Source organism: Oreochromis niloticus, linkage group LG9 (assembly GCF_001858045.2).
Source record: "Oreochromis niloticus isolate F11D_XX linkage group LG9, O_niloticus_UMD_NMBU, whole genome shotgun sequence".
Taxonomy (NCBI): Eukaryota; Metazoa; Chordata; class Actinopteri; order Cichliformes; family Cichlidae; genus Oreochromis; species Oreochromis niloticus.
The window spans coordinates 1,840,084-1,912,172 of record NC_031974.2 but is presented as its reverse complement, the minus strand read 5'-3'; the positions used below and the strand labels follow the sequence as shown (position 1 = coordinate 1,912,172).

The 72,089-nt window shown below is 46.4% G+C and overlaps 1 protein-coding gene across 1 annotated transcript; it reads left to right on the top strand.

Moving 5' to 3' along the window:
- The first annotated feature begins 27,059 nt into the window (after positions 1-27,059).
- fars2 (phenylalanyl-tRNA synthetase 2, mitochondrial) lies at positions 27,060-69,989 on the top strand. Its single transcript, XM_025910523.1, has 4 exons — positions 27,060-27,096; positions 27,978-28,138; positions 33,832-34,007; positions 69,615-69,989. Exons 1-4 carry the CDS (start codon positions 27,075-27,077, stop codon positions 69,751-69,753), a joined length of 498 nt encoding a protein of 165 aa, XP_025766308.1. The 5' UTR covers positions 27,060-27,074; the 3' UTR covers positions 69,754-69,989.
- Positions 69,990-72,089: the final 2,100 nt, after the last annotated feature.

Here is a 72,089-nt window from a genome sequence, read left to right as displayed (position 1 = left end):
GGATGTAGCTTCTCCTCCCTGTGACAGGAGAAAGAGCTCGGATGAAGTCGAGAGGAGCTTAATGATGTGTCTGCTCGGGCTGTTTGACTTCATGTTTCCACCTTAACACACCCGTGAGGCTCAGGACGTCTTCATCTTCGTCCAGAGAGCTCCGACACACGCAAAAGCCTCCCGAGCTCGTTTTAAGCACACCTGCGTTTAGATTAGGAATACGTAACGCAGCTTTAATATTTACAACAAAAACCTTTAACGGCTCCATGATCCTGTCATGCAGCGACGCTCTTCATCACCTCAGGGACATTATACCACAGGTCACATGACCACGTCCACTTCGTCCTGTCAGCCACGACTTTCACGTCTCTGTCAGCTGATGACGAGCTTCAGACAGAGACAACAAGCACAAAGGCACAAATATACAAACAAAACAACCTAATAAACAACAGAAACCACGAATAAACAACGACCATAAAGGAACAAAAATATTTGCATTCAAGTAAACAAACAAACAAAACCGTCCAACCAGAACAAAGTAAACAAGGAATGTGAAGTAAAAATATTCCGACTTGTTTCTGTGGGTCTGGAAAGTTTTCAGTTTCCAGGGCGGAGAGAGAAGCTTCGGAACAATCAGCAAACAAATTAGTAAAAACACACAACGAGCTCAAAGAACGCAAACAAAGACTGGAGAGCAGAACAAACAGGAAGTGCAGAAAGAGGAGGCGACAGAGAGAGGAGCAAATACACGAGCACAAACTGAGCACGAGCAGTACCTGCACAGGTGAGAGCGTGAGCAGCAGCTCTGAGGGCTCAGGTGAGACACCTGACCAGCCGCCGCCAGGAGCTCTTCCTGGTCATTTCTCAGCAGGCGTAATGAGGTAATAGCGCTCAGGAACAAATGAATAAATGATGCGTGGAGAGGATTTATTTTTCCACACGCCGCCTTTTTTTATTTGGGCTTAATTAATGCGTGTTAACAAGCTAAATAACAAGCTTAAAGTAATTAGAGTTAGTTCATTGCTGGCCGGCCTCTGAAGGGGTGCAAGGCTGAAATGAAGATGGAGGCATGAAGCGAGCGAGCTGGGAGGAAGAGCAGGAGGAAGAGCAGGAGGAAGGGAAGCAGGTGATCGATACCTGGAATCAGGATATGAGCGGCTACAGGACTGAAACTCTCTGCCATGATTAACTCACGGCTGCAGCAGCTGCTCAGCAGGAGACGAATATCCTCTGACTCCACGTTCAGACGGCCCCTCCGAGCTCACCGTGGAGGCTTCACTCGATCTGCATCCACACCCACTCTGATGGTGGAGCTCAAGGAAGCGATGTTTATTCACACAGCAGGGAGGACCTGATGTTTAGCAAGCAGCCAGAGTGCTCACTGACACCAACGAGCCCTCATCTGGTTCCTCAGGCCGACCTTACGTCTGCAGTGTTTGTGCAGAGTCTTAGATGTGAAGCAGTTTCTGATGATACTAACAAATCTGCTCTCTGACCAATAACATGGCTGCTGTGAGGTTACTGTAGTAACGGAGCGAGAGTTGTGGTCCACAGTGAAACTGTAGGATTACTGAGCTGTGATCAGCAGGTGTGTCTGTGGTTTTTACACTTTATAGATGCTGCTTTCAAAACAAGCTAACGAGGCGTCGTTAGCTTTCTTTAGCTTCCTCTGTTTTCTCCAAATATGGTCACGTCAGAAACAACCCAGTGGTGACAACACTGAGGCTTCAAAAGGCCGAAACCAGTGACCGTGTTCAGAGTTGTCTGGTTCTAGAGAGATCGTCTGTGGTCGGTGGTGCTGTTTGTTGGATCTGACTGAATGCTCGCCAAACATCCAAAAAGATGCTTCAGTGTTTGAGTCAGTTTGGACTCGCTGCCCTCTCATTGGCTGAATTTGGTCACTTGAGAATGAATTTTCATGGTTACCCAGTAAAAAAAATCTCATTTTTCTGGCAACTTGTTGAGCTGAAAGATCCAAAGGTTCTAAATTCAAAGTTGTGACCTCGCAGGGCTCGTTTGGATGAACCATGTGACCCAGTTTGTGTTGTTTGAGTCCACCTTCAGATTAAATCATGCAGATAAACGTAACCTTTATATTTAAAGACATCAGCTTCGAGTAATTGTAGTCTGTGTTTGCAGTGATCAAACCTACTGACAGTCACATGTTAGTGTTTAAAAACGACGTAACGATCAGTCAGTAATGAATCGTTGATCTTTATAAGCGACGGTCTGACTGATGCTGTGGAATACGTGAGGACCTGCAGAGGTGATGTCACTCTTACGTGATGTCTGCAGCGTAACGAAGCGTGCATCATTGATCCTGCTGCTTGACTACCTGAAGACTTCATTAACTGCTTTATAATAACGACCTCCTGAAAGTCTTAATATCCCATCATGACTCGCTGTAACTGTCGGTTATTCCCAGGTTGGAGTCTGTACCTGCCGTCTGGTCCTGTCACTTCCTGCTTTTCCTGCTCACCTGAAACAAAGCAGCAGCTTCGGTCTGTGACAGGCTGAAGACGCGTACGAGTGCTGACTCACCCCGGGGGAGATACCCAAAAACAACAGGAACACTTTATTAGAGGCGGTGCTGCAGAGCAAAGAGGCGTTCAGGGAGGCAGAGTTATTCCACGCTGACGATAAAACGCGTCCCGCTGTGCAGCGCGGGGGTGGGGTTCAGAACACCACCCGCTACACTGTGGAAAGCAGCGACTGAGAAACAATGAAGCTGTTCACAGGAAGCTCCCACAGATCAGGTTATGAAGCTAAGAGCAGCACGAGTGAGCACGCCGACCCTTCGGCTCACGCTGAGTTTAAAGGCCCGAACAGACGAGCTCCCCTCAGGACTGTCTCATACTCCTCCCTCTGCTTCCATCAGATTCTGGCTGATCATCGCAAACGTTTGTATCGTAATTGCAGCCTCGCACGCCCTGAGTTTTAATCCCTGCTCCTGCACGTCTGTGCTCGTTTCATCCGATTGTTTTGAAATATTCAACATCAGCGTGGTGCTCCTGATGGGTCACTAAGAGAACACGTGGAAGTCTGAGGTTTAAACAGTCAGTTTCACCTCGGCAGGACGAGGGAATCCTCCAGCCATCGATCCGGGATGCAGGGAATATTTCTCCCTGGCTCTGGATCCAGTGTGGTGATTAACACATCCCAACCCCCTGATCCTCAGTCTGAGACCGGAGGAGACGGAAATCCCTGGCAGGGTCGTATCTGCCAAATCACATACGAAGCTTTTATTATGTAAGAAAGACTCGGCTTATTAAATTAAGTCTGGAACGTTTTTATTTAGACTACAGGCGATAAAACACAAACACGAGGCTCCAGGGCACCGCTGATTGACCTGGTAGTAAAAACATTAGAGGGTTACCTAGCAACCGGAGCAAGCAACCAGCTGTCAGCTTCAAGGTGACGAAGATGCTGGTGAAGATCAGGGTAGACTGGTACTGACCCAGTAAGTAATCAATAACAGAGATCTGTGAAAACTTCCAGCAAGGTGTCAGCAGAGGCTGGTGAACAGCGTTGGTCAAGTTACTACAAAAAAGTAATTAGTTACTAACTTCTGATTACTTCTCCAGGAAAGTAATCCCGTTACTTGACTGATTACTAATTTTTCAAAGTTATTAGTTACTTTAATACTTAGTTACTTTCTTTTTAAAAACATGACACACAACCTGAATACGTAATAAAGCTCAGATCTATTTTTCTGCATCATATAAAATTGAATCAAATAAAAAGTCTGTTTTAAAAATTAGTTGTATTAGTTTTGCACATTGCATCAAAAGTGAAATTATCTTTGACTTGAAGAAATTGTTTAACATTTAAACCTGTTGTCTGCGTATTCCAGCATATCAACAAAATGTTTTGTGTTTACACTCTTTCAAATAGATGCAAGTAAAACTCAGCAGAAAATAAATAAAATCACAGCCTCAGCAGCTCCTGTCGCTCTTAAATCTATTGTCAGCTGTTTAGCAGGAGTGGGGCGGGTGGAGGTTTGCCCACAGCGGTCATGTCAGGGGGGGATCCGGGGGTTCCTCTGTGAATGTCACATTCCCGTGGCGGCGTGCTCGCTGCTCGCTCTGAGCTGAAGTTTTCTTCCCACGCAGAGTGAACAGCGGACGCTGATGTTTGTGTCACTTTTTACAGAATCAAACTCAAAGTAATGTGATTACTTCCACACTTTAAACGCTGCATGGTCATGTTATCCGTTGTTGATCTGCACACGTGTGTTACCACGGACGTCGCACGCTTACGTCATCATCATGAGACACTCTCACAAAATCACAGTTTAGTAACAGAGTAACGCAGCGTGCTTACGGGAATGTAAAAGTAATCTAATTACTTTTTTTGCAATAGTAATCCCTTACATTACTCGTTACTTGAAAAATGTAATCAGATTACAGTAACACGTTAACACGTTAGTTTTACAGCTGAACACAGCCACAGTATGAAAGTAGAAGAACAACAGCAGTCAGTAACCTGTGACACGTTCCAGTTAGCTCAGGTAACTTGGAAGTGATGTCACTCATGACAGGAAGTCGAAAAAAACCCATGGAAAACAGAGAGTTTTTTACTTCCTCGCCATCCCTGTGTAACTAACAATACAGCTGAATACGTGATGTTTGCACCGTCATGGAGGCGCTTTGTGTGGCTTATTATGGAGCCGCCCACCGACCCCGGGGCCGAGGGGCTGCTCAGACTCTCTGGTTCCACATACCACCGGGCTCCTGCCAACCAGTGTGGATGTTGTATGCAGGAAGTTGAGCTCAACTGTTCACCAGTGAAACCTCTGTGCAGTGAACACTTTTGCATCAGTGGAGATGTTTCGCTGTCAGTGGTTTTCAGTCAATGAGTTCTTGGTTGTCACATAATGGTTCCATGTCCTTCCAGTTCTCCCAGAAGCTGCTGGGTTCTGGTCTGAGTGAAGGTCGGGGGAACAAAAGTGTTTTTTCTGTTCATGGATTTTGACATGTTGGTCAGAGTCGTCATCATTAAAGATTTACTTCACTGGAACTGAGAAGTTCAACCCAGGAAAAACAGGAAGTAGACGAGGATGACGAGGATGAGGGCCCCAGGTGTTTCACACAGACAAACAACAGACCCGACTGGTTATTCATAATGTCCGCTGGAACACAGAAGCTGATTGGTTGGTCATTACGGCGAGGCAGACTGCAGAGATAAATCACCGTCAATAATCTGTGAATCAGACACCGATGATGCATTTAATGTGCTGATGGCCATAACGTTATATGGATGATGCTTTTAAGCAAATGTCACTGACAAGTAAAGTGCCACAAAAACAATTAGAGCTCATGAATCACACATGACTCACAGCTTTACATTAGGTCATGTTGGCTGTCAGCTGACCATCATGCTTACAGATTCAGACCTCATCAGGACTTGAACCTGTACGCAGGGCTTCCTCCCACAGAGACACATTGGAAAAGCACCTTCCTCATCTCAACGAATCAATTACTAGTTTCCTCTGACGTCATGAAGGTGTGCTTCACGTCTCTGTAGGTAACGTCTGCAGAGTGCACGTGTCGTGATAAAAAACTGCACTGACGTCATGAAAGGATTTAACTGTAATGTGAAAGTAATTTTTATCTGATCCCTGGAAGAAAAACGTCTTTCTCACCTCCTTCGTTGCGTCTCTGCTTTTCTCTGTCGATATTTATGCAGATTATTTGAGAGTTGTGTTTGTTGAGGGGTGAGTTTTCCCGTTTGGCAGCAGCGCTCAGTGAGACGTGTGAATAAGCACACGCACTCCTGATTATCTGACACCTTTCAACGGACAAATACTTCCACGCTTTGGTGGCAGACTCATCTGGAATACTTTGGCACTTATTTCTCAATCAGTGTGTTTGAGCCACATGTAGCCCAAAGGTCTTGATCAACATGAGACGTGGTCCACGTTATGTGTAGCCCAGATGTCACCACACAACTGGCCTCTGGCCTGTGTTGTATCTGTGGGTGAGGCAGTCCAGACCAGATGTGGCTCAAAGAAAACTGCAGATGCAGCTTAATTTGGACCAAACATTCAATATCAGGGTGAGGAGGGATCCCAAAAAGGAAAATACTGAACAACCTTGGAAGCTCTCCTACTCCAGTTGTCTCTCAGTGTTGTCTTGTCAATAGCCGACCAATAAAAGTCCTCATTTGATGGTGTCATCCATCTCTTAGTCCGTTCATCCATCAGTTGCCTCTTATCCAGGTCATGGGGCAAAGTCTTAGCAGACCACACCTTCCTCTTCACATCCACTTCCTCCCGTTCTTCCAGGGGGAACCGCTGACGTTCCCAAACAAGCTGAAGGTTATAATCTCTGCAGCACGTCCTGGGTCTCCTGTGGGGCCTCCACACCCAGGAGGTGTCCTAGTTAGATCCCCTGTTAGCCGTCTCTTAATGGCAGCTAACAGCAACTCCTCTTTTTAGAAGTTTATTAAATGTTCCTCTGACGTGACGATCCTCACTGACTCCTGAAGAGCGCTGACTTTGACCTGATCAGAGATCAGATAACAGTGATACATGTTTACATTTCAACCAATCAGAGTGCTTGTAACACCTCAAAAATGCTAAATGGGAGCATTTCCTGCTAACGCTGTCTGTCGATCCAGATCTTTAGGTCAGCAAGTTCAGCATGAACTGTGCTGAGCTCTCGGGCCGAGTTATTCTCCATCTGCCTCTTTCCAGTATTTGATGGGGAGAAAGTCTTTCTGAGAACGGGAAACACTTTGGGATTTGTCCTTTTGGAAAGTTTCCCTGAAATTCCATTAATCTAAAATGATTCACCAGCTTTGAAGCCGTTTCCCTCATTGAAGTGGAGTATGTGCTGTAGTGATACCTCGGTGTGAACGCGTCGTTTTCACATCCAGACACTCATTTTCACTCTTACATGCAGCGATGAAATGCTGCAATGCAGAGCCAGCTGTCATTAACCAGAGCGCTGGAAACAGCAGCACAACACAGTCGACTTCTGCTGGGGAGAGATTGGCTTTTCACTTAATGAAACTGGAGGGAAATCTGAGCTCCGAGCTCTCCGTGTAGACTCCAGCATGGATGGGACGTGTGACATAAACCATCTCAGCGAATCCCTGGACGCCTGCTGCTGAACAGTCACCCTGCAGGACGATGACATCACAGAGCACTCTCCTTACTGATCACTCTTTGGACAAACTTATGATCATTCATTCTGCTCTCCACCTGCATCCACGATCCATGTAGCTCTGCTGGATGGAGGCCAATATTTGGAATAAAGTAATAAAAGTCTTAGTTATTTGGTTTTCCCTCTGCCTTCATTCGCTGAAAGGAAAAAGAAAAACGGGCTGAGCATCGATATCTGAATAAGACAGAGCTGCAGTTCCTCTGACGTCCAGCAGAGGCAGCAGTGAGGCAGTCCCCACAGACTCCCATGTTAAAATAGACACGTTTACAGCTCCACACACAAACTGTTTCTCCGTGGGTGGAATATTTTATAGCTGTATTAGGGGCGTGGCCTCTTTGACTGACAGGTGGATGGTGACACAGGTGTGTGTGTCAGTACAGCCATACAGTCTACGGACACAGCTCGCTAACCTTCCTGCACCTCCTCCTGTCCCAGCATCCTCCTCTGTCCCACCAGCCCTCTGCATGTGCTGCTTCACCACCTCCATGAATCTTCTCTGAGCTTTAATCTTGTCTGCAGTGATGCACACCCAACCGTGCCTCAGGTGTTCACTGTGATGCACCTGTGCACCTACATTAGGTGTGACGGAGATCATGGAGAACGAATCTGGGGCGTCCCGTTTGTCCAGGACTTCCTGTCCCGGCGAGCCTCGTGTGGGGCGGCGCTTTTACCTCTTCAGAGGGAGGCTGGGCCCTGTTAGCCGCCAATCTGCGATATTAATTATTACTCCGTATTTTTCCGGACCTGCAGAGGGAGCGTGTGCAGCGTGCCGTTATTTAGCAGCGAGTCCTCAGAGACGCACACACATCTTTCACTCGGCTCTGTCTGTCTAATTAACATGGAAGACATCTTTATTAAGGTAATAGGCAGCCAGGCTCTTTTCTCATTACACAGCGCTCAGGTTGAATCACTGTTTGGAATCACTTCACCTCTCTGCCAGCGATTAATCACGCCTGACGCCATTAGACGTGTCGTCTTATTTCTTTTTTTTCATAGCTGTCATCACGCGGGGAGAAAATGAGGAAAGGTCGGCGAGGTGTCGCTGTAATCGGCGTGGAGAGAGAGGAGGGGTCGAGGAGTTTGATATCGGTGGGAGTAAATGACAAGGAGAGGTCAAAGCGAGCCAGAGTAATTAAAACAAATATGGAGGAGGAGTCGGTAACAGGAGATAAAACATGAAGGGTTCAGCTGGACGCCGGTGACGTCTCGGGAGACGAACCCTGGAACAAGTTTAGCTGTAACGCCACCTGTGTACACACGGGAAACCTGCTCCGACCGGAGAACGTGGCGTCACAGCGAGCGTTCAGGCCGAGCACCAAACCGTCGGCATTAAGCCACACGTTTGAACCCCTCATCACCCCCACGCACCGCCCAGGCCGCTGGACTCGACTCTAAATTTATAAAATAATCTCATCTTTTACAAACTGTTTGATTTTCCTCTCTGGTCCAAGATGGAGGCGGAGCTACGAAGGTAAACTAGGAGCAGCTGATTTCCTGCTCAGTGCTCTGGCTGCCATGTTAAACTGAACATCCCCGTAAAGCTCGTTGGACACAAACTTCCATTTGTGCTGGACAGAAACAAGCTCACTGGAGTAAACCCACTTTCACTCTCACTGTGTTGTCTCTGTGTTTTAACAATGTCCTGTATTGTTTCATGGTTTTATTTTGAGACTTTTACTTTGAAAAAGAATCTCATATTTACCCTGAGTTCCTGCTCATACAGTGGCTGCTTGATGGGAGGAAATGGAGAAACACTTGAGCGTCCTTTAATCTGCACATTCAATAGACGTGCTCAGTATAGATGCAATCATTATAATTATAATAACTCAGTAATTAGACGTGTCCGGTCTCAGAGCGATGCTGAACAACTACTTCATGCATTCATCACTTCCAGGCTGGACTGTTGTAATCCGTCATGTCTGTCACGGATCAGCAGTGAGGCAGGCAGGAAGTGGATCCAAATCCAGGACTTAACCTCAAACGGCAGCTTTTAAAAACTAAACACAGCGCACAAAAGACGAGAGACTACCAAAATAAAACAGGAAGTAACTAAACAAGGATTCACTTACAGGCAAAGACTCGACAATAAGGGACAGGGGATGTCTGATACCAAGAGATAAGATGCTCTAACCAAAGCAGAACCCAGAGAACCAAACTGGGAATATAAATACTAAACCTGGAGAGAACCAAACAGGATCCAGGACTCGGGACTGAACACAATCCGAGGCCTGGAAGTACAACTGAGAATATTAAATAAACAAGGATTCAGAAGCCCAAAGTCTTCTATCCTGTCTTCCTTCTTTCACCCCAACCAGTCGCAGCAGATGGCCCCGCCCCTCCCTGAGCCTGGTTCTGCTGGATGTTTCTTCCTGTTAAAAGGGAGTTTTTCCTTTCCACTGTCGCCAAAGTGCTCATAGGGGGTCATATGATTGTTGGGTTTTTCTCTGTATGTATTATTGTCGACCTTACAATATAAAGTTATTGTGATTTGCTGCTGTATAAATAAAACTGAACTGAATTCAAAGGCAGAAACCCTGGACGGCGAACAGGAAGTCCAAAACGCTGCAGCGAGAGTACTCGACAGGCACACGGAGCAAACTGGTTTCCTGTTAAATCCAGAATTGATTTAAAATCCTTCTCCTCTCATAAAAAGTGTTGAATGATCAAACCCGTCATCTCTTAAAGAGCTCGCAGTATCTCATTACCTCAGCGGAGCGCTTTGCTCGCTCTGTGGTTGGTAGAGGTTTTTAGAGTGAGACGTTCATGTGAAAGTTTCACCTCTAAAAACATCAGATTTAAAACCTGCAGCTGAATCGTTCCACGCCCACTCTGTGTCACCATCTAAAGACTGAAAACATCTGCTTTCTCTTTGAGCTTTGCGCGTCAGTATCCGGGGATACAGTCCCAGTAAACTGCAGCGTCTGCAAAACGTTTGATCTGTTTCTGATCATAGTGCATTGTGGGTAAAGCTTCATGGTTCATGTCGTCTCTTCAGCCCTGAGAGTTACCTGTGGATGTCTCCTGCACTCTGAGGCCGTAACTCTGAGATTATTCTTAGTCTGGAGGTGAAACTCTGGATTAAATGAGCTGAGGTTATTGTGGATTAAAGGTCGGCTGATTCTGAGGATCAGCTGGGAACGTTAGTGTTGGATGACACTTTCTCTTTCCCTTCACCTTCCAACCGGTCGAGGCAGATGGTCGCCCTTCATTGAGTCTCGTTCTGTTGGAGGTCTCTTCCTGTTGAGAGGAAGTTCTTCGTCCCCACTCACAGGAGGCCATAAGCCAGCTGGGGTTCGTCTCTAACACCGGGGTGTGTCCTCCTGACTGTATAAAGCACCTTTGGACGGTTGCAGTTAAACAGAGCTGCAGTGTTTACAGGGCAGACAAAGGCAGGAGAGCGAGCTCAGCAGTCCTCCTGCTCTGTGATGCGTGAGGGACTCTCCTCTGAAAAAAGCAACCGGTCAGGACAGAGGAGACAGATGGTTCACGAGAGGCGTGAAGGAAGCCATCCCTGAGTTTAACCGGAGCACGCCTCGGCACCACCAGCACTCCTGACGTCGCTCCCTGCAGACGCCAGCCTTCCTCAGCCAATCCAAACGTACACGCCACAAAAAACGTCTTTTAGCACAGATACGAGGTCTGCCATCAGCGTGAGCAGGAAAACTGTTTTCACCCCAACATTCCCAACTGTGCTGCAGGCAGACAGATGGAGAGGCAGACACACACTTAGATCTGCACGAGGGAGACGCACACACAGAAATGTTGGCGAGCAAGCACACACTCTGTGCTGTGTGTGTGTGCATGTGTGTGTGGAGGTGTGTTGGAGTTGAGGGGATTTCCCTCCTCCTGCTGGCGACGTTGCGGAGTCTCATTAGCCAGTTTGTGGTCCAGAGAGGACGCAGTTTATCCCCCGTATGGTCTCGCTTTTTAATGAAAAACACGGAGTCGGCGTGGACGACGAAGGGTTAAATCTGAGCAGCGATGAGGATGAGTTCAGGCAGAGAACAAGCACGATCAGAGCTGGAGGAGTGGCTGCTGCCGAGGGAGGTCAAAGGGCAACGAGAGCCATATAAGTAGCCGCTGCTTAGCGAAGGCGCTACAGCGTATGTGTGAAACTGACCAGCAGGTGGCGTCTCAGTCCTGCAGCCATGCAGTGAGACGTGGCCTGTTAGTACAGTGACCTCACAGCAGCCATGTTAGTGGTCACATGTTCAACAGCACAAACACGGTCCAGAGGTCCAGCTTCAGCTACAGCCACCTGTGTCACCATCCAGCTGTCAGTCACAGAGGCCACGCCCCTCCTTCACGGACGAGCTCAGTGGCAGCAGGATGGAAACTGTAGGAAACAGCAGCACTGCTGTGGTTCATTAGTTAGAGTAAAACCAGGACGCAAGCTGGAGTCGTGGCTCATATCAGCTGGTGATGGGTAACGTATCAAGCTAACAAAATAGCATTGTAGCTAAATCATCGCTGAAACTTCATCCTTCACATAAAAATCACTCCACAGGCCGTCACAGCCGACCCAGAGCTCATAAAGTCATAGAGACCCTACAGGATCATGAATCACGTCTTGGTTATAAAGTCATTATTTCCCACAATAACTTGCTCTGGTTGGAGGAACACGTGGTTTTTAAAAACTCTGTCATAATTAGGTGTAGGATTTATTTTGATTTCTTAGTTGAGTGTAGCAGGACGGGCAGGAGGTTAAAAGAGGCGCTCCGTTAAATATCGACAAACTTCCTTTTTGAGTATTTGTAGCTGTTAATGTCAAACACGTGTTTCAGAGCTGTGTGCAGCATCGTGACATCCAGGAATCAGCTGACTGACTGATGGCGCCTTCTTTGAAACCTGCCTCCTGGGACGGAACAAAGACCCAAGACGTCCGTCACCGTCTGTTTGTCGTGACTTTCTCGTTTTTCACTGCAGAAATTCTCCCGTCTTTGCGTTTCCTCCTCCTCTGTCTAACCTGCGCAGCTCTCGGCCTGTCTCATTAGTCCGTCTGAAACCTCGCCGGGTGTTCGGGGACTGTTGATTATCGCCGTGTAGATGGCAAAGTGTCTTAACCTCCACTAAACAGAGGATCAGGCAGATAAGCTGTGTGAACATCTCGCCACCTAACCTCGCCAAAGCCCGGCCATTTCACAGTAATCCACCTGTAATTACAGCCTGATCTCTGCGGTGCCACCGATTGCCTCACACACCTGCAGAGAGTGTGCGTGCGTGCGTGCGTGCGTGCGTGTGTGTGTGTGTGCACGGGTGAAATCAACAGGAAAACAAACGGAGTGAGAGGAGGAGGTGAATTTTTGGAAAGCAGTGGGAAGCAGCGTCACGTACCTGAGTGTCTGTGTTAACGTGGAGTGGGTATCGTGGTGAAAAAGAACAACTGCAGTATTTGTGGACTCATGAGTCACGTTTGTGTGCGTCGCCCACTCAGGAAGGAAGACGATGACTGAGGTAAAAACAAAGTGATGATGGTGTGGTTGTCCGTTTTATTCTGAGGAGCCACAAACGTGCAGCTCTTTGTGTTGGGTGGTGTTTCTTTTAGTTTCATTTCCTCCTCGTGGTGTCGAACCATCACGACAGCAGCCCGTTGACACCGGCTCCTTTTCTCAGTTTGATCAAACACTCGGGTAGGAGGTCCGTGTGGCAAACAAAGGAAAAACACGGAAAATAAAAGTCAGAAATCCAGAAAAAACTAAAACATTCCAACAAACTAAGTCAAACTGTGGAAAATGTTCGTTGGTCGTTTCAAAATAAAACAGGAAGTGATTATTCAGGGTCCATGCTGGTACAGTTAGCTGTGAGCTAACCTCACAGCAGCCATGTTATTGGTCAGTAAAAATGCTCCAAAAGCACAAACACGAGGTTAGAGGTCAGAGACCAGAAGGTGGAGCTTCAGGTGTTGCTGATGGTGGATATTAATAAATCAGCTCACACGTTTTCTTTCCATGAGTACGATTTCCCTCCACGCAGAGCCGTCTCGATCGTGGCTGTCTGACTCCAAGGATCCGTCCCTCCACGTTCCACATATTTATCTGTTTATACCCTGGAAATATTCCACAGGTAAACACAGCATGGTTGCACCCGTACGCCAATGTGATCAAAAACTTCTTAAGGTGGTGTTTCACTCTCAGAGATAAAGGTCACAGGGACTTGTGCAGGGTGCTCTCAGGGGTCTTTATTTAGCGCCCGAGTTTCATCGCCATGCTGCGAGCGTTGCATCCAGAACTGAAAACTGAATCTGAAACACGCTGACATCCATTTTAACGCCGCCTGCTTTGGGATGATTTAATTGATCTCGCACAGTTTTTCCCTCTCGGGCCTCTAGATCCGTCTCTCGCCCCCGCCCCTCCCACCCCACTGATCTATAAACGGCGAGGTAAACCTGGACGTTGCCTGGTTACTAATCACGCTGCATAATTTATGCCGCCCTCATTACTAATTCAAGAGCGAGGCTCAATAACAGGCGGCCACTGCAGACTGTTTTCATATATTGTTTCCGTGATCCATATTCATTACTGGAGGCCGAGTCGGGCGCCGCTGGGAGAGCTCACGCTTGAGAGTTCAGACACGTCGTCTGCGGTTGGATCCAGAGTGACACTCTGCCACGCAGAATGAAATTTATCCATCTGTGTTGGTACAATCAGCACTTTGCAACTTTGTGAAGGAAACTTTAATGAAGGAGGGATGAGTCATACGGAGCAAACACTGGACGGCGTGCTCCGGTCCAGCACGCCGTCTAAAGCTCTTTGTCCTAAAGTGACGGATAACATAACCACTGATTAGTTCTGTGGATGGAGATTCCTCGCATCTTTTACTTTGAAGGCGACCATTCTTTTTCATATCTGGAACTCGCCGTCTGCTCGCCGAGTGGTAGTGAAACTGAAAAAGCACCACACAAACTTGGAATGGAGACCTTCAAAGTAAAGGTGCTCTTTGAAACTTGCTGGTTGACTGATTTCACCCAGTGACACCAACCACCTGCTAACCAGTTGGGGTATACACACCTTTCCCCACCGACTGACCTTCCTATCCTTATGTTATTGTAGGGTTTTTTGTTGTAGGCCTTAAAGTGTTAATCTGGAGCTCTAAAGTTCTAGCCAGCTTTTTCTGTTCTGTGTGGTCTGTTCACGTACTGCATGCAGCGAACGCCCAATGGAAGATGATTGGTCTGGTTTCAAACTACAAGTGGAAACCAGAAAGCTTCCAGTATCAGAAGTGTCATCTCTGACTGGCAGATTCTGGACGTTCATCATGCAGTGACCTCTGGGCCTGAAAAGCTGCAGTTCCTCTAACATCCAGCAGAGGCTCCAGCAGTGGGTCCGTCCCTGTAGACGCCCATGTTTAAATGTCCGTAGGTGCTAGCTGTCTGCTAGCCTTCACCTCAGCTAACTGGACGACTGGACTGCGTTCATGTTTGCTAACCAAGCGCTGGCTGTGTGCACCTTCCATACGTGGTCTCTTATAGTCTGTCTGTAGCTGTGGATGAGCTGAAGGTGCTCCAGCACCCACTGGATTATCTAATCCCAGTTTTGCCACCATGAAGGCAGCCTTTCTTTTCTTCATGAAAAGTTAATGTTTGGAGATTCAGTTAGAAAAAAGTTCAACATGTTCCACTTTTCTGTTTGTAGCTAACATCCTTATACATGAATAATTCATTAAACAGTATTTTTGTGCTTTACAGTTAGTTTTTTTATGTGTGCAGAGCCTAAAGCCTAAATATGTCCAACAGCACAAAGTCATAAATATAAAAAAGCAAAACAGCAACATTTGTGGAGCAGATGATCATTTTGAGTTCAGTTATTTAACGAGCAAAGGTCCATTTGCCCTTTTTTTTTCTGCCTGTCTGACTCCCATGTTACACTGCAGTCATATTTCCTTCCTCGAGAGCTGCCAGCCAGAGTTTCCATCTATAAATCATAGCGTTGGGAGACTGGTGGAGGCTGCCAATAGTCTATTTAGGACTGCTAATGGTGACGGATGAGAGTGTGGCTGAGTGAGACGTGGGGAGGTGAAAAGACGAGCCTCCGAGGCCTTCACATTAACTTGTTTTTCTAACTGGTCCAATACAGTAGCTGTCTGAAACTGGGGCTGATGGAAGAACCAATTTTCTATTTATTCTTGGCACCAGGCTTTTATTTTGAAATGCAGACAGGGATTATTTGTAATTATCTGCAACAATCTGAAATGTTTCACTTACCGACAGATGCGGAAAACAGCCACATAAAGAGAGGAGCTCGGGGTGGATGATGGCCAATGAAACGCTGAGTTCTGCAGCTGATTCTTTTTTTTTAACTGAATTCAGGATTAATCTGAACGTTAACCATCAGCTGAACAACAGCAGCAGCAACGTGGAAAGGATCGGCGAACAGAGGGATAAAGGAGGAGAATGATGGATTGAGAGAGCGAGCTGAGGTCGAATCAAAAGAGACGAAAGGATTGATGGTGGAAATGTGCCGAAGGGAAAGAAGAACTAGCAGGGATCAGTTTAGGAAGAGGAGTGATGAATGGGAAGAGGACGGGGGGATAAAAGAGCGACAAAAAGGTGGTTGAAAAATGTAAATGGAGAGCAAAGAGGAGAGAGGTCGGAGAGGGGAGGTGTAGAGAGGAGGAAGTGATGGAGGTGAAGAGGGACAGAAACTATAATTGAAAGTGTGGAGTGATCGAATGCCAAAGAGCAGGAGGGAAGATATGAAGTGAATGAAAAATGAGGGCGTGTTGGAATTGGAGTTTGACAAATAGCAAATGAGATTGTGGGAAGCAAAGAACAAAATATATGCACATAAACGCAGCGAATGCATATTAAATAACATCACAATCAGCACAAGTTTCAATGATAATCCATCAAGTTTTCATGTAATTACTCCGAGGTTCTTCTGTGAGACTGCAGGACGAGTGAGGCTGCACGGCCACTCGCTGGAGTTTTATTAGCTTCTCAGATATTCGTTGTTATTTTTGGGGGGGTTGGATTTTTTTCACAACCTCGTGATTTGCTCCAGTTTTTGGTTTGTTTCGTCCGAGTTCAGATATTCTCTTGGTTTTTTAAAAACTTGTGGTTTTGCCCTGTTCTGGTCCAGTATTCTCCAGGTTCAGTGCTTTATTTTGGACTCTGGTGTTATTAACGGTGTTACTGGTGTCTTTGGTGCCCATCATGGGATCCATTTGGCGCCGTCTCTCCTCGTTTACCAAAGTGCATCTGCTGTCTGCTCTGTTTGGTGTTCATGCCGAGCTTTTTCTGGACTCTGGGAATCCCACCGGGTTTCAGTATTTACTGATAATTAAACGCTGCTATAGTTTTCTGCAGCGCTGGTCTTCTCACCAAATGAAACACATTCACTCATGTTTAAGTTTAATGTTGTCTGTATTATTAGCCTGTTTGGTTCAGTACCTGAGTTTCTGTGTTTTGGCTCTAATGGCTGGTTTTAGTGTTTCTGATATAGACGCACACATTTCTTCTCTAATGCTTTAGTCCTCTTTTTCTAACTTTTCAATTCGATTTGATTTGTTTTCTTGTGTTTCAGGCAGTTTGGTTCTTTGAGGCCATGTTTGGTTCCACTCTTTGGGATTTTAGGGTCTTTTTCAGGCGTTTCCACACCTTCACTGTTCAGTCTGTTTAAATTTGACTTTCATTCGACTCGACTGCTACAAGTTTGAGCTAAATGGCTTCCTGTAGCCTCTAGCTTTGTATTCTGGGATGTTGCAGATGACCACAGATCTGCAGAGTACATAATACCAGCGTCCTCACTGCATGTGTGTAGCCTCAGCTTCTTCCTGTATTTGCGTTTTTTGCAGCATGTGGACCGAACGGCCTCATGTGGTTCACAGTTGGTTGGAGTTCACTTTGAGTTTTGTGTGTAAAAAGAAACCGAAACACTGGGAAAATGCACATTTACAAACTCATCAGCTGATTCAGAGCAGAGTGAACGAAACACAGGAGAGAGAAAGACCTTCATGGTGGTTTAGCCCGGTGTCCTCAGGTGTCTCAGGTGTCTCAGATGCTCATTGGTTGAGTAGTTTCTGATGCTTTAGATGTTTGAGTCGTGGTTTGCCGTCAGAGTGATGACATGATGTTACTTTATACTGACATGTTCTTGTTTACTGATGACAAATCCCCATAAACACATCAGTCTGCATACAGATGACACATTACTCACGCCAACGCGTCAGTGCTGGGGTCATGTGATCATAAAACAATGACGTCATCCACAGACGGCGATACAGCTACACACAAGTGCACCCACCCCTCGCCGCTCTTTTGTATAGCCTTCCTGATTGGCTGAGGGAGCAGGTCTGGCATTGCAGAGCTGTGTGTGAGTAGAAGGAGGGAGGGGAGAGGGTTGTCTCATCACACACACACACACACACACACACACACACACACACACACACACACACACACACACACACACACATATACTGATATTTGCTCTCGGGCCATCTATCCTCGATGGGTGTCGTGCAATCTGTTTTGGCTGACGTCTGCGCCACACTGCAGCTTAGTTCAGTGATGCTCCGCCCACACACACTCAGACTGGCTCTTGAGCGTCAGTCGAGCGTCTTTGCCGTCACTCTCCTCGGCTGCTTGGCTGTCTCGTGGTTCAGATGTGTGATTCTTCTCATGTTGAAAGCTCTTCATTAGCCGCAGCGTCAGTTAATCTGCTGGCAGCTCTGGGTGATGTGCAGCATCTCTCAGGCTCTCGCTGTTGATCCCTGTGGTTGAAATGATCCAGACAAGCTGACAGGCTCAAGAACCTCAGATCTGATGCGGCAAAAAGGCAAAGACTCCCCTCGTCAACACTCCAAACCCGATGAATACAAACTCGCTGAGTTCAAAAACCCTCCACGGGGCTGAGGAGGAGTCTAGAGCCGGAATCTGCATCTTATTGACCTCTGTGACACTTCGGGTTGTAAACAAGTCCACCAGCCTGAAACTTCAGGTGTACAGACAGCCTTATATCCCAAAATCTCCAGTTTATACCAACATAAAAGCTCACGTTATGGACCAGTCCACAGTGTAAAACCTCAGATTCATAAATCAGTCCTATAACAGTGTAACCTTCACTTTATAGAAACCCAAATTTCCCCTTAAGCACTGCTTATAAACCAGCTCTGTTAGTTTATGATTTCCTACTTTATAGATCAACCTGAACCTGACTCCAAACACCCAGTGGAATAACATGGTTGGGTTAAGGTCAGTCTATTTAAGATTGGTCGTAAAACACCAAAATGCTTTTTTAAAAAACAGCCTCACACCCCTTTAACCCCAGATTAGAGGCTGTATTTGCATCTCAGATTATCAGTCAGCCGATCAGTTGTGCGCCCTTAAATGTATGCAGCGAGTTAACCTGCAGCACTGCCATTTATCGACCAATCATAAACCTCTAACCCCCCAGTTCAGATCTATCACCCGCCTACAGGACTCCAGCTCTTAGACCCGTCCTGCACCTCGAACCTCCAGTATATAAATCTGCACTAAAGCCCCTGACAGCTGGTTCTTCGCCAAATCCAACTCTGAACTCCGCTGATGCAGGCAGCACACCCTAAACCTCTTTGATAAACCGCTTCAACATCTGCAAGCCTCCACTCATCTAAAATTTATGGATGAGATTCAACCCTTGACAAACAGAACAGCACAGCTCTTCACACCATGATGACTAATGAGGTATAAATACAGTGTAGGTTTCTGTGAAAGTTATTAATCAGATAGATATATGCTTATTTCTCTTCAGGATGATAAGTCCCCCGTTCTGAATCCCGGACAGGCCCCCCGTTTGTCACAAATTGGTTCAAAGTAAGTGATAAAGACTGAGTAATGACAAAACATAAAAGGTAATTTATTAAAACTAAACTAAAAAACACATAAACACACAGATGGTTGGTGTAAAGGGAATGGAACACACAAGAGGTCCTTAGGATTTATGTTAACTTTACAAAGCTTTTCTATATTTCACAAATACCGTACACACTGCAGATCACTTTGCTGATACTGAGGCCATTAAAGGCTGAGGCTGTCTGTCCCACAGCTGAAGCTTGGACCAAACTGGGTCATCAACAGGACGATGGTCCAAACACAGCAGCAAATCTGCAACAGAACGGCTGAGAGAGCAAAAACTGCTGCAACAGTCCAGAGCTCAGAGAGCTGTGCATAAACGAATGCTGCAGACCTCGATGTGAAACAGCGTGAAAGTCCTACAGTCACCTGTGGACTGTTTGGGTCAGATGTTGCTTGCAGGGCGATTGAATAAATATTGGATATCTGCAGTTTCATCACCAGCTGGTTTTTGAGACTTTGTTGAGGATTGAACTTTGTAAATAATGAACTCTTACTATTTAATATTTAAATAACATGTAAAAGCACATTATTCCCACCTGTTTGTTCTTTTATAAACTGCATTTAGGTCCCATAGTTTGGCATTTCTGTCCAGCTCGAAATGAAAACAATCCCAGATTTTGACATCACTCAGGCTGGTTTTCTTCTAAGCCTCAGGGGTTTATATTTGAGTTTCTTTCTTTCACAAAGAGTGTGTGTGTTCAAAGAAACTCCTTGGTTCAAGAGGATGTTTTTATTGTAGATAAAAGCACTTATTTCTTTTAATGCAGCATTATAATGCTGAATTATATTTCAGAGGTTTCGGAAAGGTCGATATTTCTCCATGAGAGAAATGCTCTTCTTGTTAGGAAGCGTTTCACTCCTCACTGAAAAATCCCCTTATTTTTTATTTGCTTTATTTTCTCTGGCTTTATTGGGGGAATCTGGTTTTACAGTCATTTCAGCCATTAAGAAGTCTCAGATTTCATCTGCACAAACCTGCAGTCACCCTGTCCAATTACAAGTGGTGTTTTCTGTCACGGCGGCCTGTGTAATCATTACGCTTAATCAAGATCCTGCAGCTTAAAACCACAACCACCGCTGCACAGTCTCTAATAATGCAGTCATAAATATATTCATGGCAAATATAATTAGGAGGGAATGGAGACAGATGAGGAGAGAGGAGGAGGAACTGATACCAGACAGGCGGAGGAAGAAGAGGTGCGAGGAGGAGGGGAGAGCATAGAAAAACATACAGAAGAGATTAAAGACAAGATGGAAAAGTACTTAATTTTGTCTGTATGCAAGTATGCAGATTATTTACAGTTACTTATTAGTTATTAGGTCTTTATAATAAGGTCAGAGTACTTATCACACATCTGGACCCGACCGTCAGCACAGAAGAGTCTGGAAGTACAAAGACAACCTTGGACGCGACCTTAACTGAATCTGAAGGAGTCGCCGTGGGAACAGCTGCTGCCCGGACCCCCCAACCCACCCGGAGCAGTGTGCTCTGCTAAATCAGCTCTTTGGAGTAAAACTGTTGGAGGGCAACAATAAGGAAAAAGGAGGCGTAGGTTTACAAGAAACCTAAAGAAACCGGAGGCGTGGGAAAACATACGAGGGAGTCGGCACAGCTGAAGCAGCACGAAATCTTACAGTCTCCCACCGACGCATGACGCTCTCTGCCATCGAGGATCCAGCTACCAAACACCACCTCCACCTGGAGACAAGAACATGGAAGGTTACCTGTGCAACAGAGGCTACTGTGATGGAGCTCAGGACTGTTTGGATGAGGTGTGGAGATGACCAAACACAGGACTAAAAGAAAAAACTGAGGAAAATTAGTTTTTTATTGTCACAAACAGACCAAAATGAGCCAAAATCCAACTGTAAACAGGGACAGGGTACAAAGACATGTGAGAAAAGTGATTATGAAAGTAAAACAGGAAATAGGAAAAGAAATAAACAGGGGAGACATGAAGCTCAACAGAAAAATGATAAGAGTCAGAGGGGAACACTGAAGGTATCACAGAGAAGACGAGAACATCAGGACCACAAGAAAGAACATCAATAAAATTAAAGAAGGAACCCAAAAGTTCACAAACTGTTCACTGAGCTGAACTCAGTCAAATATCCTGAGTCACAGTAAAATCAATCCATCCGTCCACATACATACATGACACTTTTCCGGCCACCAGCATCTGCATCAGGTTCTCTTCCTGGCTGGTCATACATGAAACCCGTCACTCAGGATCCATCCCAGTCAGATTCCTGTCGATGTGTCTTTACTCTGATCTCCTGCTGGGTGACCGAGCTCCTCAGCCTATGTCTATGAGAGAGTTCAGTCTTCAGAGGAAGCTCATTTCTGCCTCCTGTATCCTGGATCTTATCCTTTTGATCAGTACCTGCAGCTCGGGACTTTGGTGTCACCTTGGTGTCACCTTGGTGTTCAGACCTCTCTTCACCACAGCAGACCATTAAACCAATCAATCTGGCAATCATCACTTTCACTCTTCCTCCACTCGTGAGTAAGACCTCCTGAGATACTTGAACCATTCAAACTGAGGCAGCAGCTCATTCCCAGTAAGAGTGGTCCCTCCAGCTTTATCCAGCTTCAGACTTGGAAGGTTTCTCATTCCATCCTAAAGCATTTGCACTCCAAACTACCTCAGGACAACTTGGAGCTCATCGCTCAATAAACCAAGCAAAACCACATCTATGAATGCAAGATGAAGAAGCATCGACTACAAGGCATCTGAAATAAACGGCACTCTGTGGACAGACCCTTTAAAGGGCTGTTTTACTACTTTGACAAGCTCCAGGAAAAGACTACAACTGGCTGCAGGCGGAGAGGAAAGATAACATCTGGACTGCAGGGCAGCCAGATATCATCTTTGGGCTCTCTGGAGATGATGGGAGTTCATCGGTGAATTATCAGTGAATAATGGAGTCCATGCAGTGCACCTGATGATGCGTCCTGCCTGTCTTAGTAGGAGCTCTGATGTTGTCTTGTTTTCTTTGTGGAATAAGAGTCGTCAGTCAGGATTTTAATCGGTTTCTGCTCATTAAATCAAAACTGCAGGCAGATAGAGACAAGAGGACGAGATGAAAGATCTTCAATCTGACATGGAGTAAAAAGACGTGAGAGGAAAGATGCTGGAGAGTTTTATGAGAAGGAAAACTAGTGAACGAATAAAAGAGGGAGGAAGCATGCAGAGGAGACAGAGATGGGAGGTGAAGGAGGAGCAGGCAGAAGAAAAAGAAACGCAGAGATGAGGAGGAGAAGTGTCGTGAGTCTGATTGATCGCACGCTATCATGAAGTGGAGATTTATTCCAGTGCGGTCCCTCATCCTCTTCGACCCCATGACCCCGCGCTCATTAGCATAGAAACCACGTTCCCCGACTGCTGATTGGACCGGGACTGACGGGACCAGGATGTAAAGGAGGAAATGTGTTTGCGTGTTGGCGTGCACAGGCGCGGCGTGCACTCGTTCACGCACCCACGGGGGTTCAGGAAGGTTACACATCATCATAATAAGCAGAAACATTTCCAATCAAAGCAGGTAATTCTTCTCCAGCTCGCTCTGCGTCCACCCACCTGTGTGTGCGTGCGTGCGTGCGTGCGTGCGTGTGTACCCGTGGGTGTGTTTTCCATTAACAGACAGCTATTTGAATGCTGCCACTCACAAATGTTTAGAAAAATAGCGGGATTACATCCCGAGCCTCTCCGCCCACTTCTCGCCGAGCGGCTGACCTCAGAAAATGAGTCTGAAAGCCGAATAACATCCTGAGGCCACGCCGCCGCCACCGCCGCCGCCACACTGCTAATTGTTTTTGCAGATTTATGCAGAACTGATAAGAATCGAATCTCTCCCGGTCGGCCGGTGCTGCGTGTTCTTTGAGTTTCTTCACGGACTCAGTGGGACTGATAACAACCTGTTTTCGTGCAGGTGGAGCTGGTTGGTCTGTTGTTTTGCGTCTGCGAAGGTAAAATTTTTGGCAGCTCCGGCTGTTTGATGAAGACCAGAGGAAGAACCCGGTCCTGGTCTTGGTCTAATGAGCTGGGAGTTGCAATCTTTCACTCCAGTTTCACTTTACAGCCACCACAGCACCCTGGAAGTGGCGCCAGGAGGTTTAGCGACGCACATTGAAGCAGTGCATGCTCGAGTGCTTTATTTGAGTATTTCCCATTTATGAAACTCCGGTGGAACTCCGTGTCCTCGGGAACACTGTGTGAAAACATCAAACAAAATCCACAAATGGACTCCAAACTGGAGCACGAACAGTAAATCTCATCGTTCAGCATTTCAACCTTTTTCCTCTGACCGAAGTCCCGAAGGCAACAAGCTTTTACCTTTTAGCTTTTATTAACAACGTCTGATTGGCTGATTACCTTCTGGCTCCATGTGACACAGCGGCCGGTCTAATCCAGTTAAAAGCCGTGAGCCGGTTTCACTGCTTAAATCCTCTTCAGCCACGCGGAGGAGGAGGTGGCTCAGAGGGATTTGAAGCCTTCACATGTGAAACACGGACCTACAAGATGGGATTAAAGTGGAGACGAGTGTTCCTGAAGGTGGACGCGCCGATCTGAAGCTCGATTCACCGGCAAACCTTCAGGATGAATCGATGAGGAGCTTTTATCTTTGCTCTAGTGTTGAGTTTGGTCTAATGGAGCAAAGACAGAATTCAGACTGGAGACGCGTTTTAAAGGGATTTATTCACTTATACACTGACGGCTACCTCGAGCACTTTATATAGTAAAGATGCTGCAGTCATAATACTGTTCACCTGGTTAACATACAGTAATGAATGATTCAGCTGAGCTGGTGAACCTGGTTGGTGTCTGTGGGTTTTTTTTCATTTAAACCACTGTTACTGGTAAAATTACACCAGTGAAGCCATCGTGTCCAGTTCCTTAACACAGCGGTCCCCAGCGGACCGGCCTTTAAGGCGTCGCCGATAAATCCAACAAAATAAAACGATACGACTGAGACACAAACTGTGGTGTTTTGTAAATATAATAATAAACATGAATTCACTGTGTGATTGTGTAACTTTACTCGCAGCGTCCTCCTGAAATGCACAAACAACCTTGAGAGTAACATCCTTCCCTCTGCTCCTTAATGCTCTCTGGTCGCTACGGTAACGTGTAAGCATTTCTTTCAAAATAAGACACACAACTACAACACAGGAAAAAACCCAGGGAAACTGTGTTAACAATAAAAACCATGAAAACCATAAATTTCACATCCGAGCCTCAACTCTCGCGGGCTGGTACCAAACGACTCACAGACCAGTACCAGTCCGTGGCCCGGGAGCTGGGGGCCGCTGGATTAAACTAACTCTATGCTAAATACCTGCAAACGTCCAAAGGCCCGCCCATCAGCCTCCGTGCCACCCTGTGGTCACTGCGTTTAACAGATTCAGACTGATTGTTTTCAGTTCTGTATCTTTGTGACGTGTGAGGAAGTGCCCTCTGTGACATCATAAGGGACTCTAATTTGTTTTATCCTCTGGAGACGAGGCTTTTATTATGAAACAGCTGTTATCTGTGTTTCCTGCTTCCTGCTGTTTTTACCCAGATCCGTGGATGCTTTATTTTATGTTGTTTCTATATCTTCAGTACAAACTCTGTAGCTTAAGTGATGAGCGCAGAGCCGGATTCTTCTTCTCCTCGGAGTTAAATCCCAGATGTTTTCCTCTCTCTGGATGAAAATTTTCCGCTCTTTGTTTCTTAAACTGTGGATTTCGACCCTGACGGGGTCATAGACTCTATTTCTGGAAGGTCTGTGCTTCAGAAAGGAAACAGCTTTGTCTCAATTAGTCTCCATCCCAGGGAGAGGAACGCCTTCACTCTCATCTGGGTCCCAGGCCGAAACGCCTGAAATCCTCGGGTTTACCCATAATCCTTTATTCCACCGAGCGTTTTCGCCCTTTGCTTTGACCTGCCTCGAAGCAGCTGAAGAGTTTTGTTCTGAAACGAGAAATCAGCTGTTTGAAAAGCATCTCGAGCACCATGACTGACAGGAAGTGGAGACGGAGCGCTCTTAAACTGACAGCGTCTGGCTCAGAGATCATTTCAGGTCATTTTAGATATCAGAGTGTTCATGTAGAAAACATCAGTATGAACATTCTAGCTCAGGTTTTCAATAATAATACATGTCAGACGTTCGATTTATGAAAGAAAAAAGTACCTGATGACAGCGCTCCGACTGACACACCTGAACAGTCTCATGTTTACAGCAGCCAGCGCTGCAGTTCCTCTGACGTCCAGCAGGGGCTCCAGCAGCGAGTCCGTCCCCCCACACTCCCATGTTAAAGCCTTACAGCAGAAATAAACATGTTTACACCCTGATAGAAAAACAGTTTGGGCTTCTGTGTCTCTCTTACCACTTGATGTTTGGGGGCGTGGCCTCTTTGACTCACCTGTGGTAACTGGAGTTCCTGAACTTGACCCGTGGAGTGTGTTCCCGTCTGAGCTCCGGCTCTGAGGATTGAAATTCCAGGATTTTATTGGGATGTGTCTTCCACCCAAACAAACACCTGTGAGAGATTCGGGGCCGGTGCGGTCCACCTCTGACTCGCAAAACATCAAATGTGGGAATGTTTTTAGGAGGAACGCTGTCCGTCTCTCCAGCAGAGTTTCACAGACTTGCAGAATCAATATTAAGCAGCACTAAAGCTGTTTTGGCCGGCAGCCTGCTCTCTAGTCTCACAGTGCAGTCCTGCTGGACTCGGTCTCTACCCCCGCTTATTACTGTGCAATCCATGGAAATTTATTTTCAGTTACAATTATGGCTTACAGCAATTATGGAAGCAACATAATCAAGATAGAGCAATTATTTCTCTGCATTCCTTTTTTCAGTGCAGCTCTCATTGGCCTCCTGATTTTGTCCTCCTCTAAACTCTCTGCTGTCACGAGGAGCAGGTTTAGTTCAGCTCATAGTCTGCTGACAGGAGGACACTTTGATTAACGAGGACATGAGAAGACATCCAGAGGTCAAGTTATCGCCTGATTAATCCTGATCAAAACGATGATGACTGTATCTGTTACTGTTATATACCACCGTGCTGATTTCATCCATGCTCTGCTCTGTGAAGATAAGCCTAAAAGAGTCTGAGGAGTCGGGCCGAGCTGCCCAAACTCTTGTTGGGCATTTTGTCTACACGTGGCTTAGTTTACACACAGGAGGAGGCGGTCATACCTGCTGAAGTGCTGCAAAGCCACAAACAGCAGCTTTAGTCCATCTGCTGCCTTCAGGGAATCACACAGAGAGACCGGAGGAGAGCTTTCCCCTTCGATCAATGAAGTATCAAAAATAACTGAGGAAAGTGTGTGTGTGTGTGTGTGTGTGTGTGTGTGTGTGTTTGTGAGATAGAGAGAGAGAGCACAGGTTTGTGTGTGAGAGCACAGGTGTGTGTGTTGTAGGCGGTCACAAAAGGTTGTAAAGATTTATTGACAGGATTAAGTTGAAGTCTTGAATAATAGAGAGGAGTCCACTGAAGTATCACACACACACACACACACACACACACACACACGTATGCCTTCCTGTTATGGTGAGGACCAAACAAAATGTCCTCACAATTCCTGAACCAAAGTATCAGAAAACCTCACAGACATCACGTGTCCTAACAAATGCCACTGAAAACAAAAACAGGACAGTCTCACAGACCTGAGACCCCCGAGCAACCACCGGTCACTATACGGTTAAATTCCGCAACGGGTCGGCAAGTGGGTGCAAAGGTGGTGCTGCACCAAAAGCTTCCCTGCAGTGTCTTTGGTCCATGTCGGATTGCTCCGGTCGCCCATGGTTTGTATGGAAGTTGCCGACTACTCATGGAGCAGCAGTGAAACTGTTTTGTTACTAATTGATGAGTAATTGGAAAGTTTGCAGCGTCTTCCATGGAAACCGTGGCAACTCCAACAATCTGCTCATGACCAATCCAATAACAGGAAGGTTTTTGGTGCGGTCCCCTCTTTATGAATGATTTCGGCCAACCGCCTGGGGTCACCAGCCAGTCTCCACTGAGGCCAAAGGAAGTCCTAAAGAAGAAGCTAACCCAACTTTCAGCATAAATATGTGGATTAGAAGGAACAATGAGACATCCTGGGTTTTATGGTATACTTTTACAATTTCTGATAATTGGATAAAATTTGCTATTATGATTCGAGCTGTCAAATCTTTGAGGTTTTTAAGCCTCACAGATCGTTTTGACTGGTCAAAATGTCCCCGTTTCTAAAAATACCCTCGGTGCTGAGATCTGTTCTCCCTGTAAATTGAGCGAGACGTGCTCAGACGCTCTGCTTCCTCCTTTGTCCTCTCAGACTCTGATGACAGACCCGCTGCATCGTGTTTGATTTAGGATGGTGTGGTGGTTCATCGGTAGTCCATGTTTTACCTAAAGGTGATGTAGATGGGGTCAGCATGGCCTCTCTTTGGACGAGGTCAGATGTGTTTGACACATTTTTATAAAGAAGGACTAGAATAGAAATGAGTAATTCTAGGTTTGTGTTTCGTTGCGAGTTTAGTTTCACAGACTGAAGGCTTCGGGTGATTGGATGCATATTTAGACTATAAGTGATCAGTGAGGGTCCTTTGCTTATTTGATGGTGAACCTTACGTCTTCGTCACTTCTTAAACATGTGCTGCTGGGCCGACAGTGGCTGGAATATTTTTGCCATCCTATATTCAAAGCTGTAAGACTGCTTTGATAAAACCAGTAGATTTTACCCCAGACAACCCGAGAGCTGCTGGTCTGTTTGGGTTTTTGGTGAAATGCTCCACCAAGTGCTTCTTTGTTGGTCTTAAACTGTTTTATTGTAGCGCTGTTCATCAGCACTCATTCATTCAGGTCAGATGAAAGCGAGGTGCTAGACTGAGAAGTGTGATGCTTTTATTTTGTATGTATTTTCCACAGAGCACTTCCTCTGCCTGACTGACTAAAGTGATTCGTTAGCTTGTCTGCTGACGGCTGTTTCCTGTGTTCTGTGTTTGTGCAGCGGGGGCGGAGGACAAGCTGGGCTGGGCGTTCGGTCTGGGCCTGGAGAGGCTGGCGATGGTCCTCTACAGCATCCCGGATATCCGGCTGTTCTGGAGTCAGGACGAGCGATTCCTCAAACAGTTCAGAGTTCAGGACATCCACCAACCCATCTGCTTCCAGGTAGACACAAACATCACCCTGAGTGGAAGCAGATTTTCACAAACAAACACGATCCCATCCCAAAGACGGATGAATGTACCGACTGCAGAATGAAAGAGCTAAAGTCTGTTTTCCATTCTCTTCTCCATCCTTGTCTTCTTTTCTTTCCTCTTCTGTTTACTTCCCTTCCTCTCCTTTGTCCTTTCCTTTCACTTCTTGTTTCCTTTCATTCAGTAATGAAAGTTCCTCCCCTTGCCCTTAGTTTGATCTTGTTTCCTTTTGTTTCAGTCCCATTATTTTGCTTTCGTCACCTTATCTTTTCTTCCCTCTTCTCTTCTCTCCTCATTTCCCTTCTTCCATTCGTTTCATTTCCTTTGTCCTCCTCTGCTTCCTGTTTACCCTCCGTGCAGTCTTATTGTGTCTCTGCTTCACTGAGTGTTCAGTCATGTCTCTCTTCAGATACATCACCGTGTCTGTGTTTGTGTGTTCATCACTAACCTGTAATAACTGCTCGCTCGGTTAGTTTACCTTCAGATGCAATAACAAGCCCGAGTCTCTCGTAATAAAAACAATCTGCTACCGTCGTGAATTAATTCACAAATGCAGAAATTAATTTGCCGTTAACAACATTCTCCTTGTTACACAGCCACCGTTTAAAAAAGCTGCAAACAGATTGTTTCTTATTTGTGGGCCGTGGTGATCGAGAGTCACACATACTTCCTACCAGCCAATGACAAAGCAGCAGCCCACCTACCTGTAACCACACTCCACACCCTCGCTCCCTCTGTGTGTGTGTGTGTGTGTGTGTGTGTGTGTGTGTGTTCTTGCATAAAACATTTTGACAGTGGGGGCTCACATCAGCCGGCACCAGTCACTTCCACTGACCCCACCATCATCAACACACACACACACACACACACACACACACACACACACACTGTGGGGTGTGTGCAGGTTCACACAGCGGTTACTCCGTCCCCACTAAAGGTGCTTTTTGTCGACTCTCGTCTTCACTAATGAAGAACATTTCAAGTGACTGTTGGAGGGCAAAGAGGAGAAAAGAGAGGAGGAAGATGAAGAGGAGGGATGGTGGGGGTGGATGAGGCAGAAAACGGATGGAGGGAGGAAGCAGGGAACGAGGAATAAATGAGGCGAGAGGTAGGACAGAGGAAAGAAGAGGATAAGAATAGATGCAGAATCTGACTAAATGCAGTTATTAGAATAAAAGATTTTTAGATGTAAAAAAAATAAAAGGATTGAGTGAAACGTAAGGTGAGAGAAAGTAGGGAGTGACATTAGTGAGGAAAAATGAGAGACAAAACACAGCTTTAATGGAAAAAAATATACTGAAGCGAGTTTGAGGAAGTGATTAAAAAAAGAAATGCTTGAAATAAATAAAAGAAATAAAGTGGGGAAAAAGGAAAAAGAGGGAAAACAGATTAAAGTGTGTCAGGAAAACAGGCAACAAAGGAACATTTCAATGACTAAAGAGGCACCAAAGTTTGAGAGGGGAAAGTGGAGGAGCAACGATTAAATGCAAGAAACAAAGTGTCCAAAGATACTTCAGTAAGAATGAAGAAGAGACGAGGAAAGAGAGAGAGGAGACGCTGGAAGGGTGGTTTGTGAAAACAACGACATGAACCATTTCACAACAAGTGTTCAACTCACTCAGCCAACCAATGCTAAACCTTCATTAACAATGAAAAGCAGCCAATCACCGCTGTCCAATCAAACCACTTGCCTAGCTAGCAAAGAAGTCACCCAACTTCTTTAATATCCAACCAACAAACCAAAAAACTCAACCGAGCAGAGAACCACCTCCCTCCAATGTACAGCTAATATCTGTATCTACCCCACCTAACTACCAGCTGACCTACACAATCTTTCTTCCAACCAATCCCATCCCTTCACCAACAATGAAAAAGAGCAGCTGATGACCAACTAACTTCATTATCCAACAACCACCTACCGAGCAAGGAAGTCTACCAAGTCTACCAACCAATCAAACATTTGATGAGAAGAACCGCTGCCTCCCAAAGTACAACCTATCGTCACGTAGCTGGCAGCCCAATCACGTCCCTGTTTAACCTTACCTTCCTACCACCTGACTCTGATGACCTTTCTTTCTAGCGGGCGGACCAATCTTCTACTTTTAGCACCAATGAAACATGCAACGAAAGACCAACTGACCTCTTTATTCAACAACCGCCAAACTAGCAAACAAACCAAACAACCAGTTGATTCCTGAACTACCGCCTTCCAAAGTACAAGTGATGGCTGAAATCACGTGCACGGTACTTTCAGAACTTATCTGGCCCACTACTTTTTTGTGCTTTTGTGACAGAATCAACAAAATTTTACTCTTAAGCTGAGTTTATGTCGTCCTCTGAATGAGTCTGCTGGTATCTTTTCCCAAACTTTATTTATAATCTTACTTCATTTTCTTTTGATCTGAACAAACTGAAGGAAACGAGAGGAAATAAATTGTAAATAGCAAATGCATTTGAAACAGCCCACAGTGAGTGCATTCAATAAAGGTTTAACTGTATCTGACAAATTACAATAAACACATAATCAATAAGTTGAAGACGTGAGGAGTGAGGGAGTGAGGAGCGACCCTGCTGTCCTCCTGCTGTCCTCCTCACAGTCCTGTAAGTTTTATTGATGAACTCTGTTTCTCCAGAGGGGCCAGGGGAGCATGGCTCATCTCCTGCCCAGGGTCAGTTCACCTCTCCTGGGCCGAGGCTCTCCACCTCTCCCCCCTAAAGCCTTTACTGGCCCCCACATTCACAGGTAATGAACTGTGACCGCCCAGGGCCTAACAGGAAATAGACTGCTTGGGCGTCGGTGTGTATGTTTGTATACGCACACACACAAATGGCTTCAGGGAGCTGTGCAGTGCCACTAAACTATTATAGTGTAAACAGACGGCTCACCTCCCTCCATACGTCTGCACAGTATGGTCAGAAATATGTGGATACTCCTCTCTCCTCACCTACCACCTGCTGTGCCAAAGTCTTTCACTGACGCTCGACTGAGTATAAAAATATGAAATGAGACTCGTTCTTCTCTGTGTGCCTGCCAGTTTTACTTCTGTCCTTTACTCAGATATTTATGAATGGTTTATTTTAACCTTTGTGTGCAGCGCTTTGTGACTGCCTGTCTACGAAAAGCACTTAATAAATAAATGTTACTACTTTACAAATAGATGAATAAATAAAGTTAGGTTTCCAGTTCATTTATAATTAACTAACACTTAGCAAATCAGCCAATCAGTTACTTCTCTGCTTGCCCAACCAGCAACCCAAACAACTAACCTATCTAACCAGCCAACCACCTACTTTAAGACGTCACTAACACGTTAATCACCAGTTGATCTTTTTCTCAAACCTGTATACCCAGCAAACCAACCAACTTTTACCTGCCAACTAACTGCCCAATAGGCCCCTTTCTTGCTAACCAGCCAACCCTTCATCTACCTACCTTCCTAGTTACCTAACCAAGCAGTTGCCTGCCTGTGTAACCAACCATTTACCTACCTGCCTGTCTACCTACACAGCTAACCAGTTGTTGTCTATATTCCTTTGCAACCAGCCATCTACCTTGCAAACCAGCCAACCAACAAACTAACCACTAATTGACTTTTTTGTCTAACTAATCACCTACATGTGTCGGCAACTAACCAACCACTGCCTAAACCAACAACTTACAGCTAACTGGTGATACCTTTCATCCTGGGTAACCAACCAGAAATCTACCAACCACCAACTGACTGTCCAACCAATGACAAGCCTTCACTGACAAAAAAACCAAACAGCAGCTAACTGATCCATCACTGAACCACCTGCCTTCCTCCTGCAGTTACCTAAAGTAAACTAGTCTTTGATAACGTATCAAACAAACTGACCAACCAACTGATCACCTTGCTGTTCTTTACCTCCACCTTTGAATTGAGCTAAGAGAAGATAACTAAATAACATTAAGGTGGCATATTTCGCCTTTCCTTGTTTTGTTCTGACTTTTGTTTCAAAGATGGAAAAAACAGTGTCACGCAGATTGATGTGTCTCAATGAATGAACAGCATTAAGATGGAGAGAAAATTAAGAAAATATCACTGAGGAGCAGGAATAACAGCAGCTTCGCCCGCTTCTCTCACTCTGTGTAAGTTATTCTGAGCATATTAAACAAGTGACAGATGATAGGAATCTCTCCTTCAGTCTGTCGCTGCATAAAACATCACATTTATTCTGTCGTCCCGATAAAGTTTTAATGTGTTATTGTCTTTGTGTTTTACTCTCTGCTGCACTTTCTCCTCTGTCTTCCTACAGTCGGGCTGTTTCTCTTCTCCACTTTCTGTCACATTTCTTCTTCTGTTATTCTTGAGTTCTTTTTTGTTGCTTGAATCTGCACTTTCAGCTCATTTTTATTCACCTCATCTCTCAATCTCTGCAGCTGATGTGCTGATTACCCCTTCAGTCCTTACATCTTTGTGTTTATGCTTGGTTTCCTTTGAAATTCTAATGAGTCTCCAGTCCAAATATCCCATAAATGTACATGTACGCAAAACTAGTCAATGTGGTGCACAAAGTAAAATTTCAACATCTTTGAGGATCATTAATAACTCATAATGTGTTATTGTGAAATTAAACTATTCTTCAGGGCCTAAACATCAGCCACAGATAACCTCAGCCACGCGTCTGCACATAATAAATGAATCCAGATGAAGACGTTACAAAACTAAAACCACAGCGAACCAGCAGAAAAACAACAGCGTTATGCCACATTAGCACTGAATCAATTAAACATAAAACTATTACAAATATAATCCATCATATAGTTTGCAACTAGTAAGTGGGTACATTAATTATCATTGCATTATTTAGTTAAGATATATTAATGCTGAGCAACCAGTTCCCTACGACCTAGCTACCCATCCACCCTCCTAACTACTTACACAACCAGCCTGCCAGCCAGCCTCTCTGCTAGCATGGCTAACCAGTTACATACCTGCCAGTCTACCTGTGCCAACAACCAACTGCGTGCCTGTCAATTAAGGACTCACCTACATTCATCTACCACCTATGCAACCAACCAGTCTGTGTACCTGCCAGCATGGCTCATCACTTAACTACACAACCAACCAATTCCTTGCCTGCTTACTTACTTTGATAACTAACCAATTAAGTACCCACCCATGTAGACACTTAACCAACTACCTAGCTACATACTTGTATGGATAACTAATTAAGTAATTAATTAACTACCAATCTAAACAACCAATTCCTTTCCTTTGCTTTACTACGCAACCAACTAATTGCTTTCCCACCCACCTATGTACATGACTAACCAATCATGTGATTACCAGCCTATGCAATCAACCAGTTCTCTACCTTCCTGTTTGGGTAATCAATTACTCACCTATACGACTAAATAATTGCCTGCCTAGATAACTAACCAGTATTTAATGAACCAATCAAGTTCCCAGCTACCTGGATGCTCATTCAACCACCTACCTACTTACCTCCATGGCTAATCAGTTACTTACCTAAGCAACCAACTACCTATCGACACGATGAACCAATCGTGTGCCTAGCTCTGTTTTTCAGGGACTTTTTTATAAAGAGAATTTATCAGTTAGTATTTCCACCATTGCTTACAGTGAATGGTGAAAGTTGAGCTGTCAGTCAGTGTTATTTTATACGTTTGTTTTTCAGCCGCTCAGTAAGTACCCACCTCTCCATAACGACATCTCCTTCTGGCTGCCGGACGACAAAGAGAGCGAGGCAGGCAGAGAGAGCTTCACGGAGAACGACTTCTACGAGCTGGTGCGCTCCATTGGAGGAGACCTGGTGGAGAAAGTGTCTCTCGTGGACAATTTTACACACCCAAAGTAAGAAAACCCATCCACATCATCCAAGTTTGATTGGATTACAACGCAGTTGCCCTTTAACCTAGGAAATAAGTGCAGTGGTTCATCTTTTTATGTCCCAATGAGAGAAGGAGGGTCAGTAACTGCTGGCTCTTTTTGCACAGGTCATTATGGTGCTATTGGCTAAATTTCCTCCTCCTGCTCAGAGTGCTGCTGGTACACGCTGTGATTAAGCAAACATCAGTGGCGGCTGGGGTGACTGGCTTTATTGATATCCCAGGTTAAGAGTGATTAACAAGCTGTTTGGTTGTGAGGGACCAGGAGGTTCGATGAACTCGATGCTTGTGTTGCTTTGGTTCATTTGTGATATAACAAATATTTGAGGGTATTTGCTGGTGGAGCAGATCTGTATTTACCACAGCTAGAGACTATCAAAGAATTACTATGCCATTATTGATATGCCATTTTAGCATTAAAGCCTCTTACTGTGATGCTAGCTCTGAGCTTTAGTCGGGTTTCTAAGCTAGCTGGCACCAGGAGCTGCAGTCCACTCTGAGTTTAGTAGCTCCTTATATAATATTAATATTTTAAATATTAATAGTGCAACAGGTGCTTTTAACTGCACATCACTTATCATGAAATGCACAAAATACATCAAGCAACCAGCATCCTGCTGCTTATTGCTGTGGTTGTAGTCCAGTTATTGTTATGCTAACTGCTAGCTGGCTAATGCATCATGTTAGCATTGTGCTAAAAGTGTAAACCAGGAAGTGGGCAGTTCCTATTCACTGTTCATTCATCTTTAACTGCCTATCCGATTCAGGGCGCTGGAGTCTATCACAGCGATCACATGGTTGAGGTGAGGTTACACCTGGACAGGTTCACACCTACAGCCCAGAGAACAGTGCTAACCACTGCACCGCTGTGCTGCTCCCACAGACTCTGTTACATGGAACTGATGCAGGTGACGCTGAGGCAGAAGTGCTTCAAACCTGCATTGCATTTACTGGCCAGCAGGGGGCAAATGTACAAACTTGCATGGAAAAATAGCCCTAACTTTATGACCTCGTGATGAGTTCATGGTCACATCCATCAGTTTATCTTTGTGAATCCAAAGCCAAGTTCCTTTTTTAAATTTGGTCCCATTGGAGTGAAATCAGTCATATCTGCCCCTCACTCATCACGGCCTTTTCAAAACACTCAGGAGCCACTAACCAATGGGCTACATCTTTTATTTACAGTCTATGGAGTTACTATCAGCGAGTCACCTGCACTGTGTGGCCCAGAGGGACTATAGAGCCTCTACACCTCAGAGGCTTAGAGTCAGCAGTAAAGTACTTATCGTAAAGTAAATATAGGATCAAAAACCAACGATGGAAAAACAAAAACTGCAGGAAAAAAAATGAAAACCGGAAAATAAGAAAAGTAACAAAAGCAGAGAAACAGGAGCAAAGGTCATCCTCTCTGTGGTGCTGAAGGCTGGTGACTGATGGCAGAGTCATCGGTTCTAAACACACACACACACACACACACACACACACACACACACACACACACCTATTTGTACTGTAAAAAGTGCCTGTTTACTCTAAATGACAATGATAATCAACACACACACACACACACACAGAGCTGTCCTTGGCGTGCACCTTCGAGTCTGCAGTGCCTGCTGTTGACATCTCATTTTTTAGGAAGTACAAGTGTGTGTGTGTGTGCGTGTGTGTGTGTGTGTGTGTGTGTGTGTGTGTGTGTGTGTGTAAAGGGCAGCAGTGGGAGGTTGGTACCTTATGGCTGAGAACTCCTAATCCACATCACTGTAACACACACACACACACAACCACACACACACACACACACTCGCCCGACCTTGTGTTGGTGTGTGTGCAGCGAGGGCCCTGCAGTGCGTAAAAATGTCCTACACTATTCATCTTTCAGCATTTTAATGTCTTTTAAATAGCGACCTTTTCCCCCACAGAGCGTGCACACACACACACACACACACACACACACACTCTTACATTAATACCCAGTGACTCTTGCGTTGCAGCTAATGGGCAGAGAGGTGAGAGGCCCAAAGCTGAAGCCAGAGCAGCGTTTCACAGTAAGATTTCAGAGTTCAGCTAAATCATTGCAGACAGTGGATTAACTTACAGCTGCAGTGAACTTTCACAGACAGATCCGAACATTTGGTGCCAAAACGTCCGGAAAGAGCTGACCTTTGCTGGAGCGCTGCAAATAGATGAAGCGTTTCAATTAGCTGCAGCATCCAGGTTTGTTTAACCTCCACAGCAGACGTGCAGACGACAGCTTTGCTCTAAAGAAACTGTAGAAACCTTTTCTTCTTTTTCACATGTGAATTAACATCTACACCGGCGTGAACGTTAATCGTTCTGGAAGAAATCTATAATCTATAATCTATAATCAATCTATAATGTCCTCGCTGTTATTTCCAAAACAAGTTGCTGCTAACCTGCTAGCCCCGTCGACTTCCACCACAGTGTTTCCTCTGCATGCTGACCGGCTCACCAGCCTTCAGGTGTATGACTGCACGTGATAAATAACTTCTTGGGTCTAAAAATGTGTGTGTTCAGCAGGTGGCTGAAGCACACCAAACCCTGACAGTGACAGAGACTGGTTTGCAACCTCCCAACAACCACTAGTTGCTAGGGAAAATGATGAAGAGAATGAACAGAAGGCTGCACCAGAAACCTCCCTGTGTTAGCTTTGATGCTGTCGCCTGCAGTTTGCACGGAGACGCCAACTTGTCTGCAAACACTCGCCAACTGGTGTCTCCGGGGTCCTTGTCTGTAGGCCTGGTGATCGAGGCCTCACATTCCTGTGGGCGGGTTTTCTGCTGAAAGCGTTTCCACTTCAGATGTGGACTGACGTAAAGTGTCCATGAATCCAAGCTCGGCCCAAACGAAGCTTCTGTAACGCAGTCGGCATCCTGAGATCGTTGGAGACTTTAATTTTGACTTGGCTCATACTGCTCGCCACACTAATCCAACACCCCTGCTAGTTATGCTAACAATCAAGTTTCCGGGGAAAGCTCTCTGTTTGCCTACAGACTCTCCCATTGGCTGGTTTCTATATACATTTTCTTTCTTATCTAAAAAAATGATCATCTGTGCAGCTTCACTCTCACGATATTTTTCCCAGAGTCGGAGCTGAAACTGTTGGAGCTCGTTAGTGCGGGAGTTCGAGTCGACTGTAAAAGTTGTCCTGGTTGTTGGTGTGGTTGCTCTGGATGTTGCCACAACATTGTTGCCTCTCAGCCAGCTCACTCTCAGACTCTTCATTTATTCACAAACACACAGCTGCAGTTTGTATTGAGCATTTCAGGGACTTATTTTCTCTGTAGGATGAGCGGTCCGCTATGTTGATGCACGTTTGCTTAAATAATCCAGAAAATAAAGGTGTAGCACACAAGTCAAGGGTTTTCTAGAGAAAAGCTTTTATTTTGAAGGAGCTGGGGCTCCTGTTTGGGACAGGCAGATAAAGTGAGCGGAGTCAGAGTGAGGCTGGGAGACAAAGGGAGCGAGCGGCAGGAAGAGGTTTTGGGGGAAAAACAGGTGCAATGCAGGTGTTTTATGCAGCACTAATCAGCGAGCTGATAACTGCAATTAAGAACGTGAAACTTTCCCTCCGCCATCATCATCATCATTAGGCTGCGAGGCCGGCGACCAGAGCGTCTACGGGTGGAGGCGGGAGACACGAGCGTGAGCCATCAGCAAAGAAAATGACAGCGTGTGGGGGAGAGGGGGGAGTTTAGGGAGGAGGAAAGGTGCAATGCAGGTGTTTCGTGCAGCACTAATTTAAGGAGACAATCCAAAAACCAAAAGTATGTGGACAGCGGCTTTACCGCCCGACGTTTAAAAACCACCAGGAAGGACTCATTTCCCTCCAGTGTGTCCCAATAATGCCTGATTGTGTTTGTAGTTTATAATAATTACAGAAATATAAACATTTAAATTAGTTTAAACGATCAGCTGATTTTCCCTTTAAAGAAATTTGATTGGTAGTGATTTTAAAAATGTTTCAGGGTTTTACCTCCAATGATGCATGTTTCAGTTTTATGAGGCTCAAGATTCAAATCTAAGAGCTCTTCAGACGAACACGTTCTGTCATCATAGGAGGTCCCACAGTCCACGGATGGACTGGTATTTTTCCAGTATGATCGATGTACTCTGAATACCAAACACATCGGCTTCCTGGTGTCACATGATGCTACCAAATGTCATCTTCTCAGCCTCTGCACGCCGTCAGGATGTGCACGACGCTGCACAGACTGATCGCCTCCGTTTGGCTGGACGGTGAACGCAGCATTAAAAACCTCACTTCTGTGCTCGGAGTCGACAGCTACGCCATTAAACCCATTACATCATCGTGCGTCAGACACGTGAGGAAGACGGCGAGGTGTCAAAGACGGCGAGGTGTCAAAGACGGTGACCAACACACCTGCCGAGCCTGACGATGATTGGATGAAGACGGTCAGCTGCTCAGATGTTTCTCACATCATTAGATGGATACGTGATCATTTCCATATTTCAACATCCACCAACTACTTTTTTGCCTTTGTTCAAGTTCAGCCATCAAAAACACCTGAAGTCGGTCTGCGCCCCCAGTCCTCACACCTGTACAGGTGCATTAATGATACTGATGATCAAACCACTGCAGGTGTGTGAGTGGATAGAAAGGTGTCCCAGAGGAGCATAAATATGGGAGGGAAAAGCTCAATTTGGATGCAAAGGTGGAAAAACTGAGCCGTCTATTTGCTCCCAGACGTTCGGTGATTTATTGAGCTTTTATTCTTTTCCCAGAGTAAAGTCTCCGAAAGACAAACTGAACATTTATTCCGTGTTAACGTATTCACCCTTTCCAACCCCGGCTCCCTCCCTCTCTGCTCGCCCTGCTGTGACAGATCGCTGCTCCGCCTCGCCTGTCATTAGTCAGCATATTAAATTTTGCTAACAGCCTGAACTGGATCCAGAAAAAGTGATGAGGAAGCCGAGACTGTTTGTTCTTGTCAGAAACACGAACCGGCCGTCAGAGACTCGCTTTAACCCCGCCGCGCCGCCGTCTCCGCCTGCATCACCTCAAACCAATCGGCGTTTAGTAAGTGCCCCCGCTGATCGATGCTCGTCTGTCGCAGTGATTTACAATAAAGGTCTGTGACGCTGAGCTGAGAGGGTCGACTCTCCCAGGAGGAGCTTTACCTTTACTGACTTTATTTTTTCCAGTGTGAGGATATGAACACACATCCTTTCATTATTACACTTAAAATGCTGTTTAATGCTCCTAATATTTAAAATATTACATTAGTAGTGTGTGACACACCAGTGTGTGAATGTGTGGATGTCTGGATATGTAAAGCGCTTTGGGGTCCTTAGGGACTAGTAAAGCGCTATATAAATACAGGCCATTTACCATTTAGTAAATAGTATATTAGGAATTCTGTTGTACACACTTAATGCAAATGTTTATTTACCTTTATTTCTTTTTATCCAATCTTTCTGTTATTTATTTTTCAGTTAAATTTTATTTATCTGTCATTGCTTCACAACAACATTGGTCTGAAGCTTTTTATTTATTGTAAAGACCCCACAATGGTAAAGAGAAGACCCCAACATCAGACGATCCCCGAGAGCAGCACTTGGCTACAGTGGGGAGGAAGAACTCCCTTTTAATAGGAAGAAGCCAGAGACAGGTTCATGTTACTGGAGGCCAAGGTAATGCCATCCAGAGTAAGAATCTGCTTAGATATCATATTTCTAAGATTTTCAGGGCCGAGTACAATAACCTCAGTTTGATCTGAATTAAGAAGCAGAAAGTTAGCGGCCATCCAGGTCTTTATGTCTTTAAGACATTCCGGCAGTTTAACTAATTGGTGTGTGTTACCTGGCTTCATGGATAGATAGAGCTGCGTGTCATCTGCATAGCAGTGAAAATTTATGTTATGTCTTCTAATGATGCTGCCTAAGGGAAGCATGTATAATGTAAACAGAATTGGTCCTAGCACTGAACCCTGTGGAACTCCATAATTGACCTTAGTGTGTGAAGAGGACTCTCCATTTACAGGTACAAATTGGAGTCTATTAGATAGATATGATTTTTAAACTGTTTTTATTTTGTAAAAATACAGAAATGAGTGTAAAACTAAATGATAAATTAATAAAATTAAAACTTAAATAGGAAAGTTAACAAATGGGTGAAAAAAAAAAAAAACCTGTGATAGGTGAAATCCGCGAAGTAGCCTACTTTATTTTTTACAATTATTATAGATGTTTTAAGGCTGTAAAACCCCTCACTACATGCTTTATACACTTTTCTAAGACAGGCATGAACATTTTCACACTCTTCTCTCTTGTTTAAACACACAGTTCAAACCTTCGTAGAAAAATAAGTCCAGTGTTATAGAATGAAACCAACCCACAGGTGCCTTTGACGGTGTAAAACGTTGTGTTTGTTGGGGATAAACTTACAAACATACAGCACTTCAGAGTCACACTGCTGGGATCAAAGATTTATGTAAATTTGACAAGGTGGACGCATTTCGCATTCTTGTACAAAACAATCTGTGAAACATCGAGGCCGCGAAAAGTGAACGGCGTTATAGCGAGGGACCACCGTATTAATTATTTCTCTTTTAAATTTAAAATCCAGTCTCGGTAGCCGGGGAGCGGTCTGACAGGGCCTCCCTCCTGGCTGCAACCCAACACGCTTTGCACCCGACCCCTGCGTCGCCTCCTGTGGGTGGTGGGCCTACAGGGGGACGGACTCATGTCCCTTTTCAGGCCGAGCCCCATGAATCGCTCTTTGTCTGGTCCCTCACCCAGGACCAGTTTGCCTTTGGAGACCCCACCAGGGGGCAAAAACCCCCTGACAACATAACCCCTGGGATCCCCGGGGCACACAAACCCCCCCACCACGAAAGGCAGAGATCCTCTGAGTGGTGCAAAACTTAAAATTTAAATATTAATTTATGCCACATTTTCTGTACTAAGTCCTTAGATCCTGAGGCTTGATGTCAGTTTCTATTTGTTTGTATTACACAAAGACTTATGGATTCATTATTGATCATTGCTGTGGATGTTTAATCATCATTTAGGTGCTCGTGTTTTTGCTCAGTACTTTTTAAATCAGGGGAAAGTGCAGTCGGTGTCGAGTGCTAAAGTCTGACTTCATAAGTGGCCACTGCAGTCTGGACGAGTGTCGATGTGAGATTCATCTCCAAACAAACCATAATGTGCATTATGGCTGCAAATTGATCTAAAACCCTCTAAAGCTGCCGGAAACTGCAGCCTCTCAAATATATTTCTCCTCCAAAGTACTTCCAAAGTTAATCGAATGAGAGAGCGAGGGGAGAGGAAACAGAGTGGCTCTCTCTCCTGCGCCATAAACGTCTCGTGTAGTAGCAAATCAAAGCTGATGGCTCGCGATGATCCCCCACAAATCTGCATTTATCGGCCGGTAACACTGTCAGCCGCGACCGGGCCGGGACTAATTTGATAAGCCGACAGAGCTGTCAGTCAAGTTGACAGTGCCCTCCCCCTCCACACTCAGGGGAGAGAGGGAGAGGAGGCGGGTGAGGTGAAGATTGACTGTGGTAGTTTAGACAGATGCTGTGGAGTAATCTCCTGCTTTAGTCGGAGTGGTAGCGCTGTGCAAACGCCCCACTCTGCCCATCATTGTCTCAGCAGGCTCAGCCGGGAATTCCAGCATCTTTTTTCCCCAAAGGACACTTCCCAGTTCCTCCTGATGATGATGTTGCGCTTGGCTGGAAAACCCTGATCAGTTCACATATCCTGTGTAGGAGTGAAGGAGCCGTGTCTCTGCTTTGAGCTCACACACCCTGCAGAGGAAATGCGTTTGACTGTTTGTATCCACGACCTCGTTCTTTCGCTCCGGAGTTTGTGTCCACAGGTGAAGGCAGGAACACCGACATCCACCAGTAACTCAGAGCTTGGCCTTTCAGCAGCTCTGTGTTAACCACAACTCCTCCTGCAGTCCAGCTCTCCATCACCCATGAACCTGAGATCTCAGTGAATATGTTTATAATACAAACAAAACAAAACAGTGAAAACTAAACTTAGGCTAAAAATATGTTTCCAGGTGGACTCAGAGGCCAGTCTCCCGGCTCAGTGCATGTGAGCTGAACATGAAGTGGATCAATATGTTTCCAAGCAGCCATCATCAGTCCAACACACCCCAATGATCCATATTCCTCATGTTACACTTCCTGTATTTATCCGAATCATAGAGATTCCTGTGAGGTCTGAGCTCCAGTTGGATGTTGCTGAGCTCTAATTATCAGATATGTGTCTGTGATGGATCAGAATGGTAACGGGTTTGTTACGGCTTCAGTTTCTCTCACACAGTTATTGTGTTTCAGATCGTTAAATATTGATTTGGGTCAGTTTTGACTGCCTTGTTTTGGAAAACAAATACTGGGGTCCGGACCCGGTGACCTCACGGGTCACGGCCGTGGAGACGTGATCTGAAAACAGTCCAGCTCAATGCAACAGGAAAAGCAGCGCCATCTTTAGGTGCCGTTCAAGAGCGCAAGAAAACTTTAACTAACCTTCTAAAATCCACGAGGACATCAACGATCCATCGATGGTGGGGTTAGGAAAACGTGTTTCTCAAACACGCCTGTTTATCACGTGTTAAAGTGCAGCCTGACCCTGAGGGTTCATGAACCGAGACGCTGACGATGGTGACGACTGTTATTGTAGCCCTGCAGGCGTAGACTTTATTTAAAGGTATGAAAGGCTGATTTTCTCACAGCTTACACTGTAAAGTTCAGTAAACAGGTTTCAGAGGTGGGTGGAGGTGGGTGGAGGGTTAACAGCTGGCTGGTACTAAAAAGCGTCGGTTTAGACTGTAAATCTGTCGCAAACGGACGTGAGAGCGCCAGCTGTAGCTGCAGTGCAGAGCGCTCCGTACACCTTCCTCTCCCTCCACCTTCCTCTCCCTCCACCTGTCATCCTGTCATCGCTGCCTCTCCCTCTCTGCCGGCTCAGCAGGAGACGGAGAGGCAGCCGCCCACCACAGCTCCATCAATGATTTAACAGAGAGAGACGAACCCTCTCCCCAAAAAAGATGAAGGAGGAAAGAGAGTGACGCCTCAGAGGGAGGGAGAGGGGGAGGAGGCGGATGACAAAAAGGAGGATGGGAGGGGGGAGCGGTAGAGTGAGTGCTGTTACCTGTGGGGGGAAAGTGGGAGAGAGAGAGAGCTGCCACTGAATTATGCAGGATTGTTTTCTGTTCCTACAACCAATCAGCCTGACGGAGAGAGACAGGGACCGCCGTCTCCGCCCATCTCCCTCACTGCACCTCTGCACGATGCATCAAGCGGTCAGTCGTGATGCTCCCCCCCCCACTCCCACGCTGTGGTCTGCGAGTCCTGGAAGCAGGACTAATAAAAGTGTGTTAAACTAAAGCCCCGCCCACAATTATTAACATATTTACAGTCCACAAATGTGTCTGTGATGTCACAGAGCTTCAGCTTCACACAGGTGAACATTTAGGGAAACTCTTCATCACACAGTCGTGACCGAGGCTGTAATTCACAGTATCATTACTACAAATACAACAGAGGTAATCACAGTGGGTGACCCTGTACTGTGAGTACATGTAAGGACGGCTTCAGCTCTGTGTGTCTGACAGGAACGAGACGCGTTTTTAAATAAACGAAATAATTTGTACACTGTGTAATTTCCTGGAAACTTAGCAGGAAAACTACATTTCTCCCTCTTACATCATAAATACGCAGTATTACGCTGCCGGGGCGCAGTATGGATCATACCCGTGTGACACGCCCGTGTGACACGCCTGCATTTTGTTCCCTTTAATCTCTGATTTGTTACCAAAACCCTTAAAATCCCAGCCGAGCGTGTTTGTGTGCTTCGTGTTAGCCGTGTTGGATTCAGGTTTACTTGATCATTCGACCCCTGACTGAGATATAATTCATATTTCGCTGCATTTCTGCACCGTATAAATAGTCGGTGTGCTTTTACACTGCAGAGTCCCTCGGAGCGAACGAGCGAGTGGATCTAACAGCTGATTAAATGTCATCGTGTGTTGGTGGTTTTGCCTCCTGAGGGTTCAGGTCCGAGTCCACTGAAAGAATCAAAACCTGATTAAAAGTGATTTACCTGCAGCATCAGTCGTTTGATTGGATGCAGGATTTTCCGACTGTTCTTTAATCAGCAAAAAAATCAAATCAAATCAAATCACCTTTATTGTCACATCACATGTGCAGGTACACTGGTACAGTACATGTGAGTGAAATTCTTGTGTGCAAGCTTCACAAGCAACAGAGTTGTGCAAAATACAATAACGTGCAACAAGCAAAATATAAAAATGGTTAATCTAAAAAGTAATAAATATATGTACCATATATAAAGGTATATACATTACTGAATGTGTGTACTAAATATGTTTTTCTACGTGTGTGTGTGTGTGTGTGTGTGTGTGTGTGAGTGTGTATATACATGTTTTACAAATGAAATAGAGTAAACAATAAAATAAGATATATAAAATATAAAATATACAGAGGTAGGTATGTGCAAAACAGTGGCATTAATGTACAGTATGGAGTGCATAATGTTGAAGTTCCAGTAGTGAGGGTGAGGTGTCTATGACGTGTTCAGCAGTCTGATGGCCTGGTGGAAAAAGCTGTCTCTCAGTCTGCTGGTACGGGACCGGATGCTGCAGAACCTCCTTCCTGATGGAAGTAGTCTGAAGAGTTTATGGCTGGGGTGACTGGAGTCCTTGATGATCCTCCCCGCTTTCCTCAGGCACCGCTTCCTGTACTTCCTAACTGTGCTCAGCAGCTCGAGCAGCCGGTGTCAGTGAGATAAAGAAACCAGGCTCTTATTAAAACTCTGATATTTCCAGGTCAACATCAGCAGCTTCTCCTGTTGGTTCCAAACCGGCTCCACGGTTATTTCCTCCATTTTCACACAAAGTTTCTTGACTGACTCTGGACTGGGTTTAAATTAGAGGAGACGCAGCGAGGTGAGTTCAGCTGTCCAGGGATCAGCTAACATGGAATAAACCCTCCCATCCCACACGTTTGCGTTTGTGTACGTGCTGCAGTTGTAGTTTTAGGACCGAGCTGTGAAAGTGTTGCTGGTTCTCGAAGCTGTTGTTTATTTTGTAAGGCTCCTGCGAGCGCTGGAAGCATTAAATTAAATTCAACAAAGGAAATTAGCCACATGAAAGGCTTGCTCTGAAAACGCAGCTCAAGGTTTGTCTTTAAAAGCGCAAGAAGTAATCTCTCATCAATCACAGCGCTCACGCGGCGCAGCTTTCTGGCCCTGCCCTCCCGTGGAATCGATGTGTGGAACATAATTTACTTCATGAAGCTAAAAAGCACAACAGCTCTTTGTCTCAGAGCTCGCTCCTCAGAGGATCCGCCATCGCCACTAAATTAAAAGAAACAGCAACAATAACTTTGGATTCTCTGCTGTCAATAGTGGTAATGGACTCTGTGTGGCACACACACACATGCACACACGTGCACACACGCACACACACGCACGCGCGCGCACACACACACACACGTGCACGCACACACACACACGTGCACGCACACGCACGCACACGCGCACACACACACATGCACGCACACACACACACGTGCACGCACACACACATGCACGCACACGCACACACACACACACGTGCACGCACACACACATGCACGCACATGCACGCACACGCACGCGCACACACACACGTGCACGCACACGCACACACACGTGCACGCACGCACACACACACACGCGCGCGCGCACGCACACGCACACGTGTCTCCGGGGTGCTCGAACCTCCATGTTTTCTAAATGGGATCTAGGTTTCACTTTATCTCGCTTTTCTCTAAATGCCAACATCATCCTGTTCACCTTTTCAAAATGTCGCCTCCTCCTCTCCTCACCTCCTTCTTTTCCTTGTCTATATGCTTCCTCCCTCTTCCTCCTCCTCCTCCTATCTGGGTTACCTTGCAGTGTTAGCATATTTGCTTACTGCAGCACTCGCTCCCGGGAGTGTCCCAGTATCCTGTGTGTTTGTGCACCAGGTCGGAGTTAGTTTAGGAGTGTGTGTGTGTGTGTGTGTGTGTGTGTGTGTGTGTGTGTGTGTGTGCGCAGCAGTAATGTTTTATGGGCATTAGAGAGCTGGTGTATCAACAACAACACGCCAGATTTATGTCAGCCAGCTCACCGGCTGCCACAGCCCCAAGGGCCTCTGGGTAATCTGGGTGTAATTGAGCATGGAGGTTACGGTGGCAAACACACACACACACACACACACACACACACACACACACACACACACAAAGATAATAAACACATCAAACTCCTCCACGTGCTGGTACGCACAGACGGCAAACACAGCGCAGGTGTAAACACTGAGAGGTCTTCGTGTCGCGCATCGACGCTGAAAACAAACACAAGAAATATAAATGAGACAAACCAACAGGACGCTGTGCTGGTTTTTCTGTCTTTGTGGGGTCCTGGTTCCTGTCTCACCTGAGTGACAGGACGTGGGAAGCCAGGATAATCCCAAAAACAGCTTGAACAGTGCTCTCGACAAAACACTAAACAACAACAAGAGCATAAAGACACAAACGTGAGGGAGGACGCGGCACTGACACACCGAGGAACAACTACAGAAGGCCAAACAGGAGACACCTGAGAGGAGAGCCGAGCCTGGGAAACAAGACGTGAGCACAAAGCACGAGAGACGGAACAGGAAGTAGCTGACGCAGAGAACGCGGCAGGGCGGGAAAAACACACTCGGGACTGAACTATAAATAAGAACTACCAAAGTGTGTGGGTCGGCCACAGCCCGGCTGTCATCGGACGAGGCTGCGAGCCCTGAGGCCGCCATGACAGGTCTATGTCTGTGTATCCTGAGCTGACGGCGTGGCTCTGCAGTTCCACTGTTCAAACACTAGGTGGAGTTTCTCTCACTGAGAGGATCCATCCTCTTGCAGTCGATTTGAAAAACATTAGCAGAAGAACAATTAAGAACAAACAAACAGAGAAACTTTATTAATCCCAGAGGGAAACTGGGTTGTCATAGCAACATGCATGCAATAGACAACAAAGCAATCAAACAAAATAAATATAAAAGGACACAGAAACTAATGTTTCCTGGATACCGGCTCCTCTGACACGATTGTGCTGTTAGGCAGGTTACAGTGCAGATTTAACGTAAAGCATAAACCCCACCTTCCTGTTTTATTTTGAAAGGCAGCTGTCTCTTGCGTGTGTTGCTGGTGGTCGTAGCTCAGTGTGACCATCCCTGAGTTTTGAGTTTGATGCGAGTCTGAAGCTTTCCTGTGAGTCTGCGTCGTTCTTTGTTCCACGTTCGGTTCTTGTTTAGTCGGTTCCGCTGGTTTGTGTTTGAGTTCTTGGATTTTATTTGTTTATCTCCGTCACATCTTTGTGGATTTAATTTGTGTTTTTTGGGTTCTTTCCTTTTTACTTTGGTAGTCGGGTTTCCTCTTGTGTCTTGGGTTTTACTTCCTGTCTGTCTTCACCTGTGTGTTCGTGCTCTCGCGTCCTTCCCTGTCTGGATCTGAAGCCATCGCCTCGTTGATAAAGACTGACTCAGATTGCTTGCAACATGTTGGCAATTAGACTGCAACTATGTGCAAACCTCCATCAGTCTGCTGGTGCAGGCTGCAGGCAGAGGTGATTGGTTGGAGACAGGTTGCCTCCCTGCAGCAGACCTGTTCATTCACCTTGTAATTAAAATTAGTTTCCACAACCTGTTGGAATGCAGCCACAGATCCTTCCTGTCACACGGAGGCTGCCGTCCTGACAGGCGAGGCGACGATCACGCGCCTCTACACTCGCTCAGGCCTGGACGTGTTTCGGTTGACCCGGTTTAACTTTGGCAGCTTCTGCTGAGACGATGAGTGAAAGAGACAAAATAACAGCAGCAGACGTTCTTCATCACAGGAAGTGCTCCTGACGTGTGGAGGTGCGCTCGTGTTTGTAACCCAGCAGGACGCTGATTCGTCTCAGGCCTCGCTTTATTTTTACGCTCTGACGTGGCGCTCCGAGCCAAGGCCGCCGCAGCTGACACACATATGGACCAACCGAGAACACGCCGGTGAGAGGGTCGTGCCTGCGTCGTCTGCCAGATCCAGCACACACACACACGCCTTCTGTCCTGCCCTGGTGAATCATACCGCCAGCAGCTTTGCGGCGGTCACTCGAGGTGAGCGAGTGGAGCGTTTGGCCGCTGCAGTTCCTCAGATTCGTTGTCACTGTGGGGCAGAAATGTTTTCAGACCCCACAGAACAACAAGCAGGACGCTGTTAATCACAGAGACCCTCGGGGCGCTAACATCATCAGTCCATCGACTGGTTGTTTGAGTAAATCTGGTGCTGTTGGCCTCGGTGAATTATAGATGATCACACAGAGTTAGTGTTTGTGGCCTTCTAAATATATTTGCCTTGGTTATTGTAAGTGAAGCAGGAGCAGCAGACTCGTATTCAGACATGTGGGAAACATCTGAGCCGCTGATTTGGCACCAAAACCACTGATCGTCTCTGAAAACCTGATGCATACACAGTGCTGGGTCACATGATGAGAAACTGACCCTGAACCATCTCTGAGCTGTGATGCTATAGGCTCCGGCTGCTGGGGGATTTCCCATCATGCACTGAGGGTGTGTGGGGGTCTCTGCAGCACTTTGAGGCGTCGCTGTTTTGCCTTGACTCTATTAAAAGCAGCCACGCTGACGGCTTGGAGCTGCTGTCGTTTGGTTTGGAGCTGACAGCGAGTGAAGCCTATCCTGGGCCCTGAGACCTGACATGACCTGATCGTGAGCGATGGCGTAACTACACTCAGGATAAAGACGCTCAGCGTTCTGCGCCTTTCCTCGCTCGTAACCTTTCACAGCAGCAGTTTTACGATGAGGATGCAGCAACTTGGCATCTGACCTTTGACCAGAGGTTCGGTGAGCAGATGTAGGTCAGGCTGGACGAGTCAATTAAAGCTGATAAATCCGAGGAGTGAGACGTGCGGCGCTGCAGGCGGGACAGATGTACGGGCGTGTAAACAGCACTGCCTTCCAGGCCGAGGCGGCGAGTCTGCAGCTCAGAGCAGGATCTTTGATGAGGCTGTATTCCTGCTTCAGTGAGACGTAACTTTCAGCACCTCAGTGCTTCCAGCGTGTTTTGTACTGCGATGGAGTTCAGAGCTTGGGCACACACACCTGCTCGCTGTGAGAGCTGTTTCATCGTTACATCATCCTCTGAATCCCAGCGAGCCTGCACAAAGCTGAGGCTCAGCACAGCTCGGGTTCTCCTGACATCTGGGAATTCTCCCACGTGAAACGCTGACAGATGCAACGAAGCTCTCAGACGCCCCCACGTCCTCCACCCGGCTCCCACGTCCTCCACCCGTAGACATAGAGGTCGACTGTCGCTGCGAACGAGAAGCATCGATGGGTTTGTCCCGCTTATCGAAGTGTGTGTGCAGGTATTTCTCCTCCTCTGCACTCACGCTACATCATCTCTGCCTCGTAAATGAAATCAATGCACATCTCAAAGGAGGAGAAACAGGGATGGTGTATGGCAGGCCTGTGGATGGTACAGAGGAAGAAGACCCAAACAGAGACACCAGGAGGCGGGGAAGGTACCTGTCCATTTATACATAGAAAGGCAGTCAGGTACAGGGGATGCGATAAAGGCGGGGCCTAAAAACTGGCAGCAGGAAGATAAAAGTTCGACGAGCCCAGCAAGCACTGGATGATAGACGAGAGTACTGCTCCACTACTTGAAGGCTGATTGAAACCAGGTGATGCTAATTAAGGGCGGACAGATGGTCCCAAAAGGGGAAGACCAGCAGGAATTACAAAATAAAACAGGAAGTGGTGTTACAGGCTAAATGTGGATGTTTTATATAAAGCTGACAAACGTGCTCTGAAGCTGCAGTCTGAGGTCGGAGACGAGGTCAAAGCAGACGATAAATAAAACAGTGAATGCTAAAGACCCCAGAGAGCGTCTGCACCAGGACTCGCTGTCCCTGGTTTTTCCTTCTCTCAGCACAAACTGACAGCGACAGAGTCCTCAGACACCAACACTCAGCTTCCTCTGCTGACCTCTGAGTGCAGATCATCTCAGTCAAAGGTCAAAGCTCCAGAGGGGCCGAGGTCAGGAGGAGGATGAAAGGACCTGAGCAGCACTGCAGCTTTTACAAACACTGGGCTCTAAATCCAAAGGCAGCATTTTCTGAGGTTTTGATCATGTGTTAGCAGCCAATCATCAGAGGACATGATCCTGTGTGAGGTGGGAGGAATACTTCAGAGCGCACGGACATCAAACACACCCTGGGTCATGCAGATTCACACTTCCTGATCAGATCATTATCTCTGATGTCCTTTCAATCTATAACTTCCTGTTTTTATGTTTTCTTCTGCTGAACAGAAGCTGCAGTTCCTCTGGTGTCCAGCAGGGGCTCCAGCACCGAGTCAGTCCCCATGTTAAAACTTCCCAGCAGAAATAAACCTGTTCACAGCTTTAAAACTCACCTGTTTAAACTGTATGAACACTTTGCATTATTAGGGGCGTGGCCTCTGTGAGGCAGGTGGATAGTGACACAGGCGGCTGTAGCTGCTAGCTGTCTGCTAGCTTCACCTGAACTGGACCTCTGGACGTGTTTGTGCTGTTGGAGCCTTTTGGAGCATTTTTAATGACATCATGTGACCAATAATATGGCTGCTGTGAGGTTACTGTGGTAACAGACTGTCCAAGAAGGCGGAGCTCCAGCTGTGGTGCACATTGAAACAGTGGCGGGCGTTAGTGAACAGCTTAGTACTCCGAGTCCAAATCACGTCTGGCTCCAAAACATAAAGCTGGGGGAGGAATCTGGTGCCGCACACATCAGTGGGAACGTTGTGATGTCCACGGCGGTTCAGAGCACACGGAGACGCTAACCACCACAGCTGCTCCAACGCTCAAACACTCGCTTTGAATGTTAGTTTCTGCCTCAGTCATAATTTAGCTTAAAAACACACACACACACACACACACACACACACACACACAGCGACTGTCAGAGAGTTGTTTGGGATGAGTCACTCGCCGAAGGGAAGTCTACAATAAAAGTGTTTGTTTCTTTGTGTGTGTGTGTGAGAGAGAGAGAGAGAGCGGGCGAGCGAGGCAGTGGGTAATTGAAAAGCAGAGCCCGTGTGGCGTGCTAACGGTCAGACGCACAGATAGAAACATGAATCTTCTCTCGTTTCCCGCTCGCTTCGTTTGCTCCAGCGTTCGGAGTCTCGCAGCACTAACCTCGGGTCTGATGCAGAGAGACACCGAGACTCTGAGCGTCGGCTCTGGACTCTATCAGACCTGCTGTCCCCCACCCGAGTAACCCACATCCCCCAGAGAGGCGCAGCAGAGGCAGAGTGACCCCACAGAGGCAGCTGACTCTGCTGCTTTCCACAGGCTGAAGCTCACTGCGACTCATGTGGGTCGTAAAGTGACTGGTTTAAGTTGGTGAACGCTGCAGCAGCAACACGTTTGCACTCACGTTTCATAATAAGTCAAAGACAGGAGCAGACCGCTGTTCCTACAGGCGGGGCACCAGGCCGGTGCAGTTAAAGCTGAGCTCTGTGTTGTCAGGGCCAAAAATAAGCTCCTCACAGCTGATGTATACTCCTAACCTCTGCTGGGCTTTGATTGATGCTGAGAGTCCACAGACGTCACTCTGTGGACTCAGCTCCTTTCAAATGAGCTTTAAGTTTCTGTTTTCTCTGTAGATCATGTGATCATCCACCCGGGCCGCACAGGTGAAACCCACAAGGTATTCGGGGACGCTCGTGTACAAAAGTGAAATCTGAGTTCAATCAGAGCACAGAGGGAGGGGTGACGTCCAAACCCGGGAGTCGTGTAAGATGAACGTTTCTATTAAAGCATCAGAGAATGAATCCTAGAGCTGGACGCTGAGGTGAGGGCGTGCACAGGTGAGCAGGTGTCCACAGGTAGCATCTCCTCGTGCGTGGATCCTCTCAGGTCTCTGTGTTCGCTCACTGCAGGTCAAAGTCTCTGCAAACCTGCTGATTCTCAGACGAGTCAGGAGACGCTGAGAGTCGAACCTCCAGCTGCAGGTTAGTGAAGCTGCAAGGTGAATCGATTGTGTCGGGGCGTTTCATGTCGGGGCTCCTGATTGGATGCTGACAAATGTTGTGGAAATAATGGATGTGATTGGTCCGGGGGACAGGCTGAGTCATCGCCAATCGATGATGCTTACCTGTTTCCTGTTTCATGTTTGCTCTTTAATCTGATGAGATGTGGGTTTGAATCCGGGAAGATTTGTTTCCACACACACACACACACACACACACACACACACACACACAGAGTCATGTTTCTGAGGACATCTGTGGCCTTAAACAAACTCTGCACTCTAACATTACATCATTTACCGTGTGAGGACTGTGTGCCCCTAAAACAGAGACAGGTCCACGTACTGAGACTGAACAAACACACACACACACGCACACAGAGAGAGCTCATGTTACTGAAGAGATTGTGAAAATGTATTATAAATGATCCCACTGGTGGCAAACGGACACACACACACACACACACACACACACACACACACACACAGAGAGGGCGATATGTAAAATTTTCCAACCGACAATCGTCAGTCCAAAAATCTACGATGGGCGATATATTCATGTATGCACAGATTTTTTGATGGGCGGAGCAATGTAATCATGCACTGATTTGCACATTTACAACCCAGAAGAACAAACATGGACGAACTAATTTCCCCAAAAAATTACAGCTCACAGCGTTAACGTGTTAATGCGGCTTTAACGCGATTAAAATTTTTAGCGTGCTCGACCCATCTGGAGCGCAGAATGACCAAACTTTGGACAAACTGCTGAAATGCGTTGACAGCGACATTTCAGGGATTTAGACTCAGTCTGCGCTCCAGATGGGTTAATTAGTAATCGTGTTAGTCGTGATGACGGAGCGTTAACGCTCACAGCACTAAAAAAAAATATAAAATTGCCAATTTGGGATGAAGGAGGTAAACCTAAGGATGTAACCGAAGCAGCTTGTGCAGACGTATAGTGCGAACAAAGTACTCAAACACGACTAACTTGCATGAGCATGCACGTGTCCACCATCCGGCTGAGTATGCTAGGCTATCACCAGCTTCTGCAGCAGCAAGCATCTGGGCGCGCTCTGAGGAGGGGGCATTTGCTCGCACATGAAAGAGGGTGCTGTTAAAACAGCACTATCATTTTTTTTCTCTTGACTGCTTCTATTAGCTCCATCATTATTAGCAAACTTACTCATGGGCAAATAAATAAATAAATCACACGTGTAAAAATGATCGACGATGGGCTCAGCCTATCATCGATGTGTTCGTCCAATCGCCCAACCCTACCACACACACACACACACACACACACACACTGGTCTATATTGCACTCTGAGGACTTCAGTGACATTTCCCTAATCCTGAATCTAGTCTGAAGGTTGAACCCAAACCCGGAGCGTCCTCACCAGGGATGGGAATTAATAAGAATTTAGTGATTATCAATATCACATATCGATTCTCACATTCATGCACATTAATGTTACGCTGTGGGTCAAATGTCAGTGCGTGTTTGTGGAGGTATATCTGCTCTTTGTTGTGATCAGTGTGGAGTCATTACTCAAAGAAAGTAATTGTTACACAGAACACTTTTCTAAAAGTAATGCAGTACATTACTGAATTACTGCCAGGAGAAAGTAATTTGTTGCACTACTTGTTACATTATTTTACAGAGTAACGTGAAAGTAGCTTAAACACAGTCTCATTATCACCATTTAACACTATAAACCTGAGGCTGCAGCCACACACACCAACACTGATTCCTAATGAGGACATTAACTAAGACACAAAGCTGACGGCACAAAGAAAACATTAAAACTGGCACAGCGATCACCATGGTGATTCTGCTTTAGAAACTTCAACACTTCAAGTGTTGAAGTTCGGGGTCTGTCTGGGCTGGGGTGGACGTTTAGCTTTCACTCTTGGTTTATTGTTAGCTGAGCATTAGCATGTTGTGTGGCTAGCTTAGCATTAGACAGCATGCTAACGCTAAGCTAGACAGCATGCTGTCTGGCTAGCTTAGCATTAGCATGCTGTCTGGCTAGCTTAGCATTAGCATGCTGTCTGGTTAGCTTAGCGTTAGCATACTGTCTTGTCTTTTGCATCGTGGATGCAGTTTTCCACTTTACCGTTTATCTCGTCCTTCTGTTCAGTAAAAATAAAATCGATGTCCACATCCACGCTCTAGACTGCATCACTGTTTTCCTCTGACACGTGAACTGAAATCAGCTGATTGTAGTGCAATCAGCTGAGTGTAAAAAGTGATTGATAGGCAGGCAGACTAATGATTCCAAGGAATTGGACTACTGGGAACCAGTTGTCGATTCCCATCTCTACTCCTGCTGCAGAGGTTTCAGGTTCAAACCTTGAAATGTGTCCTCACAAACTCAGAAACTCTCAGCCGGGCTTTAGTGTTTGTGGGAAAACGCAGCTTCCATTTTCCTGATGATGATACTCTCTCCCTGCTTTCCCTCCATCCTAATATAAATAATAGACACACACACACACACACACACACACACACACAAACTCACTCAAGTAGCTTCCTGTTTGTCTTTCAACTTGTATCGACCCACAGCACACACACACACACACACACACACAGATATGCGCACGCACACACACGCGCACACACACACACACACACGCACACACACACACGCGCACACACACACACGCACACACACACACGCACACACACACACACACACACATCTGCAGTAAGTGAAGTGGCTTCGAGTGAAAGTGAGCATGAGAGAAAATGTATGAATGAGAGAGAGAGCTTGTTTACTTCCTGTGAGAGTTCTCAGAATAAGAAAATATCCTCGCGCTGGAGCGTCACCCTGCATGCTTTGGTTTCCTCGGCCTCGTGATGATCGCGTGGATGTTTATCCTGCACCGTGACGTTTGCAGGATACCTTTTGTCGCCTCTGTGCCCAAATATCTGTGCCATTCTCATTCCTGAGGTATCACATGATTTCTTAGGTACGTGTGATGCATTCGTTGGAGAGGATTAAGATGCTGTCGCTCCCAGGTCGTTATTTAGGAGTGTGTTTTTACATGTACCACAAATACTCCTAACCGAGTAGTACTCAGTGGCTACAGGCTGAAGCTGCAGCAGATGGACTCAAAGAGCTCTGGTAACCTCTCAGGGTCACCACCCTCCTCGCCTGAGCGAAGCAGTGGAGGCACCGTTAGTCTGCAGAGGAGCTCCACCTGTGAGCTCTCACCTGAGCTGATGTGGCTTTGTTCAGTTGTTTGAGCTTTAAGCTGACTTTGTGCGCTCATGTTGCCGTACACCTGGGTGGGTGAATCACCTCGTGAAGCACCTCTGCTCTCAGCACCGGTCTGCGAGTAGCTAAATCAGTCGTAGACAAACCTGAAGTCTTATTTTTGGCTAAAGCCCAAGGATCTGTGTGGCAGTAACTCTGAGTCCCAAACAAATTCCCCCGAGAGACGATAAACTGCATCTCAACCTTGGACAGCTCCTCAGATGGACACATCCTCTGACGTGGAGCACCTGTGAAGAACGATGCAGCAGAAGGATCCAAGTATCCGCCCCTGCAAACAGCAGCGCGCAGCATCAGCTGTAACCTGAACTTAAAAACAGTCATTTAGACACGTTGGTATTTAAATCTCCATCATTCACAGCTTGTGCAGCGTTGTTGTCAGGTCCAAGTTAGCCGTGTCACATTCACGGGGCCGCGCAAACTTCAGCGTGTCGCGTCAGGTCAAACACGCCAAACAAGCCCAACGCGCTGGGTTTGATTTAATTACATTTCACTGTGACGCGGCTTCACTCAGGTACGAGCAGGAAGTAAAGCACAGGAAACACAAACAAGCTGTCAGCAGTAGCTGCTGCTGGTTTCAGTGCAGTGCCACCTTCACATTAAATATTCATCATTTAGTGCGAGCGAGACACAAAGGCAGCAGTTTTATGTGTACTCTCTCCTGACCACGGCTACGGGAAGTGACAGATGCTGTGTTTAATGGCAGCTCTGTGGCAGTGATGGGTTTCTCCACTGTACTCTGTGTGTGTGTGTGTATGTGTTGCCCACAGCTGCATGTGTTGTTGTTAAATTTTCATTGCCGCCTCCGGACAAAATCTAGTTTGCAGAAAGTCACTTTTTAGCAGTGAAGGAAGGAGTCAGTTTCTTCTCTACGAGCTGGTGTAAATTTAGAGGTGTAATATGAGAGGAGAGGATGGAGCAGTAAAGACTTGTCCCGGTGTCTCCTCTGCAGCACGGCCGTGTTCCCACAGATTTATGTGGCTCAGCAGGCTGGCACTGGGACAAAACCACCTGCAGGATTCTCTGAAGGTGTTTTCACACCTGCAGCATTTACTCTGTTTGAACCGCCTCTGGTTCCTTGGTGAACACACTAATCCCAAAAGGTTGATTCTGTTCATCTGGACGTCTTCAGTGGGAGAAACGTTTCGTCACGCGTCCAAGTGACTTCTTCAGTCTCAGCTGACTGCAGGTTTCCTCAATCTTATAAACAGTACATTTGCACAATGACTGAAACCAGCCCACTGAAGGAACAATGGGCTGTGAGGTCAGTTCCTTGATCATTAATATGCATATTTTGCCTTTTAGTGTGAGTTTGAGGTAAAAACCGTCCCATAGCAGCGTATGCTTTGTATCCTCATCGGGGGAAGATACTACAGATGTGCAAACATCTGTACAGGCTAGCAGTTAGCTATGATGTGACCCTAAATTTGCCAAGACGTTACGCCACCGTCTTCCTGTATTTACTTTGTTGCTCCACCCCAGACACATCTGGCCAATGAGCGGGCAGGACATTATCACCTGGTCTGTAGTGACGTATTTTGGTTTGCTTGGATTTTTCTCTGTGAAAACGAAACAAACCACGAGGAAAAGTTCAAGTTCGCAAACTCATCAACTGATTCCGACCAGAGTAACCGAACTGCAGCTTTGCCTCGTCTTTCCTCACTCTGTGGTCCAGCTGGTCCCAGCAGCTCTGCTGGGTTTGGGTCTGATACAGCGCTCCATCCCTGAACCTCCTGGAGGTGATCTGGCTCGACTGAAAATCAGTGATGGATCCGCTAAACTCAAGCTAGTTGGGATGTTCGGTATCCATGCAGGTGAATTTCCATCACAGCTCTTCCTCCTTCGTTTCATAAAGACTCTGCAGCTTCAACCAGAACTGTCACATCTGGACTCATCACATCAGTCCAGGGTTTCTCTGGTCTAACGTCCTCTCCCTGAGTCCCTGCAGTTCTTCTGGTCCTTGCTCCCATTGGCTGGTGGGTTTAAACCATAAGCTGCTGGTCTTCACGTTTGAGGGTCAGTTTCATCTCAACACTTTTTAAGACCCTTGACATTCTCTGGAGCGACTGACCTTCATGTGTTAACGTAGCGATCGACTGCTGTTTCACTTACGCCTCCGTCACGGAGGCTGGGAGAGCAGTCGAGACGTTTTAATCTGATAATCCCACAACTCAAGAAGACAAAAAGGTCCATTATGCACTCGCTCCGTTACAGCAACTTTAAATAGTCTTTTTATTAAAGCTGGAGTTTGAACCAGATGGTAATCCAGCGGGAATGTCCCTCCACCCCTCGGACCTGAGCGGAGACGTAGCTCAGTCAGAGTTTAACACGCGGAGGGTGGCTCGAATCACTGACGCCTGTGACAGAACCTCTCAAAATTTTATTCTCCTGCTAAAGGTCAAGTGGAACACTTAACGAGCAATTAGCGGAGGGGAAATGCCAGCGCGGCCGTCAGCTAAGCAGCCGCCTGAATTATTCAGTACGATAACAGAGAGGAAGTGGAGCCCATACGCTCTGAGCAGCCAATCGCACGCCGCTAATGTCAAGTGGGTTTGCGTTATTGAGAGCTGGGAATCATGGGTAAAGACAGTGTCCCCCTGGTATTATGCATTTCCAGTTTGACTGGCGGTGGTTTGTAAAGGTCGACAGCGAGGCTGCGGATCCATTATCTCGTTTTCTCATAAACTTTTTACTGTTGAATGTTTAAACAGTTGAAACAGTTTGTAAAATGAATCACATAAATCCATCATTCTCACTTTGAAGCAGCCGGAGCTGCTGTGATCATTTCACCGAGAACTTATCAAAACATGATGAAAATTAGCAACAAAGCAGCGTCTGAAGGTTTCTTTGGATGTTTGTTGGTGAAATGCACCTTCACAGACGCGCTCGCTTCATTTATTTTCTACAAAGGCTTCTTTGATTTTTTTTTTAACCAACAAATCAGATATTTTCTAACACAGTTCTTCATCTTCGGTGCCACCGGGGTACTTTGTTGTTCGAATGACTCATGTGAGCCACCGGTTTGGAGATTGATTGGCCTCTGATGGGAGGAATAAGTGTGTTTTGTTTTCTGCCTCACATCTGCTTCCTCGTGATTCATGTTCGCCTCTTTCTGATAAACTGATTGATGGATCAAGAAAACCTGCTGTAAGACTCCAGGAGGAGGGGGACGGTGTGCGTGAGTCATGGTGAACACTCATCGTGTCTGCTGGAGCTCCAACAGATGGACAGTAGGCGACACACACACTGTATATATACAGTACAAAGGCACAGACACACTCGGACCAGTGAAAAGGCGCTTGAGCCGTTTGGTCGGTGTTAGCGTGATGTTTGAGTGCGACCCAGCAGGGTCAAACGGAGTCAGCTGAGTTGTAATCAAATGTTGGTCACGTGCTTTTCGTTAGTTTTAGTCACCAAAATAAAAGTTTCTCAGTTCAAAACCCAAAGAAAGACAGAAGACAGTCAGCTGCTCAGGATCAGATAAGACGACTGAAACTGAAAGCAAAAGTAATCTCTGAGCGTCCTCCTGGACCCTGGTTCCAGACTCGTGAATAATTAACGAGCTCAGTTTGGCTCCTCTCGTATTGAAGCATTGATAAGGTGATCAGACTCCAGCCTGTGTGCGTGTCTATTATTACCTGCTCTGACAGACCCTGCTGCAGTGACAGAGCTGTTAATAATTCACACTCCTCGTCCTCCTCTTCCTCGTCCCTCTGTCTCTGCCTCTCTCTAGAGGTTGAAGTGCAGGATGCCCAGAGGCAAGAGAGAACCAGGAGGAAGCACCCATCCCTCCTTCTGTCCTTCCATCCTTTACTGTCCCTCGCAGTGGAAACCACATACTGCAGTTTGTTAGGACTCTGTTACCGCCTGATGTCACGTCCTCCCTGTTTCATGACTTCTCGTGTAAACTCCACAACACTCGTTCCACTAAAGACGTGAAATTAAATTAGATCATCTTTCAATGTTCTCTGATTAAAGAGCAGAGAACTCCATCAAAGTTTGATTCAGTTTCATTTAGTCGGGTTAATAAATGAACGTTTTCTTTTTCTTCTACGTTGGCAAATATAGGACATTTTTATATGACAGTGAATCTGCTGAGAAACATTTTGTGTGAATAGAAAAGGCTCCAAGCAGCAAGTTTGACAGTTCAGTCTGAAACAGAACGATTACGAACAGCAGATTTTACACAAGATGGTGTGTCACAAGTCCATCCATCCAACCAACCATCCATCCATCCATCCAACCATCCATCCATCCAACCAACCATCCAACCATCCATCCATCCGTCCATCCATCCATCCATCCATCCATCATCCATCCATCATCCATCCATCCATCCATCAATCCATCCATCCATCAACCATCCATCATCCATCCATCCAACCATCCATCCATCCATCCATCATCCATCCATCCGTCCGTCCGTCCGTCCGTCCATCCATCCATCCATCCATCATCCATCCATCATCCATCCAACCATCCATCCATCCATCCAACCAACCATCCATCCAACCATCCATCCATCCATCCAACCAACCATCCATCCAACCATCCATCCGTCCATCCATCCAACCATCCATCATCCAACCATCCATCCAACCAACCATCCATCCAACCAACCATCCATCCAACCATCCAACCAACCATCCATCCAACCATCCATCCATCCGTCCATCCATCCATCCATCATCCATCCATCAATCCATCCATCCATCAACCATCCATCATCCATCCATCTGTCCGTCCGTCCGTCCATCCATCATCCATCCATCATCCATCCATCCATCCAACCATCCGTCCGTCCGTCCGTCCGTCATCCATCCATCCATCATCCATCCATCATCCATCCATCCATCATCCATCCATCATCCATCATCCATCCAACCATCCATCCATCCGTCCATCCATCCATCCATCATCCATCCATCCATCCATCATCCATCCAACCATCCATCCATCCGTCCGTCCGTCCATCCATCCATCCATCCATCCATCATCCATCCATCCATCCAACCATCCGTCCATCCATCCATCCATCCATCATCCATCCATCCATCCACCCATCTGCACATTCATCCATCCATCCATCCATCCATCCACCCATCCGTCCGTCCGTCCATCCATCCATCCATCCATCCATCATCCATCCATCCATCATCCATCATCCATCCATCCATCCATCCATCCATTCATCGATCCATTCAAAAAGTGGATTCTGTTCATCTGGATGTAGCTTTTTCAAAACCACCTCAACTGGTTTCTTTCAACATGGAGGAGCAGAGAGTACAGCAGGGCTTCCTGTTCTCCAACCAGTTTAAACAGATCATTTCTTGGAGGTAGTTACAAACATTCACAGCTGCAAAATGAGTAAAAAAGGGTGAAGCTCCACAGGTGTCATCCACCAATGCTGCCGTTTTCTTCTGCTTATTTAAAACTGGGTCATGGTAGCAGAAGGTATGAGCAGGTATTTACAACCTTCTCCTTTTCTAGTCGTTTCCAATCAAACTGTTTGTAGCAAATAACTTTGTTTAGTGATATTCAGATCTACACTTCACATGTTTGTAGCTTACTGGCTGCTAATCACTTCTTAGACCTGCGTTTAACTAGAAACTACTTTCATCTTTTACTCATTATTTTTCTAGCACAATAACTTTTATAATATCGGATTTTAATATTTAAAATCATCCTAAAAAGCCTTTGATCTTTGATTCGAGGCATTCGTGACTGTTGGTGGATCACCGGGCAGGAGGAAACATCTGGATGTGGTACTGTGACGTCTTTGTTTGCTGCAGGTTTTGGTTGAGTTTCTCCTTTAATGTGCTTCATTTTTGCCCATGTTTGGTGATGACGCTCTCTTATTATCATGGGAGCAGTGACGGTATTTGAAGATGTGTGCTGGTCGTGTGGAAAGAAATGAATCCAAAGAAAATCAAACAAATCCAGCAGGCGGAAATGCAAAACGACTGCCTGCTTCTGAAGTCGGCCTTTTAGTGTGCAGAGTGGAAGCTCAGCTCTGCTTCAGTTGTTTATTTGGCCTTTTTTTTCTGAGGAGAAGAGGCACGGCGGCCTGGAGAGAGCTGCCTCTGATCTATTAATACATATGCATAAATTAGTCAGAGCCGCTCTGTAGCAGTTAGCCGGCTGTGCAGGAGCTCTGGCTCTAGTCCGGAAAATCCACCAGGATTCTGTCCGCAATCTGGTGCTGACAAAGGGAGGTGGCGGCAACTCAATGCCATGCTCGCACCATCTCTACCAGTCCTCCAGGACAGAGGTCAGAGGTCACAGTTAGGGTTTGAGGGCAGGCTGTCCTCCTACAGCTGGAAGATGTTTTCTGGCTCACGTCTGTTTTTTCTTTGTTGAACATGAACATTTTTCAGAGCTGGTTTAAAAACTGAAGTTTATTTTTCATGTGAATCAAGAAACAAACTCGTGCTCGACTCGGTGTCACTTTACTGATCTGCAGCGACTGTAATCAGTGGACGTTAGAGGAACTGCAGTGTTTGGGGCTTCATTAAAGGTTGCTGCATGGTCAGTACTGAAAATTACTCCTCACTACTAGAGGTTAAATACCTGTCTGTTTGTTTGTAGGACGGATGAAGTCTCCTGGATCGTTCTGTCGTTCTGTCCTCTGGTTTCAGTCAGCTGATCATTGAAGGAAACCACTCGGGCACTGATCTGGAGGACAGTGTTGACACTGTTTGAAACATCCACCCGGCTCTAATACAGCATGCAGTGATGACAACACGAGATATTTAGTGTCTGTTGGATGTGATGTTACGTGACTGGTTTGGATGGAAAGGCTGGGCTTGGACGTGGATCTGGATCCAGGAGTTTGTGGAAAACTCTTTCCTTTCTTTGTCTTATGTTCAAACTGGGAAACGTGGAAACTGTCACGAACCAGCCTGGATCCAGACATCCTTCTGGATCTGTGGACCCGGTAAATGTGGGAGGAATTTTAAAACCTGACGGAGGTTTGCAGTCTGCTTTTGTTGAACCGCTCCAGATAAAACTGCTGGTAAATCTGTGTGACCTGTGTGCACTCTCACGCTGGGCCAAAAGCCATAAACCATGAAGGCTTTTCATTAAATCTGCACATGCATCCGGAGTAATGTCCCTTTAAATATCCAGCTTTGTCTTTTATGACGTCTGTGATGTGAACTACTTGGCAGCTTGACACTGAAGACTTGTGAGTGTTTTCTGCAGCACATGCAGATGACAGCTGAGCCGATTACTATTCATATCAACATTTATTTAGACTTTCTCATGAATATTGTGTCGTTAGCGGCGTTACGTTTCATTCTCGGCGTGTTTGTGTTTAAGACGGTGGTTCAAAGCTCCTCTTCCTTCCTTCCCTCCGGTTTTCCTCCCGTCCTCCGTCTGACTGTCCGTCCCAATTAGGAAGGATCTAAATGGTGAGATTAACGAGAGCGGAGAGCCTCCGGTTCACACTCACACACATCACAGCCACTTAATAGAATACTAATTGATTTCTGCTCTGTGCTGGCCCGGCGGAGGGGATGGACTGGTGGAGGAGGAGAGCGGGATGGGAGGTCTTTGAAGGAAGAATCAGGAGGACGAGCGTTTAATCCACTCGCTCAAACCAGGAAACGACTGAAAGAGAGCAGAGGTGTTCACAGGTGTGATGAAAACCTGTGACGGCTGCTCTCAATGAGCGTTTAAAATCCAGGTTTAATTTTGTTTGGTTTAATCAGACAAACGAGGCGAATCCAGAGCAAACAGCAGCCCGACGCTCCCCACACGGTTTCATTTAACTCAGCTTCTCTCCGTCCTCGCTGCTTCTTTCTCAGAAATCTCAGATTGATCTTTAAAAGTCTGATTTCCTTCAGCTTTTCTTTCAGGTGCTGATCTTCCCCAAACTGTCACCATAATATAGTCACAGAAGCCCCGAGAATCAGTATTTATTCATTATAAATGGCTCATTTCCAGCTCCAGACTAATCACATACATGTTTACACAGACATCTAGAAACACTGAAGATACTTGAAAGCCATTTTTAACAGTGAGAGAGAGCAGAGGGTGTCTTTGCTTTCTTTCAGTAACGTATCACGAGTTCACCTTTAAAAGCAGATAAATCCAATAAAACGACTTCATAAAGCTGCATAAATCAGATCAGAGCTGAAGCGTTTGCCAGGAAGAAAACTCTGTGAATATTAAAAAAACTGAAAAGAGAGATTTTTTGGAATTGGCTTCCTTGTGAGTGAGTTTATCCCATTATGGTGAATCTGTTAGGTTTAAAGGGCAGGTCGATATTCAGACCTAATTCTTTTCCTCGGTAACAGCCCGTCTCATGTTATGTAGGGTGGAAACAAAATCAATGACTCGTGTTCAGAGGAACTTTTTAATGGATGAAGCTCGTCCAATCAGGCTGAAAATAGCCAAAAACTGCAGTACCGCTTATGTCCACCAGAGGCCTGTGCCAAAACTGTGTCAAAAAGTCCGACTTTACAGCAGGAAGGAAGTTTATTCCACCTCATCTCCTTCTCCATGGCAACTGGACAGGTGTGAGTTTTACCTGTTTAGATTTTTTCTTCATGATCTGCATCCTGTTTGCTACGTCTGAATATCATGTAGCTTAACATAAAACAGCTGCATGCCAGGAGGCATCATGGTGGCTGTTTGGCATCTTCTACATGAAGTCACGTCGGCTCTACATCAGAGGCTCCAGGAGGAGGTTGGGGTGGATGGTGGGCATCGAGGCAGTCATCGTAGCCCAAGGGTGGTGGAACTCCAACCCTCGAGGCCTGGAGTTCCACCACCCCTGTCATAGCCTAACGTAGCGCCCTGTTTAGTGCTAAAGTGAATTAGCCACCTGTGTGTAGGTTGTCAGTCATTCAGGTGTTAAGCTCTGGAAATGAAGGTAACTGGACTTTTTTGTGATTTGTGATTCAACACCTTTGGCTTCAGTCTAAGTAATGTGCTCATAGGTGCAGTGGTGTAACCTTGATGACCCTAAACCTCTGACACCCTGACTCTGATTTAAACCCCCACCTGAAGAGTCCATGCCTACGCCCTCAGCTGGTGTCAGACTTGTAGTTGTGCCTGATGTCTGAGGAGGAACCAGCCTGGTTCAGTCTTTATGTCATAAAACAAGTTTGTGGCATCAGATACTCTCTGTGAGATGGCTGAGCACAGCTGAGCACACAGGGACCCGAGGCAGGAAGTAAGCACACTTTGAGCTCTTCTGTTTTTGGTCACCTGACCTCCACCCGTCCATACCTCCACCCACCCCGACCCCCACTGCCCCGACCTCCACCGCCCCGACCTCCACCCGCCCCTACCTCCACCGCCCCGACCTCCACCCGCCCCTACCTCCACCGCCCCGACCTCCACCCGCCCCTACCTCCACTGCCCCAACCTCCATCCGCCCCGACCTCCACCGCCCCGACCTCCACCGCCCGACCTCCATCCGCCCCGACCTCCACCCCCCCTACCTCCATCCGCCCCTGCCTCCACTGCCCCGACCTCCTCCCGCTCTGATTCGTCCACATTGCCTGTGAACATGATCCAGCGGGCGACGATAGCATCAGCGGGAGGAGTTGGTGATGTATGAAGATGACTTCTCAGAGCCAGCGTTGCAAAGGGTGGCACATTAAGCCCCACATTTGAACACGACAACAAATTAAGTGTCACGGCGAGAAGTTTTAGCGATCGCTCTCGCAGCGCTCAAGAATCTGTGTAATTAGCAGACGATCTGAGGCTATAATATCCATCAGACACAATGATGTTACATAAACGCTGCAGCCGTCTTCCTGCAGGGCATCTGTTCTCAGGTCTGCTTGTATTTACACACATTCACTTTATTTAAAGAAGAGACGAACAAAGTGGGATCTGTTTGAGGAGGGCGGATAAACCTCGGAGGGTTTGTTTCTCTTCACGGCAGAAACAAAAAAGTGTCAAAGATAAAAACTCAGATCTGCATCAAACCGAGAGATGAGGAGGATTAAAGAGAGGGGGGGAGTGTGGGAGGGAGAGAGAGAGCCGTCCTTCCTTTCTCCCTTTACTTCTTTCCTTAATTCCTCTCTTCATCGCCCCTCCTCCCTCCTTGGGGGTTTTTACAGTGTCAGATCTCCTGGTTTTCCCGTGTCTCTGTGAAGGCAGCACGGTGCTTTCAAGGGCGTTGGCAGCTGCTTCAGTTTCCTCTCATCTTCACCCCCCTCCATCTATCGATCCCTCTCTCTCTGTTTATCTCTATCTCGCTCGCCCTCCCCACTGCTTCCCTTCGTTTTTCTCTCCATCTGAATGAAACCCAGCTCTCCTCTTTCAAGCGTGTCCATCATCATCCACTCTCTCTCTCTGTTTCTCACTCACTTCCGGTGTCTCTCGCCCTCCCCCCAGTGAAACATTACACTCCTCTTTGAAGTTCAGTCCCTCTCCTCCATCTCTCTGTCTCTCCATCCCACCATCTGCTGAAGCCTGACATCAAATCGATCATGTTTTTGTCTTTTTGTTAATGTTTGGGCTGTGATGCCGTCGGCCATGTTTGCTGTCCTCCTCTGACCTCGCTCAGGCTTCTCGGTTTCCTCCTTCTCATTACTGCTGGCATGAATAAACAATTCCAACGCAGGTTCAAGACGGCACACCGATGATGCTCGTTACCGTTTGATTTTATTCTTCGGTGCTCGCGCCTCCATTTGTGGAATATAAACATGTTTTTCTACGAAGCGTCTTTTTTTTTTTTTTAAAGAAAGCTAAAGGTCTCCACTGTCAAATGCTGCAATTCAATGACTTCACTTTTACAGACTTTTGAATGAAATCACTCATTTCTGTTGAAAGAGAAAGTAAACAAGCCTGAGACTACGACCAGATTTCAGGGGTCAGTACTGAAAATCTGCCTCATTATCATGTGGACCTGGAAAATAATTAGAAAGTTTGAGGATTTAAAAACATTTAAAAGTACAAGTAGAGTCTTACAAATCATTTTTTGAATAAAAGTTTCTGACGGGACATGAAGCGAAACCAAAAACCTCCAAGTTTGAAAATGACTCCTCAAAGCCAGGATAGAACAGAAGCTGCAGTTCCTCTAATGTCCAGTAGAGGCTCCAGCGGTGAGTCCACAGACTGCTGTGTTAAAACTTTACAGCAGAAATAAACATGTTTACAGCCTGATACAAAAACTGTTTTGGTCTCTGTGGATAATTTCTCCCCATCATAACATCTGTACAGTCGTAAAGTATTTAATAACTCATTAATTTAAAGTTTACCAAGCCTTGGAGTTTAGGGGGCGTGGCCACTAACCTGACACAGGTGACTGTAGCTGCTAGCGTCTGTCTGATTTCCTGCCTCTGGTGTTTTGTTTGTTTCCTGTTTTAATTTGAAAGTCCGTGTTTTGCTTCCTCTTCTGTGACCGTTTGCCCCGCCCTGATTTCACTGAATCAGCGACCCTTCACTTTCCTCGCTTGCCTCTCTGTTCCCACACTCAGTATTTCTCCCTGTGGATCTGAAGCTCCCTTCCTCCTTTAAAGCCACAGTCCCCTTAATAGAGCTTGTTTTCTGATTGGCTGCCCCTCATAAATGAAAGGTTTGCACAGCAGGTGGGCGGGGCCGCTGCGATAGCTTCAGACAGCAGGGATGTCCCCTCTCTGTGAGTAGAGCGAGTGTAGAGCTTTTGGCTCAGTGCGATTGCTTTCACATAAACTGACCTCATTATTTGTGTAATGTGTGCATCCAGCATTGTAACTGTATGTGCGTGTGACAGAAATATGGTAGGTCCCCTTTAACGAGCCTCCTCGCCATCTCCACTCCTCGTTATCGCTTAGATTTCTCTGACCTTATTTATTTAGTGCGTACTTCTCCAAACACGAGGAGGTTTTTAGTCTATCGACACAAACCAGAGTCGGTTTGTTTAAAGTTACAGAGGACACGTTTACAAAGAGCACATCCAGCCGTGTGAGGCGTGTAGCTGCGTACCGTGTGTTCGTGAACACGCTTACATGATTAAATCTGTCACTAACAAAACTCAGTAGCATGGAGAGAGGAGGAGCGTTTCAAAAGGTAACAGGATGAAAGCGTGGTGGTGTGAACGTGTGTCCATGTGAAAGAAAGGCAAATGCAGAGTGGGGGGATCTTCACCTCCAGCAATTAAAATCCTATGAATAACTCAATGCTGCAATTAAAACACAACTGAAACAGAACAGCTCAACTTTTCTTTTTCCATCCCCCACATCACACATCTGTGTGTGTGTGTGTGTGTGTGTGTGTGTGTGTGCGCCTATAAATATGACGGAGGAGGACTTCAGGGAGGGGCGGGGCCATTTGCTGCGACCGGTTGGGGTGAGAGAAGGAAGACAGGATAAAGACATGCTGTGGAAAAAGCTCATCTGCAAAAAGCTGCACGTCAATGTTTTGCCTCTGAGGTGTTTCCCTGCTCTGTGATGGGGGTGCTGGGTGGGCCTAGGTGCTGGGTGGGCCTAGGTGCTGGGTGGGCCTAGCGTAGCAGGAGTTCCTGTGTGGGGCTGAATAATAAGGACACTGAGCCGGTGTTTCTCACAGATATCTAAACTCTGCTCTCCACGGAGCTGCTGCTGTCTCTTCTCGTGTCTCCATGAAACACTTTATTTAGTGCTGATTTACAACATGAGCCTCACATTTGCAACACATGAAATCCTGATGCTGACTCAGACACGTTTAGTCCCAAACAGTGTTCATTTTTGTGAAGTCTGCATTGCTGCTCACACTGGTGTTTGTTTTAAAGACAGCAGCGCCTGAGCCTCACGAGTCTGTTTGAACCTGATCCTTCAGACCTGATGCAGACTGTAAACATGCTCCGTCTCTGCTGGACTCGTGTTTTCTATATTCTGTCATAAATCTTTTTGTGTCTGTTTCCACACGTGTGGCAGCAAACTACACGCTTGTTTTTCATCTTTAATGTAACATGCATATTTATCACACTGCTCCTGTTTACTTTGCTGTGTGTGTGTGTGTGTGTGTGTGTGTGTGTGTGTGTGTGTGTGTGTGTGTCCAGGTGTCACTGTATCGATCGCCCTCCCTCTCTCTCCCACTCTGTGACTGGATAATGGAGACATCAATTATTCAGCAGCGACACAGTCTATCACATGAAATACCATTCACTCTGTGTGTGTGTGTGTGTGTGTGTGTGTGTGTGTGTACACAAATATAATGTGTAATTGTGTTTGTGTCTCTTCTCTGTGACATTTCCTCCAAACGTATCGATGATCAATTATTCACGAGCCGCAGAGCGAGAGCGGGCGAGCGATACAGAGAATGAATGGAGAGAGAGAGTGTTGGGTTTAGTCCCTTTGACTGTGATTTAATGTCATGTGACTCACAGGTGTCTGTGGCCTTGTTCACACCTGGCGTGGGTCTCGGGGGGTTCACGGTGAATCGCAGCGCTGAGCCTCGTTTCTCTGTTTGCTTTGGACGATAAAACGATGATGTCATAAATATGACCAACGTTTAGCTGTAATCAGAGTAGTGGGAGGCGGAGCAGCAGAGGAGGATGTGATTGTAAAGATGGATGAAGCTGACGTGAGAACACAGCACTGCTGGTTTGTCTTCTGATGTAACTTCCTGTTTCTGGAGAACTCTCCTGCATGTTTTTCCTTCCTGTTTTCTTAACCAATCAAATTCTCCCTACAAACACAGTCTGTTGCTCCTCAGCATCGATTGACATCCAATAAGATCCAACAAGTTTGGACTGATGGTTTCATGGTGTCGGTTTTACTGTCAGGTCTGAATAAAACATGATGCTCAGTTTTATGGCTTCATTACAGTCAAACAATAAAACGGGTGACTTGGGGGTGACTAACGAGCTGCCGCCGTCTGCCATGAAGCTCAGTTAGAGGCTTCAGATTGACGGCCTCCATCTTTTGGATACAGTCTGTGTTTAGCTGTGCAGATTAACGATGCAGAAACATCGTCGGTCTGCTCGCTCGTGCACAGATAACTGCAGCACAGTTAATAATAACAGTGATTCCTGAGATTGATCCGTTTGATTGGAGCGACCCGGATCTCCACTGTTAAAGCAGGAAAGTGTGAAAGGTGGGAAAACGTCCCAGAAATCCACCTCACAGCTTTTAGCCGAGCCGGAACAGCAGCTCACAGGAAACATGACGAAAGAGTCGGAAACTCGCTCTCGAGCACGGTGTTAAACATAATCACATACACTCTGTTACCGGAAACCTCACTCTGTGTGTGTGTGTGTGTGTGTCTTTCAGGACCGGGAGGCGGAGTCAGTGTTACCGCATCATCTACCGCCACATGGAGCGAACTCTGACCCAGCAGGAGGTCCGACTCGTCCACCAGCAAATCGAACAAGCTGCTGAGAGCGAGCTGGGCGTGCAGGGCCGATTCTGACACACACACACACACACACACACAGACACACACACACACACACACACACACACACATAAATGTATTTATATACCTCAGAGCTGTTAAGCAGCTTCGTCACATCCCCGTAGCTGTGAGATTTCACTGTGAGGGGAAACACGTTGATTTCAATAAAGATGTCACCGTCTTTGATGCTGCGCACACACACACACGCGCACACACACACACACACACACGCACACACACACACACACACACGCACGCGCGCACGCACACACACACACGCACACGCGCACACGCACGCGCGCACACACACACACACACACACACACACACGCACACACACACAGCATCCTTTGCCGGCTCCTCTCAAGGCTGAAACATTCACTTGTGTCACTTTTAATTTCCCAAAAACCTGGTCAGCCGTTTGGACCTCGGCAGCTGCTCGGACTACAGAGAACATCAGAGCATCTTTATCATCCCTGCCTCGGATAATAAATCCATCAGACTGAGCCGAGCGCCGTCTGCACATCCTTTGGATGTTTTCCGGTTTGTTCCGTCGTTAATAACGACACGGTGCTCGCCGGGCGGACGCAGAAACACCTCGCCGCGTTGAGACGTGACGGCCTCTGCAGCACATGAGAATGAGTCACTTTCAGTGATTTGTGTTTCCATCATTATTGTGACAATGATATTCTGAGATGCAGCCTGCAAATTCAGCTTTTGGCTTCTTATTTTTAAGTTTGCAAGAACATGATGTGTAGATACAGAAATAAATCAGCAGCAGACGGATGCAGGGGAAACTCTGCACCTGCAAAAGTTTCAGCAACTTCAGGAAGGCTTCAGCAGCGTGGGGGGTGGGCCTGTTCTGGTTTAAGTTAGCTGGACCGAACAGGGACCGCACTGACCTTTGACGCAGACCTCACTTCCAGGGGTTCAGGTTTGGGCTGGGGTAACGTTCGCCTGTTTGACAGATGCTTTTCAAAATGAGTGCCTGAGGTTCCATCTTCTAGTCTCTGAAGAGTTTACCTGTTTAGCAAAAGGAACCATAATCTAACTCGAGATGAGGCGACATGGACGTCGGCAGGTCTTCGTGTCGTCCTCGTCCAAACAGTAATCTCTATAAACAGATGTCAACATCTGGACCTGTGGGCGAGCGGCCAGAAACTCTCTGAAGTCCACTGTGCTGATGTTTGAGGATGTTCGAAGGTGAAAAGGTCGAGAGCGAAACCACAGGTGGTCATGTGATAAGACGCATCCCTAACCCTCCAACCACAGGCAACATGTAGGATCAGTGTTACTGTGAGGAGGTCAGATCATCTGCGTATCTGCTGCTTCTGCTCAACTGAAGAAAACTGATGTGAAATGAAAATAAACGTTGTTTTCTCAGCTCCTGCTGTGCAGCCGGTGTTTATGGGCGAGCTCAGTAACAGGAGCTTAGTTTCAGAGGAGCGTTCCTGGAGACTCGAACAGCTTCATGGTGCTTCATCTGCTCACGTCAGATTTCACTGATGCGTTCAGCATCTGCAGAACTCCCTGACATTACAGTGCGATCCTGTAATGAGCACGTTTCCATCAAACGCTGATCGTGCTCCAGGTTTAGTTAGAATATGAAACCTCCCACTGGATCAGGTCACACGTGTAATCCCGTTCACAGCTTCAGAACATGAAATCCAGCATCACCACCGGGAACGTCGGGATGCTTTCCAAAGTCCGATGGACTCTCTCTGCGTCTCAGCCTGAAGTTGTTTCTGTGAGAAACAAAAGCAGCGAACGATGAGTTTGATATTTACAAAACCAAAGTTTCCGTCTTCCTTTCCTTCATGTACGAGAGCTTTAACGAGCCGCCGTCTGAGTTTAGATACAAACATTAAAAGTTTTTGGTCACGTTGTTGTTCGAGAGTGTTGTTATTTCACATCTGCACAGCAGACAGATCAGATAGAAATAATAATTATATTTACATTAAAAACTCCTAAACATAAAAACTGTTAATGAGCTGGTTGATTTACTATAAGTAAAGACGAGGATGAAGAGCATCTCCAAATACAGGAAGTCATGAGCACTTGGCTCCTCCCACTTCCATTCAAACTGAGAATGGTCAGTATTTTCATGGCTCTCTTTGACTTCCTGCTCGTGTGTTTTTATGGTCAAAATAAAGATTTGATGGGTTGAATCCAGTTAAACAGAAGAGGAAACGAGGACGAAGCGTCTCCTCGCTGATGAATCCCAGTGAGCCCACGCCGAATCACGGAGCAGGCTGGACTCCTGCTGGCGGCGATGAACCCAAACACACGTCAGAGCAGCGAGCTGAGGACGCTTCACACGATGCTTCATCTCCTCTGAGCCTTTCCGATCA

Excerpts from the sequence above, each read along its gene's own strand:
- fars2 (XM_025910523.1), top strand. The coding sequence starts at position 27,075 with ATGAGACATCCTGGGTTTTATG. Across the intron at positions 28,139-33,831 it reads ACCAACCCATCTGCTTCCAG|CCGCTCAGTAAGTACCCACC; the intron begins GTAGACACAAAC and ends TTTGTTTTTCAG. Across the intron at positions 34,008-69,614 it reads GACAATTTTACACACCCAAA|GACCGGGAGGCGGAGTCAGT; the intron begins GTAAGAAAACCC and ends TGTGTCTTTCAG.